This window comes from Mytilus californianus, unplaced genomic scaffold, assembly GCF_021869535.1.
Source record: "Mytilus californianus isolate M0D057914Y unplaced genomic scaffold, xbMytCali1.0.p SCAF_15, whole genome shotgun sequence".
Taxonomy (NCBI): Eukaryota; Metazoa; Mollusca; class Bivalvia; order Mytilida; family Mytilidae; genus Mytilus; species Mytilus californianus.
In genome coordinates this window covers 18262725-18334813 of record NW_026262637.1, presented here as the reverse complement: position 1 = coordinate 18334813, position 72089 = coordinate 18262725, and the positions used below count along the sequence as shown (strand labels likewise).

Below are 72089 nucleotides of genomic sequence, written 5' to 3'. Positions count from 1 at the left end.
CTTCAACTTCATCAAAAACTACCTTGACCATAAACTTTAACCTGAAGCAAGACAGACGGACGAACGGACCACAGACCAAAAAACATAATGCCCCTAGGTGGGGCATAAAAACGTTACAGAAAATCAACAGTTGAATGATAAAAAGATTAACATATATATGTAAACTTATTTTTAGAATGATTTTATTTAATTTCCTAGCAAAAATGTCCATTTCGATCTCCTGCGTTGTTCAAAATACAACTGATGTGGCAATTTCAATTGTGACGTCAATCACATGCAGCCCATGTTTTATTGTAATTAGATCATTGTTTCCAAAGTGAAAGAAGAACGTCATAATAGAATAACTATTATAGTGGTTCCCCTAGATATTAGGAGGGATTATTTCACTGTAGCAGCTCCCTCTGCCCTTAATTTTCATCCAAATCTTATGTAAATCCATTGTAATTTGTCAGTTTATCTTTCTACCTTCTGCAATGTCCCAGGTACTTTCCAGAAGCCTGTGGGAATCACAAGATTAAATGATTCACTGGGGTCTGCATTAATAAGCCACCATTAGAGATAACAAAAAATATGTTAGATAACTGCTTTATACAACCTTAAAATATACACACAAAAGCATAGACAAAAATGATAAATTAACTTTAAGGAAGTAGCTGAAGTGAATTTAATCACAAAGGTATCAACAGGTTTTAAAAAATGTTTAAAAAATACTTTTATAATTGATTTGTTTATATTTCATACGTTTTGGATTTGGCTACTTGAAAAAAAAAACACCAGTATTATACTTTCGGTACCAAATCCAAGTGTATACATAAATGTATATATATGTACCGGTAAGTAATACATATCATAATAATCAACCGTAAGCATTATAAAACTCTATGGTTCGTATCTGCTCATGAAAATCAATTGTTTTAAAGTAGATAGCATATATAAATGGATTGAAGACTTAAAAGCAAGAAAGGTAAAATACAAGAAAATATAAGAAATTAGGCAAAAACTTGACTGTTACCCTTATGTTCTATTTAACACATGTATAAGTAGGTTGGCAAGGACAAACACAGAACCTTATGGTATCATTCAAGCCAAGTTTGGTTGAAATTGGTCCAGTGGTATCAATGGATGAGTGAGTTATATTTAAAAAGTTAAATGACTGTAAAGGACAATGTCAGATGACGATGATTAATGTCATGATTTTGCAGCAAAAGCTCACATGGCTCATTGAGTAAGTTGAGAAGGTAAAGAGGGACGAAAGAACCTTTTTGCAGACATCATTGATTGGGCCTTTATTTTAGCGGGAATTTGGGATTTACAATTATCAGGACTCTGGAATTAATTATCAATTTTAAGGGATCTGGTAAAGAATGCGGGATTCAGCATTTATTTTACCTGGAATTTGAGATGACGACCAAACCTACCCCCCCAGCTCTTTCATTAAAAAGATAAGATGTGTTTAACTTCATCCTGTACTACCTGTCTTGGTATATTTAATCCTTCCAGCCAGTCTTTTGGTAGTTCTTTCCATTCTCCTGAGTAACTTTTTCCTGTGAATATGGAATATAAAATGTTTAATTATATACATTCTATTTAATTTTAAAAGTAATAAATTCAAATGAAATCTACAAAGGACATCTATACAAAGGCTCTGTCTACATAGTTATTTGTTTGATTTGAACTAAGGAATGATGTAAAAAAAAAGGAAAACTAGACACCTTGGCCATTTACCATGATTACTTGTATGGAGCTTATATGAGATTTCATATACATTGTTCAAACAAATTGTTTTTTGAAGGTTTTTTGTTTTTCTTTCCTTCAAAAGTGATGCAGTTGTCTTCAGTTTTAACACATTATATGGTTGCATTTTGATGAGCAGATGAGGCCTCAAATTTCCATTTGGGTTTAATTTTCCTCCACATTTCTCATCAGAGCTTCCAAAAATTTATTAGCCTGAAAAAAGTGAGTGAGTGAGCCAGACATTTTTTTTTACGGGTAAGGAATTTGGTCCAAACACCTGGAAACAGTTAACTTACAGTGATGTCTTTGAAATGAGGATCATTGAAAGACTTAAGTGTGCTATACTATTTATTAAGTGCATTGAAATAACCTGTAACTGATGACTTTATTGGTCTGAAATATGAGCCACCAAAACTTCCAGCTTGAAGAACTTCTTTGGGAGTCATATTTGGTCGTAGTTCTGGAACATCTTCAAAAACGAGTTCCCCTTTTTTATTACGAGTTGGTAACTTTGCAGTGAATTCAATGCTCTGAAATGTATTCATTATTGGGGATTTATATATTACTCTTGATATATTTAAGACATTTAGGTGTGTGGGTGTAGACTTATCAGCAAATAAAAAAGTAATACAAACAAGCAGAAATTTCATTAAGAGACAATATCCTTTTCATTTTTGTTGCTTATATATCTGTTCACCGTGTTGACATATTCAGTACAAAAGATACACATAAAGTAATAGAATGAAGTCACATAAAAAAATAATATTTCTCTAATTCTTAACCAATTTATCCTTTTCCTGACTTGCTGATTATTTTTATTTAATCAACATGTGGTTTGTTTGATCTTAGTTCTTCATTAGTCAATTACATGTATGATGTCAAATTTTCTTGCTTTCCTCTTAATTTCCTATCTGACGCCACGAAAAAAGGGGACCATGCCTGATGATGTTACACATCTATTTGCAGATCATTGGAAAAGAAGGATTAAGTTTGTCTGCATATTGTCTAAAATTCATTAGAGAAAAAGATTTTACCACCAAATCTCATGCAATACGATATTTCTCCCCTAGACAGTAAAAAAACCTTGCATTTTAAATTTGAAAAATTTGATTGGAAAATATTGTATCACACATGATGCAATTGTAGAATCTCTATATCAGTATATATATAACCTATAAATTAATTCTGTAGTGTGTGCTGCGAATTTAAACTTATGTCAATAGTAAAGGCTGAGATAGTTGATGCAAGGGGCATTTTAATTTTACTGTAAGGTATAAGCACTTTAGCTCGTTCCTTAGGACCTTCAAATAAAATAAATAATAATTCCCAATTCACCTTAATTTTCTAGTCAAGTATTCCTGAACACAACTTGGATATATTGAGCAATGTGTTTCTTCTTCCAAATACAGCCCACATTCAACATGATAAATATTCTGATGTTTATCACTATGTTTGCAATTATTGTGTAAAAATATTAGTTATTGCTGTTGTTCTTTTGTTGGAAAACTAATGAAATTGTGGCAAACCAGAAAATATGTTTGAGGCACATCTTGGCTTCCGAAAACTTTAAATTTTTAATAAAAAAAAAAATATTTGTATAAGTAAATTTTTATTGAAGTGTAAGGGGAGATTATTCAAACTTAAAAAAGAATTTAAAACTGACACAAGTATTACTTACATCTTCAAGTAAATAAAAGAAAAGCGTTAACCCTGACTGAATTATCTATGCTTCTGAAAAAACAGTGGGAGTTTCTCAGCCACAAAAAATATTACAGTGAGTCTCTCCCTTAAAACACTTTTGGTACGAAATGTATGTGTATATGGTAGTATTATTAGTATACAATGTATATACATGTAGATAGTCATGTACATGTATGTTATAGAGTAATCTTAACACAGTTTGCCAGATGTTTGCCAAAGGTCCATGGTTTACCTCAATTATTTTAGTTTCCTCTAACTGTTAATTTTAAGCATATTTTTTGGTTTCAGTGTAAAACTATGAATTCTAAGGGACCTTCATTTTATAAAAATTGATAGCCCTGAGCATGATGAGATGACAAACATATATATAGACTTTCTGTACATTTGTAGAAACTTCATCAACGTAAAAAGACTATAAATCATATTAGTTTTTCACTATTTACTTGAGAAACTTCAATGATTTTTGGCCTATGATGTCATCGCATTCTCACTCTACTTAAATGAGAGAATAAATCTCAAAATAGTTTTAGATGGAATAAAATGCTTCGCTGGGGCGCAGCTTGATACGACCGCAGAGGTCGAACCCTGAACAGTTGGGGCAAGTATGGACACAACATTCAAGCTTGATACAGCTCTGAATTTGGATTGTTATTAAATATTTGACACAGCATAGGTTTCTGACACAGAAAGAATGTGGTCTAAGAACTTGAATTTTTTTAATTTACCTATTATGGTCCAATGTCCAAAATCAAAATACATGGTTAGATTCAGCATATCAAAGAACCCCATATATTCAATTTTTGTTAAAATCAAACAAAGTTTAATTTTGGACCCCAACTTGGACAAACTTGAAAACTGGGCCCATAATCAAAAATCTAAACACATGTTTAGATTCAGCATATCAAAGAACCCCAAGAATTCAATTTTTGCTAAAATCAAACTAAGTTTAATTTTGGACCCTTTGGACCTTAATGTAGACCAATTTAAAAAACGGGACTTAAAATTAAAAATCTAAATACACGGTTAGATTGGGAATATCAAAGAACCCCAATAATTCAATTTTAGATGAAATCAAACAAAGTTTAATTTTGGACCCTTTTGACCTCAATATGAACCAATTAGATAACGGGGTCCACAAATAAAAAATCTAAATACATGGTTAGATTCAGCATATCAAAGAACCCCATATATTCAAGTTTTGTTGAAATCAAACAAAGTTTAATTTTGGACCCCAATTTGGACCAACTTGAAAACTGGGCCAAAAATCAAAAATCTAAATACATGTTTAGATTCAGCATATCAAAGAACCTCATATATTCAATTTTTGCTAAAATCAAACAAAGTTTAATTTTGGACCCTTTGGACATTAATGTAGACCAATTTGAAAACTGGACCCAAAATTAAAAATCTAAATACACTGTTAGATTGGGCATAACAAATAAATAAATGTGATCAAAGATTTTACAAATCTAATGCGTCATACTGTGCATTTAAAGATTACTTCTTGAAATTTTTCAATATTTGAAATTTGAAAAAAAATAATATTTGAAGAATAATTCTTTTTAATTTCTGAAATCTGAAATGAGAAAAAATTGGCCCCCCACAATTTCTTTTTATCCCCCCCCCCCCCTTTTTCCCCCAAAAAAATTCTTTCCCTCAAGATATGGTCATAATCTCAATTCAAATTTACAATGGAGTTGGCAACCATAATTACCCATTTAAATTTACCATAGTGCTAACTTAATCTATTTTATAATAGAATTAATAAAAATATAGTGTCAAATCTTTCATATGGATTTTTTTGTAAAAAAAAAAGATGAAAACATTTGCAGATATTTTTACTGGTCTTCCTTTATAAATATGCATTTCTTTAAACATAATTTAAAAGCAGTGTAAGGGAAGTAACCAAAACGTTGTATTTGGATTACCTCCCTTACACTGTTTTAGATTATCTTTATTGTTCATTAACCATTACTTTATACATAATTTAAAAGCAGTATAAGGGAGATAATTTCAATGATGTATATGATTTATCTCCCTTACACTGCTTTGAATTATGTTTTGTACTAAAGTATTTGTCCATTAACCAGGACAACCTTGTTTTTCCCCCTTTTTTGCCCCTAATTCCTAAACGATTTGAGCCATAACCCCCCAAAGCAAATCCTAACCATCCCTTTGTGGTATGGAAACTTGTAGTATAATTTCAGAGAGATCCATACACCGTTCCACAGTTATTGTCTGGAAACTAGAAAATGCTCATTTTTGGCCCCTTTTTGGCCCCTAATTCCTTAACTGTTGGTACCATAAACCCCAAAATCAATCCCAACCTTCCTTTTGTGGTATTTAACCTTATGGTCAAATTTCAAAAAGATCCATTCACTTAAACTAAAGTTAGAGTGCGAAAACCAATATGTATTCGGACGACGACGCCGGACGACGCCGACGACGCCGGACGACGACGACGACGACGACGCCAACGTCATACCAATATACGACCACAAAATTTTTTTGCGGTCGTATAAAAATATCACACAGAAAAATCGAAAAAAAATACATATAGTGATAATAACCTTTTCTACATTTGTAGCTTCATCAATATGTTTGGGATAGTTTTTCTTTTTAGATGAAGATTCCGTTTTGTTTAAAGGTACTTTTTCTTTACTGTTTTTCTTAGTTGTTTTCTTCAATTTACTCTTTGTAACTGATTCAGGTTCTTCTCCGTGTTTCCTTTTTGGCATCTTTGTTATGCAGTTTATAAACTAAAATGGATAAAGGAAATAAATAATAAAATGCTTCGCTGAGCGCAGCCTGATACGACCGCAGAGGTCGAACCCTGAACAGTGGGGGCAAATTTGGACACAATATTCAAGCTTGATACTGTCTGAATTTGGTTTGTAATCAAATTTTTGACATAATATAGGTTTCTGACACAAATTAATGTGGTCAAAGATCTTATTAATCCACTGCGCAATACTGTGCAATTGAAGATTTCTTCTTGAAACTTTTCAAAAATTCGAAATTTTAAAAATTTTGAAAAAAAAATATGAATCCCTTAAAAAAAATTGGGAAAAAATCCCCCCCCCCCCCAACTTTTTGAACCCCCCTTGGAGCAATAACCCCAAAACTCAATCCCAGCCTTTCCTTTGTAGCATGGAACCTTGTAGTACAATTTCAGAGAGATCCATACACTTACACACAAGTTATTGTCTGGAAACTAGAAAAATGCTTGTTTTTGGCCCTTAATTCCTACATGTTTGGGGCAATTAACCCCAAACTCAATCCCAGCCTTCCCTTTGTTATATGGAACCTTGTAGTACAATGTCAGAGAGATCCATACACTTACACATAAGTTATTGTCTGGAAACTAGAAAAATGCTTGTTTTGGCCCCTTTTTGGCCCTTAATTTCTAAACTGTTGGCCCCATAACCCCTAAAGTGAATCCCAGCCTTCTACTTGTGGTATTAAACATTGTGGTACAATTTCAGAGCAATCGAAATACTTATACACAAGTTATTATCCTGAAACTAGAAAAATGCTTGTTTTGGGCCCCTCTTTGGGCCCCTAATTCCTAAACGGTTGGGACCATCATCCCCAAAATCAATCCCAACCTTCCTTTTGTGGTATTGAACCTTCTTAAAAAATTTCATAAAGATCCATTCACTTAAACTAAAGTTATTGTCCGGAAACCAATGTGTCTTCGGACGACGACGCAGACGACGACGACATCATACTATTATACGATCCCAAAAAAATTTTTGCGGTCGTATAAAAATTACACAAGCATTCTTCTCCATGCTTGAGGTGAACTTGTACTATGCTTGTGTCTTTTTACAGTTATGGAATATATATATTTATTCCTGAAATAACTTCTCCTTTTAGTGCTTCTCCATTTTCCCACTATCATCCAGTTTGATTGTTGAAATATAAATGCAGTCAACCTGAAATAACTGCTTTGTTTTGTCAATTATTTAATTTTTTTCAATTACTGGAACCAAGGATTTGTATAGTAACTATACAAATCCTTGCTGGAACAAATTTTATTCCAGTATTGTAAACAAGAATTGTAGACAATCCTGGTATTCCAGTATTGTACTGTATACAAGAATTGTAGAAAAGTATTGTAGACAATCCTGGTATTCCAGTATTGTAAACAAGAATTGTAGAAAAGTATTGTAGACAACCCTGGTAATTTCCAGTATTCCTATTGCAAAGTACAGGGGACAATTGTCTTCTGGTCGCTAATATCATGAATAAGCCAGGCCTAAAAAAAATGTTTGTTTAGGGTAATCTGACCATACCTAGTAGTGCCTATTCTAGCTAGTTAATTGGCTTTCATTCTTAACAAGCACTGTTTAAGTCAGGACCTTTCTCAGGTATATATCTTAATGCGGGGGGGGGGGGGGGGGGGGGGGGGGGGTAGGATGGGTCCTGATCCCGAAATCCCGGGTTTAAAAACCTGGAATCCTGAGGTCCCGAACTTAAAAAAACTTTAATCCCGACATCCCGAAATTCGAAAAAAGAATTCCTGGATCCCATGTTAACTTAACCCTTCCTATCTTTTTTCAGTTAATTGCACTACATGTTATAAGTCGTTGAAAGAGTCCAGATTGCCTAAACTGATTTTAACGCACAGTATTAACACCTGTGAAACCAAGGTCTCTTTCACTTTTCAGTATTAACACCTGTGAAACCAAGGTCTCTTTCATTTTCTGTGAAATTAAAAAAAAATGTGGTAAAAAGACTAAGATTTTGTTCAAAAACCACAAATATAATTTGAGAAACATTTTAATGCAAAAATTTCGAATTTCAACCTGTCAAGGGTCTAACTTAAATAAGTTATTAGAGAAAAATAACATACATTTGATATTGAGGGCTAAAAAATTAAATATCTGTGATAACATATGTATGCTACATGTTTCAAAGGGACATTATACATCCTTTATTTTGTTAAATTGTGTACTAGTTCTATTGATATTATAATTGTCTTTATGTATGTTAAACTTTAGAAAGATATAACAGCCCATAGCTTGCCAATCATGCATAACACACCCATGTTATTACAGAAAAAATATGCCTGTAATAACTAAAGGGTGTTATTACAGCTTCTCTACATCTCTTCAAAGCCTTTTCTCCTACATATACAATGTATCACAATGTATTTTAATTTATTGTATTAAATAATGATAATAGCATGTAATGAGGTTCTGCGCAAGCTTCCTAGTCATTCCCAAGTGTCTCATGTAATAAGTTAAATGCCTGTAATAACTAAGCCTGGTTATTACAGCTAAGTTTATAATATCTCTTAAAAGCCTTGTCTCATTGATTTACCATGGTTGATCAAAAATGTATTAATTGAATTGGAAAATTAGTTTTCAAGGTTATGTATTAAGTTACTGCGCAAGTTTCAAGAATTCCCAAGTGCCCACTGAAAATAAAAAAATTTATGGTACATTTAACTGATAACAAACATATGTTACTACAGATTAAGAGAAAGTATCTGTAATAACACATGTATGTTATTTTTTTCTAATAACTTATTCAAGTTACACCCTTGACTGCATATATGTCTAGAAATGTGTCCTAAAATCAACATATCAGAATTTGTAACTGCTACAGGAGAATGGTTACACTGGTGACAACAGTAGCATTCACCATTTTAAGTTTTTTATATATGTAAGGTACAGAGTTTGGTTACATTCTCTTTTTACAGGCGTTTTTTTTTTCTCACTTTGAATTAAAATCTAGAAATTTCTGAGTTACATTGGTTACATACACTTTCAATATTTTTTTGAAGTATTATTAAAATAGATTCCCAATGACAAAAAAATGTTTTTTGACAATTAACCGTAAAAAAATTGTACTAATAAAAAATTTACAAATTTCTGATCTAGGTTTTCATTAGTCCAAATAATTATGACGTCTTGCAAGGCTATTTAATTTTTTTCTGTGACTAGAAATTGAAATGTATTTTACCAAATTTCTGCAGACAACAATACATGAACCATAAAGCATGCATGTATCTGAAATAAATTGAAAAATGTTCAGTTTCAATTAATATATAAATTTATGTTTACCCTGGATAAATTCTTTTTAAAATAAGGTAAGCTTCGGTAAGCGGGAGAGGTTGCGTAACCAAACATGTGCCGGATGTAAACATCACCACATACATCATTGAAAATAGTAAAGTAAACAAATAATTTTAAAAACTTATTGAACATGTAACTTGAAATATTAGTATAATGATAATGAGAGCATTTAGTTTACCAGGTGTGTTTTATAAAGTATTTTATTTTTTTACGAGAATAATAGGATCCTCTGTCATATCCAAAATGGTAATTTCGTCCCAAAAATCAGTTTGGACCCGGAAGCAGTAAACTCGTCCCCATAAACTCGCCAACCAACCCGCCCCAACTTTGAAAATAACTCCCAATAACTTATCCCACTGAAACAAAACATACAAACTCATCCACCTATATTATAGACAAAAGACTATATTTATTTGCACAAACACAAACACATTTTATATTATGTACATTAAATTGTTATGGCATACAGTATAGAACAATTGAAACAATAAACTGACAATAATTAAATTAGAGTGACAGCTAGTGGTATTCATACGAAAAGAAGACTACAAATATGTTTGTATTGACAGTTAAACAATTATTAATGTCCATGAACAAAAAAGGATACATATAAAAAAATGAAAATTATACAGATGTTCTCAATAAAAGACAATCATTAATATATTTTGTGGTGATTTTTATAATGACTGGCAAACTGCTATTCAAAAGTGTGGTCATATGCCGGCCTCAGTGTTATAGCTGATTGCAGTTAAATAAAATTGAAATTAAGATTAGTATTAATTTTTTGTATATAGGTATCACTCAATGACATATGGTATGGACAATCTGAGAAGAAATGGTATTAATCCTCAATTTCTTGCCTTTTACAGGATAGGCAAATGCGTTGTTTTCTTTCAATATTGGTATAACGCCCCCTTTCAATTGCTAGAGAATGGGCACTGAGTTTAAATTTACTGAAAACTGATCTGTCATTTTTAATTTACATATATCGATATACGGGGGCCTTTTTCCAATTTTTTTTAGTCTTAAAAAGAAATTTAGTTTTTCACATTTAAGAATAGAACAGTTCATATCTGATAAGCCTGGTCAACGATTCTTTGTTGGATAGTATTTATATAATATTCTATATTAATGGAGTCAAAAGTAAGATGGCCAAATCCTAATTTATTTAACCAGTCTTTTACAATGTTAACCCATTTACTTGTTTTCTCAGCATTGTTATATATTTTATAGACTATAATGCATTAGGTGAGTTTACAATGTGGTTTAGAAATTTTATAGCTGAAAGCGGAATTTTTAAGTGCAAAGGAGTTCTGTTTGCCTCAGCTAGACAAGCTACATTTGTTGTTTTGCACTATACCCCTAAAATTTCCTTAATAAGTTTTATATGTAAATGTTCAAATGGATCTGAATCTTTGAATGAGAAATACATATAATAGTTTACGTTGAACAGACTTTTTGGACAGTGGCACTCGCTTCACTTGAAAAATCACGGTCACAAGTTATGCCCACTAAAAGAAATTGCAAGCTCGCCCCACTGTAATTTGAAATATTTAATAATTTTTGCATACTTCCTTATTTCAAATTAACGCGCTCCAATGAAGAAAACACTGAAAAACTGCTTGGAAATTTCTGAACGGAATAAACATATATATTGTGATGGAATCGGCGCTAGCTTCTTCAATCTAGTAAATAAAAAATTGTTTTTCGAAGAAGACTTGGCTTATATCTAATAACTATTAGTAAATAGTTGTAAATAACCGACGATAATGTGACATAGTTTAAAATAACTTTGGTAGCAACTTTGAACCCAAATGATCGGTAAAGATTTTTAATGAAGTAAAATGGAATCCTATATAATCCTTCCCGCTATTATTTAGATTCAGTTTTCACCTAATAATTTACTTTATGTGTAAAAGAGGGACGAAAGATACCAGAGGGACAGTCAAACTCATAGATCGAAAACAAACTGACAACGCCATGGCCAAAAATAAAAAGACAAACAGACAAATAATAGTATTGATGACACAACATAGAAAACTAAAGACTAAGCAACACGAACCCCACCAAAAACTGGAGGTGATCTCAGGTGCTCCGGAAGGGTAAGCAGATCCTGCTCCACATGTGGCACCCGTCGTGTTGCTTATGTTATTACAAATCCGGTAAATAGTCTAATTAGGTAGGTCACATTCGTGAAAAGGGAAGGGTATTGTAGTTACGACATAAGGAACATATCCGATATCATCTGTGAAACGGTTATTCCATAACGGTCAACCAACTCGTGATGGCGTCCGTAAAATTTACGAAGGGATGATTTCAACTTCACCATTTGGAACTCTTGGTTTAATAGCTTCCTTGTGATCAGCAATCCTCTATCAAGGAAATCATGATAGGAAATACAAGCCCGGGAATATCGTTTCAATTGGGAGATATATACTCCGTATGCAGGCGCTGCTGGAATGTTGCTACATAGAAATGGAAAGTTCACAATTGGGTAGCTGAAATCATCTCTTTTGTCGTAAAGTTTTGTTTTCAACCGACCCTCATTGTCAATTTCTAGATGTAAGTCAAGATATGAGGCAGACTTAACTGTATCTGTAGTATCCTTTATCTCTAGTTCGATGGGATTGATTCGTTCAACATAGTCACCAAATTTTGTATTATTTAGTGAGTGTAACTTTTCATGGTATTTTTGTTGATGTTTAAATTTGTGTTTTCCCTCATCATAACAGTCCCTTTTACGTGACGAATAAAGGGAAATGCGGGTAATGCACAAAAGAGACGTCCTAGGTTAGGGTAGGGTTTGGCACCAGCAAAATTGTTTAAACCCGCCACATTCTTTATGTGCCTGTCACAAGTCAGGAACCTGTATTTCAGTGGTTGTCGTTTGTTTCTGTATATTATGTTTGTTTTCGTTCATTGTTTTGTACATAAATCAGGCCGTTAATTTTCTCGTTTGAATTGTTTTACATTTGTCATTTCGGGATCTTTTATATCTGACTATGCGGTATGGGTTTTACTCATTATTGAAGGCAACCTATAGTTGTAAACTTCTATGTCATTTGGTCTCTGGTGGAGAGTTGTCTCATTGGCAATCTTACCTCATCTTCTTATATGTATGTTTACAAAATAACGTAACAGATGGTTAGTTGCTTGATTCTTGTTTGATGAACTTTTAGTGGCAAATATGTCATCCAACCAAAATACATGTACTTGTCAACATCTGGAGTCTTCAACGATAAACAACAACCGCCAGAGTCTAGACAAATTGTTTATTTGACCAGAGACTCTCAAAGATCTCCATTAAACACACACAAAATTCTTAAAGGGAAGAAAAACACTAAAATATATAATCTACTAATAGTAGGGTGCCCAGTGTCCACAAATCCCTCTAGTTAACGAGTTTAAGTAAAACACACGGCTAATTTTGTGTTGCATATTATAGGAAAATCATTATATTTTACAATCATGAATGTCGTCCTAAGTTCCCGTGGTTACGATTTTCTAAATTTCGTGCCGGTTGATTTACAGGGTATCCCCAGATACCGTATTGTACGGAGAATCTTTAACATGAAAAATAAAATTATTGCGCTCTTTGTTGGTGGCTGAAATAGTACTTATGATATAGTTTATATGTTAAATATATTATATAACGAACGCGGAAAGTATTTAAGTGATTTTAGTATAATTATTTCAGCACTTTAGTAACACTAAAATTTTACCCGAAATTTACCATATTTTCATCGAAAGCAAAATTATTGCGTGTATCATCACGATTTTTTTTTTTTGCTTTGATTAAAGCAATAAGACACAGTATATGTGTGTGCTAAATTTCATGTGTAATAAAAAGCCGTTTTAAAGAAATTAGCAATTAAATACACAAATTAAAGTCAACTTTTTGGCATCGATTAAAGACGGATTATCTTGTGCCGTTATTGCATTAATCATTTTGCTGCTTACACTATTAGGTCATTAACAAGGACAGTGGTCACTCAATACATTTCTCATTTTTCTAGTTGTGTGTTTATTTATTTGTTTTGAATGTCCAGTTAACTTTGTAGATTGTTATTTTCTTCGGAGGAATACGTTTTGTACCTGTTTTTCAAAACTTTAAACTTTTTATTGAATAGATTTTTTTTGTTTTTATTGTAGTATAAAATCGGTCGGTTTTGTTTCTCACCAGGAATATATGGCGCATCAAATCTATACGTTATGGTCTTGCGTGATATTTTCGACCTAAACCACCCTCGGTGTGAACGACAACAAAAATGTACAACCGTGCTATAAATTATACACCAACAGACACAACCGTAGTAATTTCAAAGCTGAATTGGCAATAATATTGTCCGAGCAAACCACTGAAGCCAAAGAATTATATGTGCCAAGCATGCATGTTCAATCTATATACCATGTTTCGAATTGGAAGGGTTTTTTTTCTGTAAAAATAATACAATTAAGAAAAGATCGGTATTTAAAATTATATAATCAGCTATAAAAGGCCCCACAAGACAAATTGTGAAACAATCCAAACGAAAAACAAGATAACGGTCTCATTTATGTGAACAACAAAAAACAGATACAACAGACAGCGACCAACGACAATCACTGAATTGCAAGCTCCTCATTTTGGACAGACACATACATATTTTGGAGGGGGTTAAACATGTTTGTGATGCTTCGACCTTCCCCGTACCTGGACAATGGTATAACAGCACAACATAAGAACAATCTGAAAAAACCAAGCATGCAGGAAATGGCTTGACTCATCAAATTGGCATGAAGCACAAAAACAACTTACATGAAGACAAAAGACACAAGGTACCGATCTAAAAGTGCTCGCCGTTAGGGTACGACCATTTATATTCCGGGTAAAGGGGGCGGGTAGGGCCTGGCGGCAGAAGATTTTTTTCGGATTGACCTTTTTTTCACTTGTTCTTATGCATGCTTATTTTTTTCCGTGGTTTGCTGTGCGAAATTTTTTTTCTCACTTTTTTACATACTCGTATCCTCAACTATTATGCATTTCACGTTGCAGAGTATTTATTTTCATCCTGCCTTGTGCAAAGTCATTTATTTTCAGTTCATACCAGGCCAAGTTATTCATTTTCAAAATCCTCCTCCCCTTCCAACCCGCTTTTCGAAATCAAATGGTCGTCCCCTTACTGAAAGCTAATGAAAGGATGTCATCAATAGTATGAGAAAAGTATGATCATAAACATAATTACCGTAAAAACTAGGTTGTTTCTACAGGTACATTATGCTTTACTAACTGACTGAATTATGTCGAAAGTCTTAGATAAAAAGATTATACATTCTTTATATCCCTGTCCAAAGTCAGGTTCGAGCCGGTATTTGAGTGGTTGTCGTTGGTTCATGTCTGTCATGTTTGTTTTTCGTAAATTGTTTTGTTATAAATTAGGCCGTTACTTTTCTCAAATGAGTTGTTTCATATTTTTCATATCGGGGCCTTTTATAGCCGACCATACGGTATGGGTTTTCCTCATTGTTGAAGGCCGTATGGTTGCCTATAATTGCTTACTTCCACTTCATTTGAACTTTAATAGACAGTTGTCTCATTGGCAATTATACCGTATTTTCTTATTTTTATATTATACAACAAGTATTACATAAAATTAACATTATCAATGTTCCATGTAAATGAGGTAATGTCAGATGAACTCTGCCATAAAGACATGTACACCTTGCTATCATTCTATACACCAACTATATTTGACCCACTACTCATGGTACCTTATATACGGACTTGTCCACGGAATGTTAACCTCGTTCACTGATCCATGAAATGAGGTCGGGGTCAAGTGAACCATGTCTGATGGACATGTAGACTTTGCAAGGGTACCATATATTAGTAACGAAATATAGTTATCCTGTAGAACTCATGATAAGTGAGACATTTAGCTATACAGTTTTTAGCAGTCACTGAACCATGAAAATGAGGTCAAGGACAATGATTATATGACAGACAGGAACTTCGTAACATAATGGATCTATATACAAAGTATGAATCATCCAATTCCTTTTCCATTTGAAATCATGATACAGCTATACAAATAGTTTACGCCGTTGTCGCCACCAACATCAGATTGTATTCTCTATGCCTCGCATTTTGCGACTTGCGTCGAACGCGAGTTAAAAATTTAAGAACAACTGGAATTAGCTCTATAACCTAGACCTGGTAGACAACGAAACGTGATAGCTACTTCTAGCTTCGGCAATTTTTCTATATTGTTTCAATCTGATTTAAATTCTGATCTATATGAACTCGCGTGCTCGTATATATAAACTCATTGATATGAGGATAACGAAATCAGAGATCTATATTTTAATTAGATTGGTGTTGTTTACAAGTGTTTGTAAATTACATCGATGCTGTACATTACCCTCTTTTTGTCGAGCCTGCGACTTTTGTCGCAAAAGCGAGACATAGCGATCCTACATTCCGTCGGCGTCGTCGTCGTCGTCGTCTCGTCTTCGTCGGCGGCGTTCACAAATATTTACTGTGTGGTTAAAGTTTTTTTCAAATTTTAATAACTTTCTTAAACTATCCTGGATTTGTACCATACTTGGACAGAAGCTTGTTTATGATCATAAGATAGTATTCAAAAGTAAATTTTGTAAAAAAAAAAATCCTGTTTATCCGTATATTACTTATAAATGGACTTAGTTTATCTGCCAGGTAACATTACATTCACTCTGTGGTTAAAGTTTTCAAAATTTTAATATCTTTCTTAAACTATCCTGGATTTGTACCATACTTGGACAGAAGCTTGTTTATGATCATAGGATAGTATTCAAAAGTAAATTTTGTAAAAAACAATTTCCTGTTTTTCCGTATATTACTTATAAATGGACTTAGTTTTTCTTCCAGTTAACATTACATACAGTCTGCAGTTAAAGTTTTTAAAACATTTATTAGATTCATAAACCATCCTGGATTCTTACCAAACTTAAACAGAAGCTTCTTGCATTCAAAAGATAGTATCTAGAGGAAAAAAATAATCATTATTTCCCCATTTTTGTTGAGCCTGCGACTAACAGCAAAAGAAGGCGAGACACTGGGTTCCGCGAAACCCTTACGAATTTTTGTCGATAATCTTTAACTTCATGTCGATTGTAGGCCAATATATGCTCAATAAGTCATATTTATATATATAAGTGTGTAAGATGGAGTGATTAACCTGTTTCTAATTGTCATTTTGTTCAGTTTCATAACGTTGACAGACAACCCTCCCCCTTTTCACCGTTTGCAGTATTTCTTATTTCTATAAAGCAAAGATACACCCAGACCTGCATATTCAATAAATTCTACGTTAATATTACACCAGTTTTGGAACTAAATACAATTTGATGTTCTTCCGCACTCACCAAATGAAAATTGGATATTTACCCACAAAATCATTTATAGTACGAATACCTTCTATCAAAAGACGAAAACAAATAATATTTTGGTAGGGCAACTTATAAATGTTAATATCCAAAAAATATCTCTAGAGATCACTTGTATCGAATCCTATGTAAAAATTCCGAATTTGGAAATTTTAATAGGTCAAGGTCACTGTTATTTATATAACATCTGAATGAAAATTGTAAATGTGCACCCTATAAGGGACTTATCATTTTTTACCTGGGAGGGGGGCTGGTCATTTTGAAATCATACATACAAAATTTCTTGAGCCCCCCCCCCCCCCCCCCCCCATAATATTTCACTATTTTTATTTGATCCCCCCTGTAAAAACATTTTAAAAATGTGACCCCCCTCTATTAAACATGCAAAAATTTTAACATGCAAATCACTTATCATGTTATTTCAAGGAAATATTGAAAATGAAGTATTCTCAGTGGATTGAGTCCCAAATCATATTTGAGGGAAAATTGCCTTGAAATAGGGCTCTTCCATGAATATTTAGTAGGTAGAGCAAGCCAGTGCTTTGAGTAGCTTTTTCTGACTTTTTTTTCTAATTTCCTATATTGGGCTATTAAAGAAAACTTGATTCTGAGTAACTCTGTAAAAAATATACATTAAAAAGTAAACTTTTTTGAAACAGTAACAACACATTATTTATATGTCCCTCTCTTGAAAGCTGCCGAAACTTAAGTTTTACGTATGGCCTTATTGAAACCTCCATTGAGTCGCTAAACTTTTATATGGATAGTTCATGCTTTCAGCTTGAACAATTCTATTACTCATTTATTTTCACATTTCATTCATAAATGTGTGATAGTAACCTCAAATTTTTGATTTATTAGCCTAAAAAGTACAAATTTTGAGGGAGTGAGAGGTATAAATGGACCCAAAGGGTTCTTGTAATCAGAGACATATAATATAATATGTATTATATGTCTCTGTTGTAATGAAAACAAAAAGATACATTGGCAATAATGCTTGTTAATTTAGTGATCGACGTGAGTGAAATATAACAACTGAATTATTCGGATTATGAAGCACCTATGCATTTTATATAGGTCAAAAAGACACAAAATGGCAGCTTCCTACATCACCAAAGTCTTGTGATGTCTTACTTAATTGTACATGAATGGTGTTAAAAATATATTTCGATTTGACTGTTGTAATGTTCTTCTTGACATTTTGTCTCTTGAAGTATGTGAACTACTTATTTCCAAGTGCAAAAAATATTGATCCCCCCCACTGAATTTATAAAAAAAATTGAACCCCCCTTGTCCACATACAGAAAAAAGCTTGATCCCCCCTGCATTTTGACCAGCCCCCCCCCCCCCCCCTCCCCCTCCCAGATAAAAAATGATAAGTCCCTAAGTACAAATGTCAATCTAAAATCATATTTGGCAGCAGAAATATCAAATTAGTCCTAAATACAGATACTATATTCATAATCCTTTGAATTATTCGAATTTATTTTTGCTATAAACGCGTATATGCAGTGGCGGCCAGCTGTTTAAACATGACGCGTTTTCATTGAAATTTTAGCTTTGAACTTTGACCCAAATTTAAGAAAATCGTGACCACTGTAGACAAATACGACATCAATATTTCGATGAAGCTCGTTCTCCTCTTTCAAATGATATAAAATACAGCCGTGTGTTATTCCGTTAACCCAAATCAATCATATTCGTTGACTGGGCACCCTACTATAATGGAAGTGGTTCCTGACATGAAAGAAGTACGTTAACTTATATTCTGTTGTGTCCCACAACAAACTGTGGGTTATCTAAGGCGCTGTTGAAGGGTATTTGTTATTGCTGAAGACTTCATATCTTGTTCCAAACACTACATTGAAAGACTGAGTAACACGAACCCCACTAAAAACTGAGGGTCAGGAGGCCCTGGAAGGGTAAACAGTTCCGGCTCCACTGGTGTCATCTGTCTTAACACAATATGCAGTCTTCGAAAATAAACAACTATCTATTGCACATGTAAAGCTGTTAATCGCCACAATCTTCCAAATTGTAAATTGAAACAGTGACCAACTTTAAAGATGTCCAATGAGCGCGAAACTATTTTCAAAAAATGAAATCACATAGATACAAACCGTAGAAGGACGAGGCCGCTGACTTCAGACAAGCACATTATTATGTAAGAGGTTAATTTGAGTACAGTCACCATGATATCAGTATGTGTAAATGGACATTGAACCCCGGACTATATTCTGCATGTGCCTGTCCCATATCAGGAGTCTGCAATACAGTCGTTGCCGTTTGTTGCTGATTATCAAATTTGTTTTTCGTTTGTTGATTTGTATACAGGGCATTGTTTCTTTTTCGTTTGAATTGCTCTACATTTCTGATGTCGGAAATATAGTACAGCCTATCCAGATCCCCCTAAGTTCAAATCTGAATGTCTCCATTTTTAAATTAGTAGACTATTGAATTCTATTGTGAACCAGGGACAGTCTATACTAACAGTATAGTATAGAAAGTCCCTGAGTGAACTATAGATTTTTTAAATAAGTGTAATTCAGAATTCGAATTTCTACTAGTAGATAATGACAATACATTAGTCCTATGTTTAATATATGAATTATATGATGATATAAAAAGAATTCAGTATCCCTTTTTATCAAATTCCTGCAAGATGCCAATTAGTGATCAACAGGTATATTTTGCAAACATTTTCCCACCTATTATCTGGAAATTGACAAACTGCATGATTTTTTTTTAGTTGCGCACTAATTAGCAGAAAATTTCCATGGGATACATGTAAAAAGAAACAGTTCAGGAGAAGTGAAAATATTTCATTACAGCGAGGCTGCATGCGACCTTGGTACGAAATGAATAAAGTACGAAACCACCACATACCCGGAAGCTTTGTATTCTGGTTCCGTGTTTTATTCTTAGGTACCAGGTGTTCTCTATTGCAATTGGTGACGTGTGTTTTGTATCTGCATTTATTGCATTTTAATTTACTGTTAACCATGGCTATGGAATTTGAGTATGACGAGGAAGGAGGGACGTTCTTTTACTTTCTATTGTCATTCTGGGGCCTTGTCATCATTCCAGCAACATACTATTTTTGGCCAAGAACTAAAACAGATGGTAAGTTGTTGACATTGTGTACATGGTTGTATATGTACCTAATTCACCACACACGTCTTATTTAAAGATAACCATTATTAGTGTATGATAAATTGCTTTTTACAATCATATGTTATAATATCATACAAATTGATGAAAAATACTGTGATTAGGGACTTTCCGATTGAATTTTCCTCGGAGTTCAGTATTTTTGTGATTTTACTTTATACTACTATCAACTTTCGGTTAACCACCTCAGTGGTACTGGTAACATGCTTCTATGGAATGCAGAATGTCTTTGGGTCAACCGCCGAACAGGTCAAAACGAAGACTTGTTCATTGGTATTTGCTGATTCTTTATCACATCACATCATTTAGAAATCAGATATTTGTCAGCTGGAAATCAGAATTATGTGTCTGGGTAGAGCGACATGTCTTCTTGCAGAATGTTACAGTGTGAACAAGCTTAATCATGATAATAAAAATCTAACTCAGGGTGTCTATCTAGTACATAGCAGAGTTTATATTCAAAATATGTTTCCTGCGCCTATACTTGAGTCATTTTTTTTAACCCTTATGAAAGAGAAGTTCATGAAGGTGTTGCAAATCTGTGTATAACAGAAAAAATGTTGGTGTTCCCAACATTGGCTCATCAATCTTCTGATAGTCTTTGTTTTGTGCTTTAAATCTTCAATATGTTCAATTAAAATTCTCTCAATCTTCAAAGTGTCCTAGTCCCATCTCCATTATCTTGGCACTACAATTCAAACTTTCAATCCTTTATTTTATAAATAGCAACATGCAGTAATAGATGACAGAAGATTATAAAACACATTAATATATAAACATATTGGTTATGTTGGTGGCCTTGGGCTGTTTTCTGCTCTTTGGTCGGTTTGATGTCTCTTTGACACATTCCCTGTTTCCTTTCTCAATTTTATATGCAATATCATTTGGACTTACAAAATTTAATAGATATTTTTTTTCTCTAAAAATAGACAGACTAAGGGAAAATCCTTAGACGTGTTGGTTCTGCCCATCAAAATTAATCAGTTCCGTCTCTTAAATTTCACCCCTCTGGCCAGTATGATTATTTTGTACTGAAAGAGAGGGTCATTGTGATACACTGCTGTGGCATAGGTGGTTGGTCAAATCATAGGAAGCTAGTTTCCCATTTGACTTGGTACATTGTATTTTTTTATAAAATTCCTAAAATTGCTAAGAGTCTTTGGATAGACCATAATTTGAGCTTTGAATAAACCTTATTATGGCAATTTCTTAAAGATAAATTTCACCAACACATCAGCTGCTGTAACCACTAACTTGTATTTAACATAAGCAAAGTTCTATCTTAACAGAATAATTCAAAAATTCATTTTTGTCATTGAAAATTGCAAATGGTAAACAGCGATGTATATTTACAGAACCAGACTCGGTAAAACCAAGATGTTTTTCATATGGTCTACTCATTGCTGAGAATCAGACCATCTTTTAATTTTCATATGGTCTACTCATTGCTGAGAATCGGACCATCTTTTAATTTTCATATGGTTTACTCATTGCTGAGAATCGGTTCATCTCTTAATTTTTTTTCTAAAAAAAAGTTTGGATAAAATAAACAAAACACATCTCATTTCAATAAATATTTCTAATTATGCTTTTCATATTTTTTTTTACATTATTAACTTTCACATGTTAGTTTTTGGACCTTATCCTTGAAATATGTCATCGAAAGTGCAATATTTTGGTTAAAGAATGTTATTTTGTTAATGTTGTCCTTTTGTTGAAAAAGGTTGAATTTTAGAATTGAGAATTGTTTGACTGGACTGCAATTTTCGTTGTATCAATAAAGGCTTTAACTATAACTTACTTGAATGGCAGAGATTTTAAACAGGTTAAATTTTGTTGATGGAGATTTGACAGATTTCTTTGGAATACATTGTACATATGGTATTTGGTGGAATAAAGATGAGTTTTTTTTTAGAACTGAGTCTTTTATATTGTGTAATTGAAATAAAACAACAGTAAAATGACTGGATGTTTGTAATTGGTTTATTTGAAAGCTGCAGATGTGCTTATATGTTCTGCTTATACATGTATTCTTTGATTGTGTTGCATGTATATCATATTCATTCTATGTCTGTATGTGTATGTATATCTGTTTTATGTTATGTGTCTTGTTTTATATATTCGGTGGAAAGCTCTCAAGACCTTATGTTTGTATGTTTTAAACCATGGATGATGCCGAATTAAAATAAAGTTTTCTTATCTTATCTTCTTATGAATACTTTGAATGAGTCTTTAGATAGAAGTGACTCTTCAATGATATTTCAACTGATTGGTTGATTGTTTGTGTTTAACGCCACTTTCAAGATACAAATATGAATACCTTAAAATTGATACCTGACCATTCACCACTTTTCCTGGGGAAAACTTAGCTTTTTATTGTTGTTTTTGAGGAGGATTTTGAAAATTTTGTGCCTTACAAGTTTGAAATATAATTTGGATTTGACATTGACCCATTGTTTAAATGCAGATTGATTTGATGTGTATTTATGCTTTAAAAGGGCTTTTATTATACATGTTATAAGCTTATCATAAGAAAATAGATTTTTTTCTTTTTCAAGATTTAAATTCTTTAAATTTTTAAATAACAGATCTTTCTAGTTCATTTTGAAGTAAAATTTGGAATTATATATGATTTATACACCAGAAAATAAATAAAAATATTTAAAATTCATAGACATGATAGAATAAATTGATTTTTGGGGGTATTTTGAAACTATTGCATTATAAATTAGAATGTATGAATCATGTACATGTACTACTAATGAATTATATATTTGTATATTACAGAAGATTTAAAGATGCATATCAAATAAAATTCACAATTAATTTCACTTTTAATTTGGTAACAAACAATGTTGATCATTGTTTAAAAATAATTGGATTAAGAAAATAATAAAAAAAGAAGTTAAACTTATTATAATAAACAATATGAAAATATATATATTAAAAGTATGACAACATCCCGTTTTCAAAATTAAAGCAGTGTAAATTAAACACAAAATAACAAGGAAATGTAAATACATGTACAAAGATTGTCATATTAGGTGATAGTGATAAAGATTGTTACTAAAAATAGTGTATGTCAACAGGTAATGCCTAGAGGTCACACTTACAAAAATGTAGATAATATCTATTCCAGGAAGTAAAGTTAGAATTCTGGTGAATTGATTAAAATGTCCTGTATATCATGTTCATCATATACTTCATGATATACTTTTGTACTATGCACCTGCTATCAGATATTGATCAATATATAATTAAATGTGTATTACAATTACATATATCATCGTATATTTTATAATTTCCATATGGCATTTTTAGAATTATTTTTCATGATTTTTCATAACATTTCTACATTAAAATTCTATTTTTTTACCGGTATGTATTTGATCCTGTTTTTCATTTGTCTCAATGATATTAACCATGTTCATGCAGCTATATCATGTCACTTTTTTTCTTCTTTTATTTTTAAGTGAAAGTTCATGTACATGTGTCATGTTTTATACACGCACATCTTTAATTTATGATCACCACAATGATTTAATTAGCCTTTGAATTGGATCTGTTTCTATTTCATGGATATTCCAGGAGACTCTTTAATAAAAAATTATTTGCTTGCATCTAGTGAAAAATTGCAGATACCAGCATAATAATTTTTTCTTTAAATATTCATGATATTGAAACGTTAAAATTCAACCGTGCTCCTGTGATCTATAGACTTAAAGCAGAGGAATTTTCTTTTAAATAAATTTATCACTCCTGATATTTTGCCTGTGGCAACCATTTGAAATGGTATTTTGAGCCAATACAGCTTTATGGATGTCCAGATGCTGAATTTCAAAGTAATAATGTTGGTTTAATTGATTTATAAAGAAATGAAGAAAACCAGAGAGTTGTGGAAATATAATATTGATGTCCTTACTTTTTGAAAAATCTTATGAAATATATGTGTGGAGAAATAAATGTTAAATTGAATGAAAAATGTGGTAAACGGTTATTTGAGATGTATTGTTTTGTAAAAAAATTAAATCAAATTTTGAGGATGTATGACTTTATACATGTAATAGTAAGCTTTGGGATATAAACATGATAAATCTATCACTTTAAACATCAAACCACTTGGATAGCTTACACCATGATTGTAACGTAACTAACAGAACCACAAATACTGTGTATCTCGTAACGTGTATGTTTGTGAATCAGAACAGCCATTTCATAAACATTTGAATGGGGGCCATCTTATTAATTATGACTTCAAACCAGTGTGCCTGTCCTGAGACCTCAATTGATATCTCCTAATCACATTCAGACAAGTTTCAACCAGCTGACCATAACATGTTTGAAAGAATCAGGGGAAAGATTTGTTATCAGGAAAATAAAACGATAGGCTTGATTTGAATGGGGATAGTTTGAAAAGGTAATTCAAAGCAAAAAACTTAGTACAGGTCTTGCAAGCTACAATGGCTGTTAATAATTACTTGTTTCTATGTTCCACTGATTGTGTAAAATGATTGTTCCTTTAGGCAATGCAGTTAAGACTTCACCCAAGCATTTTATTGGTTGTGATACTATTAAATTCGAGTTTTAAGATTTTAAAGACTCCAACTTGAAATCCTTCTTGTTTATATTCTATATATGTTATGACATTGATGATTATTGACGTTTGCTTTGATCACATTGATTTGTGTCACACAATTGATACTGAAGAAGGATGTATGTTATCCAAAATATTTATTGATCATTTTATTTCATATACTTTAGTGTTGTAGTACAACTTTAAGACTAAAAGTATATTGATTTAGTTTAACTTTTAATTTAAAAAAAAATGTTTTATTGATTTTGAAGCTTATCTTGATAATGTAAGGTATTACATGTATTATGACAAATGATAAATAAAAGTAAAAATTTATATGGTCTGATCATTTCATATTAATGTCACAAAACTGTCATACAGGATTTTTTAAGAGAAGAATAGAAGTCCACAAATGTCTTTTATCCATGTATATTCCCAGTATCATCAATGGTTCATGTATGATTTCCTTTGCACAGGATGCATTCCAGAACAATGTACAAACCACAATATAGAATGAATAATTGAGAGGACTCATAATAATTTTTTTTTCTTTCAGTTTATTTTTGCTCCAGAAAATGTTTTCTGCTCTTTGGTCGAGTTGTTGTATCTTTGAGACATTCCCCGTTTCCATTCTCAATTTTACAAGATATAATTCTTCAAATAGGCCTTTTGATATGATATATTGATACATGTATATTATTTTTTTCTGTTTTTTTTTTTTAAGCTGGTCCAGACTTAAAAAAGAGAGAATGTAACTGTGAACCTTGTCAATTAAAGAGACAAAGATTAAATGTACAAGGAAAATGGAAACATACTACAGAAAAAGGAGTGTAAGTTTTATATTCAAAACAAAAAGTTTGTCAGAATTTTTTTTGTCAATACAAGGAAAAAAAACATTTTACATTAAAATAATTTTGTGACCAAAAGTTTTCTAAATGTTTATTGTTATCATCGGCACTTTTTTTGTTGACATTAAATTCCCAGTTCCTCAGCGGCTAAATGATCACTATCCTGTCAACATTGGAGTTTTCCAACCAAGATCGTGGCAAGGTGCTGTTGACTCCAATCTTAATTGATTTGGATTGCCTTGTTTCCCTGACATAAGTCTTGTTTCTCGTTCCTCCACCAATAAAACTGACCGTCATGATATAGCCAAGTGTGCTGAAAATGGCATTAAAAACCAATCAATCAATCTATTTAACTTCACCTGGAATGATGTCACATATCATGTATACTATTAATATTAATATAAGAAAGCTTTGATAGTTTATCATATTCGTGGAAATCATCAATTTAAATTGTCAATTTTGCAGAGAAGTTGTTTTTCATTTACAGGAAAATTGCCTTGGTGATAGGATGGATAATATTTCTGTTATTGGCATACAAAGTATCAAAGATACAGATGGAATATGTAGAATATGATCCTTATATGGAACTAGATGTAGATAGGGTAAGTTTTATTGTCATACTAACAGTAAATTCTGATCTTTTCCTTATATATATTTTCTAGAGTTTTATATTGTAGTATTTAAGGAATTAATGTACATTTTCAATAAAAAAGACGAAGATTACTGAGGAGAAAATTGAAAATTACAACAAAAAAGGAGAAAAATATAACTAATTGTTCTACATTGTAACTGAAAATATGACTGAGTTTAGATTTTGAAAGAAGTTAAAAGATGTGATCTCAAATTTAGAATCACTGGAAAAATGCATTTGTTAAGAAATGAACAGTATACAAAACTTGTTATGTCATTAAAGAGACAATTAGGGAAATTGTATCAGTCCATTACAAGAACACTTAAATGAAAGGTTTCAAACAGGAATGTGACAAGATACTGCCCTAACTTTGCAAAGTTTGCAAAGTTTGAAGCATTTATAAAAATAAAAATCAATAAATAGCAGCTTTTCTTATTTCTTATTGACTCGCATAGATTTTCTGAATATTGAAGAAAACCCTGAATTTCTCCCAAATGGTTTCCCAAGTAAATTATGGAGTACCACAAATACATGAAAGAAGATTAGAATTGTTTGATGTTACAAATAAAATACATATATATGTTTTTTTCTTATTCACACATGTCATAGAACTTAAAAAATAAATTGGTATAAAGATCGCCACACAAATTTACATGTTACATATTTTTTTCCATTGTAGGGTGCAAGTCAGAAAGAAATAAAGAAAGCCTACAGAAAGCTGAGTTTAATTTTCCATCCAGATAAAGAAACAGGAGACCATAAGAAGTTTATGAGAATAGCCAAAGCCTATGCTGCGTAGGTTCATTGTGTATTATTAAAAACTCAAAATATTGAAAAAAAATGATAGTTTAAGATAATCCAATTGTATGTGTACTTTGTATTTAGTGTCAAGCCTAACCATTTTCGTTTAAACCTAAACTACCAGAAAAGATATGCAGGTATTCAGAATCATAAAAGAGAAAAGGTACACAAATTGCGAGCTCCAAATTACTGAGATTATTGCTTGGTAATTATCTCCCTTTAAATCAAGTTATAAGAACAGACATGTTAAGTGTAATAAAAATGTACTAGTATTAATTTCCTAGTCACTGATTTTAGAGTTTTCCAGTAAAAAAGGTAGACAACTCTTAACTTACAAAATGACAAATTTTCCATTTCCAATGTAATTAGTGTTTGTTAAAATGAAAATAAATTCCAATCACTTTGGAATTCTTTGTTAGTCTCTACACGAATAGTGTTTTACTTTTTCCTGTTTTTTTACAGACTGACAGATGAGGAAACAATGAAGAATTGGGAAGAATATGGAAACCCTGATGGACCAGGGGGTTAGTATATACATATAAGTACTAATAAATCAATGTTAAGTCCTATTATGTTGTAATATAGGAAATCAAGAACTTTATTACATATGAATTGCTAAGTGAAACTTGTCATAGATATTAAAATATATACAGCAACGAGACATGTTTAAAAAAATATAAGGTTTTAGATAACATATGTTGAAGAAAATGTGACTTAAGCAAGAGTGATACAGATATCTAAAAATAGAACATATAAAACATCTACAGGTTAACATATAACCTTCAATAAGGAGAAGGCATTTACATTGTAATGTTTTTTGAAAAGAAACAATATATAACACGCGTCTCATAAATAAATTTATATAACTAATGCGTTATTAGTGATGAATTTTTTTGAAGGTCATTCACATGATTAGATTTGATAGATTTCCTTTAAGAATTAAAAAGATTTATTTGAGGGTTGACCTTCATAACTATAGCTAATGATTATAATTTTCTCTCACTATTATAGTTACTAAGTTTGGTATTGCTTTACCCAAATGGATTATAGAAAAGGAGAATTCAATATGGGTAAGTTAGATGACCAAATCTGTATCAGAGTTCTTGAAGGTACTGTAAATTCAGAAATTATTGTGAGGTTTTTGCAAATAATGCGACTGGGTGACTATCGTAATAATAAGAACGCACATTCTGATATCTGATAAAAATAACTTGATGCAGATTTTCATGATATCGCAATAAGTAATCTAACATTTTTTTCCATTCTTGAAAAATCGCAATAATAAATGCAAGCAATAATTTCTGAATTTACAGTATCTTGATTTAAGAGTAGTTCTTAATATAAATATGTAAAATTTGCAGATCCAAAGGAAACAATGATACATTTACTAAAGAGAACAAAGAAATCTTTAGAAACTTAATATTCCTAATTTTTTTTGCAGTGACATATTTCATTCTGATTCAACAATTTGGATTAGTTAAGGAAGTTTCGAAATTTAATTCTTTAAACACACTTTTACCAAGATATTCAGTAAAACTAGTTATGTCACTTGTCAGCCAATAATTTTCTTTTTGAAATTCCAAAGTTCAATAGTTTAAGATATTTATAACCCCGCTTTTAAAAAGGGGGGTATACTGTTTTTTATACCCCTGCTTTAAAAAAGGGGGGTATACTGTTTTACCTCTGTCTGTCCTTCCGTCAGTCCATCCGTCAGTCAGTCCGTCCGTCCCATGAATATTTTCGTCGCATTTTTCTCAGGAACTACTTGACAAGGATTTCTGAAATTTGGTTTCAGGGTTTATATAAGTAAGTTACACCGTGTGATGCGTTTTCAGTTTCATCACTCAACAACTTCCTGTTTACCGAACACTTGTATTATTTTACACATTATAGCCAAGTTGAAAATTTTCGTCACATTTTTCTCAGGAACTATTTGACAAGGATTTCTGAAAATTGGTTTCAGGGTTTATATAAGTAAGTTACACCGTGTGATGCGTTTTCAGTTTCATCACTCAACAACTTCCTGTTTACGGAACACTCGTATTATTTTACACATGATAGCCAAGTTGAAAATTTTTGTCACATTTTTCTCAGGAACTACCTGACAAGGATTTCTGAAATTTGGTTTCAGGGTTTATATAAGTAAGTTACACCGTGTGATGCGTTTTCAGTTTCATCACTCAACAACTTCCTGTTTACCGAACACTTGTATTATTTTACATATGATATCCAAGTTGAAAATTTTCGTCACATTTTTCTCAGGAACTACTTGACAAGGATTTCTGAAAATTGGTTTCAGGGTTTATATAAGTAAGTTACACCGTGTGATGTGTTTTCAGTTTCATCAATCAACAACTTCCTGTTTACCGAACACTTGTATTATTTTACACATGATAGCCAAGTTGAAAAGTTTTGTCACATTTTTCTCAGGAACTACTTGACAAGGATTTCTGAAATTTGGTTTCAGGGTTTATATAAGTAAGTTACACAGTTTGATGCGTTTTCAGATTCATCACTCAACAACTTCCTGTTTACTGAAATATTACGGCGGGGGTATCATTAGTGAGCAGTAGCTCACAGTTTTTTACTTGTTTCTTAATGCAGGTTATTGTTTGCTATTTATATCTTTTGACAATAATATATTTTCCAGGTGCTGGCAGTGTATGGATTACTGTTTATGGTTCTTTTGCCAGTTGTTGTGGTAAGATTACTAAACATTCAATTTCATTTATTTTTCTTGTTATTTTCTATGTAAACTACTAAAAATGTCTGTTCCTTCATTACACTTTTCTTGAAAATAAAAAAAAAAAACAATAATATAAAGAAACCAAAGATTATTTTTACAATATTTCCAGGCTTTATTAGCATTTCAACAATACAGGAATGTTATGAATAATTAAACCTTTTTAATTCAACTTCCTTTTGAGGAAAGTTTAAATGGCTTAACAGCTGTTTCTACAATGAATTTTAAGGGAGATCAGTAATGCATTTAACTGTGTAAATACTGATATACTGTAAATTTATATAATCTATCTTTTCCAGCTTTTCATAGCTTAAGAAGAAGTGTTTTATGTGTAAAATTAAAATTGTGGCTTTGTTAGTTGCTCATATTATATGAAAAATGAAGAAATATTGTGTTTGATTGATTCTTTTAATAGGTTTATCAGTACCCCAAAACTCTAAATTAGAATGGCATTCTTGACATTAAGATAACTCTATTTACAGGGAGCTTGGTGGTACAGATCTATAAAGTTTAGTAAAGATCAGGTTCTGCTCGACACAACACGATTATATTACTATTTCTTCCAGAAAATTCCTAACATGATGTTAAAAAGTAAGTATCAGTTAATACTACAGGTTTAAGCTTCATACAATGGGATTTAAACATGAAGATTCCAAACTTTTTTGAGTTATTGCCCTTTGACCAGTTTAACAGCATAATAAATCAAACTTTTGCTTTAAAAATGTGGTATTTTGTGAATCAGAAGGTTTATCTTTTGCATTGTATTACACATTTATACTACTATAACCTAATGTGGTGTTCTTAAGTAATTTACTAAGGAGTTGGGAATTATGGATTTATATGTTACAGCTTAATCATGAAGTCAATGTAATAAAATAAAATGAAATACAGAGAATTATAGCCTAATTTTGACAGAAAAGCTAATGAAAATATTATTGGATGGAAACAGCAAAGTTTCTTCTATTATTTACATGTTATACATGACATATCATTGAAAAATTTAAAAAAAAATGTTTTATTTATAGAATTCATATATTTCATTAAATGTTTTGCAGAAGTTGTAATGGTTTTAGCAGGATCATTTGAGTTTGACAAATTTCACAACCAAGAGATAGTTGAGAGGCCTAGTGACAATGAAGAAGTTCCACAGGTGAGATATACAAATAATAATCATATTCTTTAGTGTACTGTAATTTCAGAATTTTTTTTTTCTCAATGCAAAAGAATCATCACAACAAATAAAACTCGAAATTAAATTTGTTAAAATAAGTTTTTAATATAAAATGTTTAGGAATTTCAATTACTAGGGTATTTAGTTCCAAATAATAAACGTGATAAACAAATTCTGAATGTACAGAATATGATAAGTTCAGCTCTTCAGATTATCATGGTTATGATATTATTATACCCCTATTCAACGACTGGGCTAGAATGGGTCTATATTGCATCCACCTTGTCCATATATCTGTTGTATAGAAAATATTTCCATCACACTTTTCTCAGAAACTAATGAACAGAATGACTTCATATTTGGGCAGAAGCTCATCAGTCATGAGTTGTAATGTGGGAGGACCTTTTGGATCTGTCAAACAACTACTACCTGTATGACGATACTTTATATTTTTATATATGTTGAATGATAAGCAGCTGGACAGCCATGATTTGGTAATACCTGTGCTTTTAGGATCTGTCGGACACCTACTTCCTGTTTTAAAATTACTTTGAATTATGAGTTGGCAACACACACATGCAACCTCTTATCACTTTTCTCTAATGGTTTTCAATTCTTGTGGGTTTCATGGTTTTTGATACCCAACAAAACACATATTTCTATGGATTTTTTAAATGGAACATTATAAGTCATACATTTGGAAGATAATTCACACTTGATAAATCTATGATGTATACAATATTTTTACAGCTGATAAAAATGTTACCAAATTTGGAAGAGAAACACAAAGAGAAGCCCTTATGTTACCCATACAGTGTAAAGGCCAGAGCTTTACTTCATGCACACTTTAACAGATTAGAGTTATCACAGAATACACTAGAAATAGGTATGTTTCTTGTATGTTTGTGTTGATTGATTGCTGTTTGACTGTAGTCTGGTGTTCAAAATGTCATGCATATTCAGAATGAGAACAAATAAACAGTATATATTAACATAAACGGTACCAATTTTACTACACCAGATGCACATTTCAACAATAAATGTCTTCAGTGATGCTCGAGGCCAAAATATTAGAAAATTGAAAACTTATTTAAATTAGTTTCTATAATGTGGGTCAAACAAGATGAAGGGCAGGAAATTTTTACTGTCTTCTGGAAAATGATTGATATGTTGGATAGTTTCAGAAAGTATACATTGCAACAGCTGTTTAACAGATCAATCATTGTGTTGTTCTAAGGATTCTTTACATGCAGAGACTTTGATGTTCTCTCATACCAAGGTATCAGACCAATTGATTGTAGCCCTCTATTTACACTTCCTGAGCAGTTAAATAGCTTTATCGCTAATATATGAAATTTTCCTTTGATCTTGCTGACTGATAATTTCCTTTCTCAGCGGAGTTGAGTAATATGAAAAATTATCGCTAGAAACTAAAGGGCACGTGGCGTTGCTAATGAAATTGACATGAAATTGACAACGTCGTCATAGGTAAAATAGCGATAAACAGATTATCATTGGTCATCTCAACTCGATTGCTTTTCTCACTTTCGGCGTACCGGCTCAAGCGAGAAAATCAATCTCGTTGAGATGACCAACGATAATCTATAAATATCATCTAATTAGAATGCTCTCATACAAATCAACATTTATATTTAGATAAACAGTATGTAGAATACTGGTATATAAATCAACATTTATATTTAGATAAGATGTACGTCCTGAAGAAGACTCCATACTTGGTCAATGAGATGGTGACTATTGTAGCACAGTTAGTATCAGGAGCTGCTAGAAATGGTATGTAATTAGGAGAAACATGCTTAAAACAATACAATATGAAACATTCAGTGACCTTTGTGTTCACATATCTGCAGTCTTAGTCTTAAACATTATAGAAGTTTTATATTGGTTAAAAAACTGTTTAAGCATTGAATACAAGGATTTTTTTTTACTGATGTCTAAAATCATTTTACAATTTCTTTTTAGTAAATGTGGATATTTTTTTTAAAAAGGGAAATAAAGAAAAAAACTTTTGTATTACACAACTGTATTGTATTGCATTTGAATAAGATAAAAATGAAATTTACAACATTATGTTTGATTTGTATATTCATTGTGATTGTTAACATTTGAGCAAAATGCTATAAAATGCAATGAATTTCAAAATGTCTTTGATGTTGCTCAAACTGCTTACTTCAACGATGAACTGTTGATAAACCCTACTTGAATTTAATTATCGATAAAATTAGATTTAGTTTATCTTTCTCAAAATTATCTATAAGTCAGTATTTGTTTCATTTGTATTTAACAAAATATATTTGTTACACTGTAGCACTCTCAAAAGAAAAAGTATTTCGTAAGAATGTATACCGATTCTAACATTTGATTCTGGCTTGATCATATCATATATATATAGCAATAGATTTGCAGGTGTCATAGCGTGTGAAGCTTACTATTGTGTTTTAAATTGAATTTCATCATGTTATTATCTCATAGATTTTGAGGTTAACATTGTACACTGTAGCATTAATTAATATAGGACTCTGGGTAAATTAGTTTTTTTATCTAGGTTATAGCACAGTTTCATTTTACATCTTTGAATAACCATCATAAATTCACATATGTTATACATATTCCTAATAAATTCATTGTTTGCAGTGTACTAAAACAATTTCATTGTATAGACACAAAATTTTAGAAAATTTGGTATTATTTATTCTTGTCTTGGTGATATTTGGATTAAACTAAACCACAAATCTGAAGAACAGAACCATTAGATGGAAATTTGATTCAATTTTGAAATAATGATTGAATGTAGCTATCCTAAAAGTTAACAACACTAGGGTAACAAAAATAAACTAGAAGTTCCTTTAGATGTTTTTGAGAGACACAGTAATTGAGGGGTAATCAGTTCACATGTAGCAATACTAACAATGGAACTTAAACATACATGTTGACATGAAATGAAACATTGTTCTGACAAATGAAATTGTCAACAACAAAAAAAAAGATGCTTAAATTTGTTTTTGCTGTATACTTTTCCCTTCAAGCTTATATACAAGAAATGTTTCATTAAAACTCTAGTTGTTACATTCTGACCTATCATATCTATATATTTATGTAAATAGAACTTGACATAAAACAGTTGATTTAATCTTATTGTTGCTGAAATTTTTTTTAACGATACAAAATATTTCAAATATCCATGAAAATCAATATCTTCCTTAAAAAAGGAACTTAGGACTTATATTTGGTGGAAATATAAATAAACTCTGTCTTTGAATTAAGGTATTGGAAAAATTACCAATGTATGATAAATACCTTCAAGTTCATTTGACTGTTTGAAGGTAACACATCAAAATTTATTTATCTGTTACATACTCTACAGCAGAAAGGATAGAAACAACAGGCAATAAATAACATCATTGAATATATTAGACAATGTTAAAAAAAAATAAAAAATAGATTTTTTATTGATTATTGTTTTGAAAGTCACTAATTCATACTTAGATATTTTATCCTAGACACCAGAAAAACATAATGATCTGTTGTTTTGGAAGTAAAAGTATTTGTGGGGTATACATCAATAAGACAGCAACCCAAAAACACAAAATTTAAAAGTGCTCTGTTTTATTTAAATTTTTAATATATGACTATATTTAACCCTGTTTGACATTACTGTTCAGATGTTATTGGGAGGCTGAGTAAAATATAAATATATATCTGTAGATCTCTATCACAAAAAATCTCAATAGTAAGTTTTAATTTAATTATTTTCTACTTTTAGCTGTACAATATATGCCCCGACTGGAGACTGTTGAGAATTGTATGAAAGTATCACAGATGATTATACAGGGTCTAGACCAGAAATCTAGTCCACTGTTACAGCTACCCCACATTAAACCAGAAATGTTAAAACATTTCAGTACCAAAAAGGTAAATAGTCCAGGTTTATAAAGGAGATGTGGTATGATTGCAAATGAGATAGCTATCCACCAGATTTAAAATGACTTGAATGAAAGCAACTGTAGGAGACCTTATGTCCTTCAACAATGAGCAAAATCTATACCTTATAGTCATAGTTCTAATTCATGATTGTATACTCAATAGTATTAAGATAGAAATGTAAAAATATAGAAACAAATAGGTAACTTGTAACAATAACTACAGCAACTGTGCTAATTTTGTCATGCTAGAAAAAAAAAACAGGTGCTGTAACTTTTGTTTGACTGCATTTTATTGTATAGAAATAGTAAAGAGTTTACAAGTTTAGAAAAACAAAATTGAAAATAAAAACAATGCTATAATAGTTATATTTGAAATTTTCACCAAATGAGTAACACACAGGTTTTGGTATAAATATACTTTTATTTTTTAATTTGTATGTGTTCAATTTATGATTACTTTTTATCTAATATTGAGACAAGAGCTCAGCTGTTATAAAGTAACAAAGGAATGTCTTAGTCACCCAACGGACCATTGACAACTTTTCTATATATAGGGCTGTCTATATATTGGTGGTCCTCAGTATATAATGTGCCCTACAGAAGTAAAATCAATTGTATTTTAGTTATTGGTGTTGCATTATCCTGGCTAGCCCAAAATAGAAGGGTCCAGCTCCCATCTGCCCTTTCTGTACACTCAAATGCCTTTTAAGTCGTGCCAGATGTATTTTTGATTTTGAGAAGAAAAATAAATACTTTTTAATGCAAAATTATCATTTTAACTACATGTACTGTGAAAAGCTTTTTGCAACCCCCAAATATCGTACATCTAGCAAAATTAAACATTAATACACTGTACAAGATATAAAAATCCATATTCCAGAAGGTTTAAGATATATTATTTTTGTGTACAATTTACATAAAAGGTTAAAACATATGTTTTTTTTTTTACAGAGGCACATTCAGAGAATTAAAGATTTTATAGGAATGAAGGACAGTGAAAGGAAATCTTTGTGTAGACAGTTGTCACCTGATGAATATCGTGATGTGATGAGTGTCTGTGCTACAATGCCCTATGTCATCATGACAATAAGGTCTGAAGGTACGTTTAGGGCTTATGTACATTGGTATTTTAATTGAAGTAAAATGTGGAATGTTAAGTTTTATGCTATTATAGCAGATTATAATTATGTGCAACTAAGTGTCGGATAAATCTTCTGTACTTTCCTCATAGACATATGATTTTGAAAAGGGATCTTTGTTTAAAGTATTCTGTTGATTTGTTTACTCTGGTAGATACCAATTTTCATGAAATCTGCATACAAACCTATAGAAAATTTGTACTTAACTGAAAACTAAATCTGTAGTTATATACACCTACAAAATTCATGAGAAGTAGGTTTCCCATATTCATATCTAACTGTATTACCTTACTATAATACTAAATTTCTACAACAATAAAATCCTGTCAATCTTTACTCAATTACGAAATTTTTTCCCAAGCATTTGCTGTAACAAAATTGGAAAAGGGATGAAGGTACAGGGCATGCACGCACAGTATACGGTTGGGGTTGTCTATGGGGAGGTTTTTTCTTTGTATGTTGTCTCTTTCCCGTTCTTGTGAGTTGTGGGTTACTGTTATCTAATTTTATGATGGTGAGTATTTATTTTTCAAATCCAAATTTTAATACTAAAAATAAGTATCCATAGTCCAACAATTGAATCTGCCTTTTTGAAATTTATCACATATCTAATTAGGGCTTTATCCAGTTCCTGCTTAGTACACTTTGTCTGTCATATAAGAAGAGAGAGCCATCACTGGAAACATACTTGTCTTCAGATAACATTCAACTTAGTTGCTAATACTTTCAAGCTTCTCATTACATATTAAAATCTATAGACAAATATCCTAATAAAAAATTATAAAGTATTGCCAGAAAATAAAAAGATAAATTATTGTCAACATTTTTGCCATATGTTTGAATGACTCCTTAGTGCCAAGATTTTCTTTTTCCAGGTATTATATTTTTATTCTTACATCAGATTTGTTCAGTTTTCTCCCCATTTTTTAGCTCACCTGGCCCAAAGGGCCAAGTGAGCTTTTCTCATCACTTGGCGTCCGTCGTCCGTCGTCCGTCGTCCGTAAACTTTTACAAAAATCTTCTCCTCTGAAACTACTTGGCCAAATTTAACCAAACTTGGCCACAATCATCATTAGGGTATCTAGTTTAAAAAATGTGTCCGGTGACCCTGCCAACCAACCAAGATGGCCGCCATTGCTAAAAATAGAACATAGGGGTAAAATGTAGATTTTGGCTTATATCTCTGAAACCAAAGCATTGAGAGCAAATCTGACAGGGGTAAAAATGTTTATCAGGTCAAGATCTATCTGCCCTGAAATTTTCAGATGAATCGGACAACCCGTTGTTAGGTTGCTGCCCCTGAATTAGTAATTTTAAGGAAATTTTGCCGTATTTGGTTATTATCTTGAATATTATTATAGATAGAGATAAACTGTAAACAGCAATAATGTTCAGCAAAGTAAGTTCTACAAATAAGTCAACATGACCAAAATGGTCAGTTGACCCCTTAAGGAGTTATTGCCCTTTTATAGTCAATTTTTAACAATTTTTCGTAAATTTTTGTTATCTTTTACAAAAATCTTCTCTGAAACTACTAAGATGAATTTAACCAAAGTTGTAAACAATAATCATTAGGGTATGTAGTTTTAAAATTGTGTCTGATGACCCTGCCCGCGAACCAAGATGGCCGACATGGCTAATAATAGTACATAGGGTAAAATGCTGTTTTTGGCTCATATATCTAAACCCAAAGCATTTCGAGCAAATCTTTCAAAACAAAATTGTTCATTAGGTCAAGATCTATTTGCCCTTAAATTTTCAGACCATTCAGGCAACCCGTTGTTGGGTTGCTGCCCCTGAATTGGTAATTTTCAGAAATTTTTTCAGCTTTTGGTTATTATCTTGAACATTATTATAGATAGAGATAAACTGTAAACAGCAATAATGTACAGCAAAGTAAGACCTACAAATAAGTCAACATGACCAAAATGGTCAATTGACCCCTTAAGGAGTTATTGCCCTTTATAATCAATTTTTAACAATTTTCATAAATTTTGTAAATTTTTACAAAATAATTTTCACTGAAACTACTGGGCCAAGTTCATTATAGATAGAGATAATTATAAGCATCAAGAATGTTAAGTAAAGTAAGATCTACAAACACATCTCCATCACCAAAACACAATTTTGTCATGAATCCATCTGTGTCCTTTGTTTAATATGCACATAGACCAAGGTGAGCGACACAGGCTCTTTAGAGCCTCTAGTTTTCAAATAGCACCATGGGATTTATAATATTACTGCTTTCCTTAAATTATAGCACCACATTTATAACTCATCCTATAATAAAATATATTCAGATTGTGATTTTGATTTTTTTTTTTTCGTTCGTTGGGATCAAGATTGCATCAAGTGCAACCAAAACCCTATTGTCACTGCAATATTTAACTATATAACAGGACTCCTCTTTACATTACTCATCACAGTGCAGTGGTGTGGACATTCTTTAGATTCTATCCATACCCATGTTATTGACAATACTTGCTCAGATATTCAATTTACTAAATGATGTGTATGTGTATATCTATACTTAACAAAGAAAACTATTTTATTAAAAAAAAATTACTTAAAAATCTATCTGTCCTATCTTAAAAATTGTGTACAAAGGAAGGTAACTCCAATTCAATATATTGCCTTAATTTGTACCATTGCTTAATAGAATGCAGTTGACAGTGCAAAATAAAGCAATGTTTACTTTTTAGTGCTCACAAGCGCTTTGATTTTTTTAAAGTGTGATTTGAGTAACCATTTTTTTTTCAGTTTTGGATGATGAAGATTCCACGATTACAGCTGGTTCCATAGTAACAGTCACTGTCACACTTACTAGACAAGACTTAGAGGTTCTCTTTGAACAAGAACAAGAAGACAATGTTCAGGAAATTGAAAATGTAGAAGAAACAGAAGAAACTGAAGCTCATGTATGTGTAATTTTCAGAATTTATAGAGACTGGTTTTGTTCTTTTTAATCATACCACTGTTTTCAGGACAATTTCTTAGTTTAATTTTCTAAATCTTAAATCTTGCTTGGTGGTACCTCTTTTTCTGAATTCTTCACAAACACTGTCATGACTGTTATTATTATCAATAATGAAAGATAAAAGTATTTTAAAAACAAATATTGCCTGAAAGATAAATATTTTTATGCCCCCGCCATAGCAGAGGGGGCATTAGGTTTTACCCTTGACCGTCTGTACGTACGTCCGTCCATACGTCCCAAAGTTGGTTTCCGTTCTCTAACTTTAGTTCGCCTCAACCAAATGTTATGAAACTTATACACAATGCTTATTACTATAAAATACAGACCATGTTTGAAATTGGGTGGTGTCACTTTTACCTTTCTTGAGTTATGCTCCTTTCTAAACATAAAAATTGCTGAATTTTTCGTTTCTGTTCTCTAACTTAAGTTAGCCACAACCAAATGTTATGAGACTTATACACAATACTTATTACCACACAACTCAGATCAAGTACAAATTTGGGTAGCATCACTTTTACTTTTCTTCAGTTATGCAAGAGGGGGCATCATCTGTGTCCCATGGACACATTCCCCATTTATTTTATTTATTTATTGTTTATTGATTTAAAAAGTAAACAGTGGAAGTTCAGAATAGATTTTCTGTAATGTTTGTAATTTTCATCTTTGCACACTCAGAACGATGACAATACTCAAAAGAAAGTAGCACCTAAAGCTTGGGAAAAGCCAAAGAAAGGAAAGAAAAAGCCAGCCAAACCAAAAAAGAAAGCAAAACAAGCATTTAATTGGAAAGCAGCAGCATCTTCATCAGCTGCAGGAGCTACAAGTGACAAAACTGAAGAAAAATCAGAGGAAAAGGAAGGAAAAGGGGATACAGACGATGAGGGCAAGGTAAGAAATCATTTTATAAAACCCATAACAAAATATGATACAAGAAAATACATATTTGACAAGTTATTGAATTATAAGGAATTATATGATTGAATAATTGTGCCCTTTATGTTCTTTTTGCATGACAAAAAACAACTATTAGATGTAAAAAAAAATATGAAATTATAGAAAAGCCTAGGTTCCTTCACTTTGTAACATTCTGATAAACTTAAAACTGATCACTGAACATTTAAATGATATTTGTGTCTATTAACAGTTTTTTTGTATCTAACAATAAGTCTACATTTAAATCAACATAAAAAAATAACTTATCCTTACACTTTACAGGCAGTTGTAGCCACAAATCCTGATAATGATGAATCTGAAGTAGAATCTGAACACGAGGAACATGATTCTGAGGCAGAGAACTCTGCTAGTAGCTCAGCGCTGTCAAAAAGACGGTCGTCAGGGTCAGGATTTGATACGAAGAAAAACAAAGATAAAGATGATGAACATGCCTTAGACGATGAAGAACAATGGAAGATCTATCAGGAAGAAGCGAAAAAAGAATTCTCAATAGAAACTAAAGCAAAAGAAAGTCCATTTGTACATTGTCCATATTTCCCAGAGGTAAGGACACAAATTAAGGTGTAGGCAACATATATATGATAATAGTTAGTTCTTTAAGAATATAAAATCTTTCTTCAAGGAATTTTTCATTTCTTGAAGATTTTTTAATGGATATGATGCTTAACTTCCAGTAGAAGAAATAACCTGCTATGTACTTTACAGATGCATTGAGCCAGAATTTTAGTTTGCTAGCTCATAAGGTACAGTTACATGTACTGTCCAGAGGAAGAAATGTTATCATACTGGCACACATTATTCCCCAAAAAATTATCCCAATCATTTTTAAATTTCACAAAAACGGTTTAGATCCTCACCCCTTAATCATAAATACTGTAAATTCAGAAATTATTGCGTGCATTTAATATTGCAATATTTGAACAATGAACATAAGTTCTAGATCAATTATTGTAATTTCAGGAAAAGCTGCATACAGATATACGTATGAGATATCAGAATGCGAGTTCTTACTTTGTGAAACTCCCCCATTCACATTTTTCGCATTAATTAAAACCTCGCAATAATTTCTGAATTTACATTATTAGTATTCCTCTTGTCAAGGTTCTTTGACTGCAACATACTTTTGTTTTTGTTAGTTGGATTTATTCCAGATCCTTTCTTTAGAAAAACTGCAAATCTTTTTTACAAACTGCAGATCTTTGTCTACAAACTGCAGATCTTTGTCTACAAACTGCAGATCTTTGTCCACAAACTGAAGTCTTTGTCAGATTATAATCAGATATTTCTGTGTTTTTTCATGAAATTTAAGACTTTTTTAAATGTGAATATAGAAATATGTATACATTTATATCTTTGAATATATAATTTATAATATATGTTTTTTTATAGGCCAAACAAGAAGGATGGTGGTTATATGTTTCGGATAAGAAACAACATATGTTAATAACAGCTCCTGTACAGATATTAACACTGAAAGAAAAAGAAGAGGTGATTAGTCTTATTCAAAGAGTTAAAGATTACTTTCTATCCCATAATTCAATATCTCATTGATAAAAAAATTCACACATGAGATAGTAATAATAACAGGACTGGGATGCACAAACGTTCTTAGCATTTAATGATGTTCGAATATTTATTGGTGTATTTGCAAGTACATGTAATATAATTAACACTTAAAATTTAAACAACATTTTCACATTAATTGTCGTTTGTTTTACCTAGTCGAGTACTTCAACATTTATGAGAAAGTATTTTTTTATCAAAGTATGAATATATAAAGAAGATGTATAGTTTATTGCTCTGTTGATACAGGTAGTACAGAGTAGAGGGGTTTCCTGTCTTGTACTACTTTTTAACAACCTACATAACCCTTATTCCCAAAAGAAATTGCTTTGTGGTAAATTAGTTGAATATAGTCTGTTCAAAATATATAATACAGATCAAGCTTGAGTATTACATTTATAAAAAAAGTATGACCTTCAATCTATATCAGAAAATTTTAATTTGAAACTAGTTTAGAAAAGTCTACAGATATACATTCCTTTCTTAATAATGCCTCAACAACAGCTAACACATTTTGTTTGTGTTAATTTTCTTGATTTTTAAGAGAGAACAAAGCAAATTACATCATTTGGTCTCTGTTGGAGAGTTGTCTCATTGGCAATCATACCACATCTACTTATTCAAAAAAAAAACAAACATTTGAAATTGGAAGATATATCAACCAATGCATAAATCTTTCCCCTTGAGTGTCTCAAGATATGTTTTCTTGCCTTGTTTTAACTGTGATATGGCTTAGATTTCTATCCCACCCAAATTTTTGTCTGAGACAGCATACAGACACCTTTTTATACGACCGCAAAAATTGAAAATTTTTTGGTCGTATATTGGTATGATGTTGGCGTCGTCGTCGTCCGAAGACACATTGGTTTTCGCACTCTAACTTAGTTTAAGTGAATGGATCTCCATGAAATTTTACCATAAGGTTTAATACCACGAAAGGAAGGTTGGGATTGATTTTGGGGGTTATAGTACCAACAGTTAAGGAATTAGGGGCCAAAAAGGGGCCAAAAATAAGCATTTTTGTAACTTCCAGACAATAACTTGTGTGTAAGTGTATGGATCTCTCTGACATTGTACCACAAGGTTCCATATCACAAAGGGAAGGCTGTAATTGTTTTGGGGGTAATTGCCTCAAAATTTTAGGAATTAGGGGCCAAAAAAAGGGGCAAAAAACAAGCATTTTTCTAGTTTCATGACAATAACTTGTGTGTAAGTGTTTGGATATTTTCTGAAATTGTACTACAAGGTTCCATATTACAAAGGGAAAGCTGGAATTGAGTTTGGGGGTAATTGCCCGAAACGTTTAGGAATTGGGGGCCAAAAAGGGGCCAAAAATAAGCATTTTTCTAGTTTCCAGACAATAACTTGTGTTCAAGTGTATGGATCTCTCTGAAATTGTACTGCAAGGTACCATACCACAAAGGAAAGGCTGGGATTGAGTTCGGGGGTGATGAATCATAAGGGGGTTCAAAAAATTTGGGGGGGGGGGGGATTTTTTTTTTTTCTTTTTTTTTCTTTTTTTCCTTTTTTTTTCTTTTTTTTTCTTTTTTTCCTTTTTTTTTCTTTTAAAATTTTCCATTTTAAGTTGGTTATTTCTGATTATTTATATTTAAAAGCAAATAATAATGATATGGTAGGAGATACACACCAAACAGGATGTGTAAATTATTATATAATAAGTATTGTACAATAGCAAGAAATTTTCAATTGTACAGTATTGCACAATAGCAAGAAATCTTCAATTGCACAGTATTGTGCAATAGCAAGAAATCTTCAATTGCACAGTATTGTGCAATAGCAAGAAATATCCAATAGCACAATATTGCGCAATAGCAAGAAATTGTCAATTGTACAGTATTGCGCAATAGCAAGAAATATTCAATTAGACAGTATTGTGCAAAAGAAGATACTTCCTATAAATTGCTTATTTCTTGATCAATTTCAATGGGGTTTTATTCTTGAATTCTTGGGGTTCTTTAATATGCTGAATCTAACCGTGTATTAAGTTTTTGGATTTTGGGCCCCATTTTTAAATTGGTCCACATTGAGGTCCAAAGGACCAAAATTTAACTTTGTTTGATTTCATCAAAAATTGAATTATTGGGGTTCTTTGATATGCCGAATCTAACCGTGTATTTAGATTCTTAATTTTTGTTTCCGTTTTCAAATTGGTCTACATAAACGTCCAAAGGGTCCAAAATTAAACTTAGTTTGATTTTAACAAAAATTGAATTTTTAGGGTTCTTTGATATGCTGAATCTAAACATGTATTTAGATTTTTGATTATGGGCCCAGTTTTCAAGTTGGTCCAAGTCGGGGTCCAAAATTAAACTTTGTTTGATTTCAACAAAAATTGAATATATGGGGTTCTTTGATATGCTGAATCTAACCATGTATTTAGATTTTGGATATTGGACCATAATAGGTGAATGTCCAATTTAAAATTTTTAAGTTCTTAGACCACATTCATTCTGTGTCAGAAACCTATGCTGTGTCAAATATTTAATCACAATCCAAATTCAGAGCTGTATCAAGCTTGAATGTTGTGTCCATACTTGCCCCAACTGTACAGGGTTCGACCTCTGCGGTCGTATCAAGCTGCGCCCTGCGGAGCATTTTATTATGTAATATTTTGTTATTTTATTAAATTGAATACTTAGATAAAACCTAGTTAGAGTTTAAAAATGTTATTCATTGGTGTCCGACATTTCGATGTCTCACACTCTCGTAGATGCTTATTTTAATCTTCTTTCACCGTCACCTATTCATATAATTTCAATTTGTTGACCATGACTATTTCCTGCAATTTAAGCTTGATTTCTTGTGATTTAACTTATTCATTTAGACATTAGGCACTTCATTGATGTTTTCTATATTATTTAACATTTTCAGATTACACTGAAATTTTTAGCCCCCATGAAACCAGGTGCTTATACATATACAGTCAATCTGAAATCAGATTCCTTCTTTGACTTTGACCAGTCACAAAATATTAAGGTAAGTTTGATGTTTTTAATTAAAGTAGAATAGGTGCAAAAGCCAACATTATTCACATCAGTAAACAATAAACTCATCATATACAGTGTTCACAGATTGATATAATATATTTGCTTAAAATGATTACCACATTATTTTTACATCAGATTAACACCATATCATGTTCACACCAGCACACCATGCTACATTCACACCAGATTAACACCATACACAGATTGACAACATTCAGTGTATACAAATAGTGTTTAAACCCGATAACACTATACAGGGTTTACACTACATTAACTTAATGTAGGATTTAAACAAGATAACAGTTCACACTGATAATTTTCACACTGGATAAATATTTATAGTGTTTACACCAGAAAGACATCGTATAGGACTCAAACCAGATAAACACCATTCAGTGTTGAAACCAGTTTTACACCATACTTGGTTTACATTATGTTAATATTGTGCAGGGATTAGCTACAAGCGAGCTGCCACACATTATTTATACACCATTTATATCTCTAGACTGACTTACACAAGATAAATATTATACAATGTTTGCATCCGATTAACATCATATGCCATTTACACTGATAACCATATACTATAAATTCAGAAATAATTGCATGCATTTATCATTGCAATTTCTATATGACAGACCAAAATGTGAGGATAATTATTGTGATTACATACAAATAAATTTGTCAAATGTGAGAAAGCACTTTTTAGCTCACCTGGCCCACAGGGCCAAGTGAGCTTTTCTCATCACTTGGCGTCCGTCGTCCGTTAACTTTTACAAAAATCTTATCCTCTGAAACTACCGGGCCAAATTTGACCAAACTTGGCCACAATCATCATTGGGGTATCTAGTTTAAAAAATATGTCTGGTGACCCAGCCAACCAACCAAGATGGCCTCCATGGCTAAAAATAGAACATAGGGGTAAAATTTAGATTTTGGCTTATATCTCTGAAACCAAAGCATTTAGAGCAAATCTGACTGGGTAAAATTGTTCATTAGGTCAAGATCTATCTGCCCTGAAATTTTCAGATGAATCGGACAACCCGTTGTTGGTTTGCTGCCCCTGAATTGGTAATTTTAAGGAAATTTTGCCTTTTTGGTTATTATCTTGAATATTATTATAGATAGAGATAAACTGTAAACAGCAATAATGTTCAGCAAAGAAAGATCTACAAATAAGTCAACTTGACCAAAATGGTCAGTTGACCCCTTAAGGAGTTATTGCCCTTTATAGTCAATTTTTAACCATTTTTCGTAAATGTTTGTAATTTTTTACAAAAATCTTCTCCTCTAAAACTACTAAGACAAATTTTACCAAACTTGTCCACAATCATCATTAGGGTATTTAGTTTAAAAAATGTGTCCATTGACCCCGCCCGCGAACCAAGATGGCCGACATGGCTAAAAAATAGTACATAGGGTAAAATGCAGTTTTTGGCTTATATCTCTGAAACCAAAGCATTTAGAGCAAATCTGATGAGGATTAAATTGTTCATTAGGTCAAGATCTATCTGCCCATAAATTTTCAGACCAATCAGGCAACACGTTGTTGGGTTGCTGCCCCATGAATTGGTAATTTTAAGAAAATTTTGCCGTTTTAGGTCACCTGGCCCAAAGGGCCAAGTGAGCTTTTCTCATCACTTGGCGTCCGTCGCGTCTGTCGTCGTTAACTTTTACAAAAATCTTCTCCTCTGAAACTACTTGGCCAAATTAAACCAAACTTGGCCACAATCATCATTGGGGTATCTAGTTTAAAAAAAGTGTCCGGTGACCCGGCCAACCAACCAAGATGGCCGCCATGGTTAAAAATAGAACATAGGGGTAAAATGTAGATTTTGGCTTATATCTCTGAAACCAAAGCATTTAGAGCATATCTGACAGGGAGTAAAATTGTTTATCAGGTCAAGATCTATCTGCCCTGTAATTTTCAGATGAATCTGACAACCCGTTGTTGGGTTGCTGCCCCTGAATTGGTAATTTTAAGGAAATTTTGCCGTTTTTGGTTATTATCTTGAATATTATTATAGATAGAGATAAACTGTAAACAGCAATAATGTTCAGCAAAGTAAGATCTACAAATAAGTCAACTTGACCAAAATGGTCAGTTGACCCCTTAATGAGTTATTGCCCTTTATAGTCAATTTTAACCATTTTTCGTAAATTTTTGTAATCTTTTACAAAAATCTTCTCCTCTGAAACTACTAAGACAAATTTAACCAAACTTGTCCACAATCATCACTGGGGTATCTAGTTTAAAAAATGTGTCCGATGACCCTGCCCGCAAACCAAGATGGCCGACATGGCTAAAAAATAATACATAGGGTAAAATGCAGTTTTTGGCTCATATCTCTGAAACCAAAGCATTTAGAGAAAATCTGACACGATAAAATTGTTCATTAGGTCAAGATCTATCTGCCATGAAATTTTCAGACCAATCAGGCAACACCTTGTTGGGTTGCTGCCCCTGAATTGGTAATTTTAAGAAAATTTTGCAGCTTTTGGTTATTATCTTGAATGTTATTATAGATAGAGAAAAACTGTAACAGCAATAATGTACAGCAAAGTAAGATCTACAAATAAGTCAACATGACTTGACCCTTTAAGGAGTTATTGCCCTTTATAGTCAATTTTTTACAATTTTCATAAATTTTTAAAATTTTTGTAAATTTTTAAAAAATATTTTCCCCTGTAACTACTGGGCCAAGTTCATTATAGATAGAGATAATTGTAAGCAGCAAGAATGTTCAGTAAAGTAAGATCTACAAACACATCACCATCACCAAAACACAATTTTGTCATGAATCCATCTGTGTCCTTTGTTTAATATGCACATAGACCAAGGTGAGCGACACAGGCTCTTTAGAGCCTCTAGTTTATTATTGCAAGACTATTGCTGTACTTCCATAAAAACCTTGCAATAGTTTCTGAGTTTACAGTACAGGATTAACTGAAGATTAAACAATGTGTACGCTACCAGTAGCAAACAAAGGTTCTAGTGGAATAATTTCCTTTGGTAATTATATTTTCCTGTCATATATGGTACAAGTATTAAATTTTTCCATTTTAGCTTGATGTGAAGGATGCTAAGATTATTGAAGATCATCCACAATGGGACATTTCTGAAGATGAAGATGCAGAAAAAGATGATGATAGTGATTCTGACTACTCAACAGAAGAGTATGACTCTGATTGATTCCAATAACTACACTGGACAGGAACTTATCACAATGAAGTATTGTCCAAGTGGCTAAAGTCAGTTATGATGCTGCTTGCTTTATGGACATTGTCTTTCTAAATCATCATAAACCAACTTGTACATTGTGTCAATAAAATGTTACCATAGAGCATTATGATGTAAGGGCATTTAAAAAATGTATAAACCATTCGAAGTTTTAAATTACAATAACACTTAGTATTCGCAGATGGAAAATACAGAAATTGAAAAGTTTGTGCTTATATAATTTTATAAGTGACCTTTTAGTTTGTATATGATTAAATGCCATTTAATGAGACTATTTCAGAGGTACAATAAATGAATGATAATATCTATGTTATTTATAATCGTGTTTAGATACTGACAATAAGGGGATGGAAGTTATTTCATAGTATGCTGTTATTGATAAATGAACTCTTCTTCGTCTCTAGTAAAAAAAAAAATGGGTATTATTATTAGATGGCTGCCATTTTATTATCAAAATTGACTTTACACCATTCCATCGTCATGGAGAAAGTTCTTCAAAATTACATAAAACTGCAACCATTTTTGGTAAAAAAAAAATTCAAATGGCATATGTATTTTGAATTTAAAAGCCAAGTTGAAGAAATTTTGGTTCCCAATAAAGAAATTGATTAGGTATTCAGAAAGGATTTAAAACTACACAAGTTAGAATACTAACTGGCAAACCATTTAGACAGATGATCACCTTGACCCTTTTAATTTTGGTTTACAAAAGTGAAGTAGTTTTGAGTCTCATATGGGCAGGTTAAAAAAAAATTCAGTGATGTTCAAGCAAAAGAAATATTTATTGTGGAATCTTATCATTTATAGAATTTAGATAGAATAATGACAAAGCATTCATTTACTTTTCAAATTGCTGCAAAGTAAAAAGTTTTGTTGTATATTGGTCATTGTGTCTGTTCATTTATCTTTATTTTATATCGGCAACTCTTCCTACATGTCCTAAACCAGTGACTAGAAAATCTCCAGTATCTTAAGTCATTGTATACCTCCTGTCTCATCTTTTAGTCCATGTGATCTTTGGAGTTTACAATAACAAACCATGATTTTGTTATATCTATAACAATGGGGAAGGGAATAAATTTGTGAGCTCTGCTCGTATTTTGGTAGTAAAGGGAAACATTGAAATCATAGATTCATTAACGTAAATTTCATTCATATCAGTGTGTTACACCATAATCATATTTTGAATATGTATTACATGTTCTCTAAATTGTATATAAATATTGGTGCTTTGTTGTATAAATATAGAGTATAATATTGCAGTTTATATGTGTGTTAAATATAAATGTGTCTAAATTGACATACATTTGTATAGAATACAGATGAATTGTTAAGAATAATGGTGTACAGGTTATTTATCAAAAGTTTACTTCATTTTGGCTATATTCCACAAACCTTCATTTGCTTACTTTTTATCTAAGTAGAAATTTATCATTTGTTAGATTTTTTAAGCAAACATTCACTACCAGCAATATACATATGTACATTATGAGATTGTCCTTGTAGAAAAAAGATCCTTTGTTTAAATGATCTTAGTGAATTGTATTAAGATTGTCATATACTAAATGTATTGAACATCAAATTTTTTTTATAATGATCTGTAATTTTATATTGAAAGGAGTTAGACCAGGTATGCCTGTATTTAGTTCTAAGATTTGAATGATGTCCTTTCACCTTTAACAGGCAATAATTACTTTCCAATATATAACAATGTATATGACTTGATGAAGCTATTTAAAATAGAATTAAGTGTCAGTTATGGATAAATATAATTATGAAAGTTATGACACAACATGCCAAGGAATATTATAAGAAAGCATTTTTGTAAGACAGCATATCAAATGACATTAAGGGCATTAGATCTTAAAGATGCATAAGAATGTGCATCGTTTGTCCTAACACTAGCCGTTGGTATTCTCATTCAAATCGTTTCACATTTTGTCATGTCATTGAAGGCTGTACAATGACCTATAGTTGCTTACATCCACATTATTTAGACTCTGTTGGATAGTTGTCTCCATGGCAATAATACCATATCTCCCAATTTTATGTATTTTTTTTCCATCAGTTTTATCAATGAGTTCTTATTGTCATTGATATTAAAGATAACTACTCATTGATAGTTTGTATTCCAAACTTAGACAGTGATTAGCATGAATATCATGAAGTCAAAATATTTTTCATAGTTTGCATCATTTGAAAATTGTCAGTCTCATTTAATGTTAAATTCTTAACATGTATTACTGTACAATTCGACACGCAGAATATAAGGGGCCAATTCTACACATGTTTATAAAATATTAGAATCAGTATTTTCAATAAAGATTCATAACATCTCAATTACATCAATCTTCTTGACTTAAACCACATAAAAAGGTTCAGTTATTTTTTTCTCTGGTAAAAAAAGGATTTTGTAGTGTCCATCACTTAAATTACTTTTTATTTATGGTATTAAAATTTTAAATTTTCTGTAAATTCAGAGATCAACAAGACATTATTAATGAAAAAAAAAGACAAAGAAGACAGGATTAATATCGCATTAATTAAAACTTCAATTTTAAATTTTGTTATTTATATTCTATATACTGCAGCAAACGTATTGATAAATCTGGCATTATATTCAGCTAGCAAAAAATATTAATAATATTGAAACTCAAAATAAACAATAATTTTTTTTAATAATTTCTATGCGCTTGTATAAAACTTTATAATCAGATATTTTAGTTATGTTTATGTTAAATATTTTCATAGATGACGGTGGTATTGTCATTGTTCATTCCCTCGCCCCACCATGATGTTCATTTTAATTGCAATACTGTTTTTGTTTTGTCATATTTGTATATAATAGTTATATGGTATCATATTGATTGTATAATTTAATTCCTAGTAATTTATTGGTCACCATTGACAATAAATTATTTATTGGTTTAGTACTATGAACATTATTTATTTTTTTAAATGGAGTGATGAAAAAATGTTGAGAATGATAAGTTATGATAGTGAAGGAAAGATTGGATGTTGATAAATTTGTTTTCTATTAAATATGCAATAACAAAATTTTCTTGTTTTCAAATTTGAAAATATACATTGATATGCAACAAGTATTTATTCATGGTAACTTTTGGTAAACATTTATTAAAAGCCATAATTTTCTAAATACTTTTTCCATAAAATCAAGACCAAAAAATATAAAAAAAAACCAGGAACTTTACAAAAAAGTTGAACTGTAAGAATTGAAATTATACAAATAAATGTTAGTTTAAACATCAGAACATGTACTACATTATAATAATGCTACAACAAAGATGGTATAAACAGCTTCAGACAATTAATATATCAATCAAAGAATTATTTTTTCAGTGAAAATTATGCTGAATGAATACTTTCTGCTTATCATGATTATGTGGAATACTACCATTCACAGAATTCAGACAATTCTCAAGTCTGCTAGTTATTGGAAAAATAGTTAATAAAGATTTTGGTATAAAATTTTTGAAGTATTAAAAATCAATGTAAACATGTTGTTTTTTGTTTTCAGTCAAATGTTCCTTCAGTCAAATGTAAGGAACATTTGATCAGCCTTATCAAACATAATATACATATTGGTTGAGTTTTCAATCATATTTACCTTACAAACTTCTTTACTTCTAAAGTGTTTAGATTTCCACATAATCTTAAATCAATGATTCTTGTCTCCCCTGTCATGACACTAAACTAATCCCTTTTTTAGGGGTGGTGTTGTTGGCGTCATCCTTTATTTGAAAAAAGTTGAGACTACCGGTAGATCCGTTTATGGAGTCAATGATATTTGTATGTAGGTGCTTTTGCACTGGCACATCTCATTTCCATGGACATTTTCTAGGACCTGCCCCCTCAGTAATAGTCCATTCACTTTGAAACCTTTGCATGGTTTACTTGTCATTAGGTCATTTTAAAGGAAACAACTTTTGGTAAGGCAATGGTATTTGGTATGCAGCTTATAAGTTAGCACATCTCATTTCTATGGAAATTATTTGACCCAGTCTCTGCAAACCTGGTCCATTTTTGCATAGTTTATCAGTTATTTGTTTAGAAGAATATCACTGTCACACATGAAAGCACATAAAAAAATATTGAGGAAGATTCCATGTTTTCACATAAATTTCCCTGAATGTTTAAGCAAGTTACTGTGTAAGAAAAATGCAAATTGCTTTTTAATGTCCAGTAATTTCATGCCCACAAGATGAATATTAATAATACATTTTCAATGACTTTAAACTTTACAATTTCCATTTTATTATAGTCCTTATCACAATTTATTTTCCAAACTCAAAGACCATCTTTAACCAACTTGTGCTGAACCTAGGAAAGCTTGACACTCATGAAGTTTCCTGTCAATGGTAAAAAAAAAGTATAAAATATAATTATTCCCCTTTTGCCATCAATCAATATCAAAATTACATACAAACATTTCTCTGTGTCAGCAGTTATTAAGCATATTTAATTAAAGTCATATACATTTGTTATTGACTTCATTACATCAGGAATATTGACCTCTTAAATCTATGCAACAGCAGTTTAACGGTGTTCAAATTCCAAGACTTGATTATAAGAAGATACAAAACAAGGGAATAATCTAGAAACTGAGGGAATCACACCAGATCGTATTAACAGGGTAAGGGTTTCCAGCTATGCATTTATCACCTACCATGCAAATCCACACTTATATAAGAAATATTACAATCAAGAATAAGACACAATCTATGTCCCCTTAACACATGGAATAGCAAATGTACTGAACTTTTACCTGCAAATTTAAAAACACTGCACATGATTGGTGATATTTGTGGTAAATGGTATATATTACTGTTTTAAAATGTGTTCACCATGTGTGTTGGAGGCAACTGTTTCCTTAATCGTGGATTTGAAAAGATAGTATTTTGAAATTCTGATTTGATTATAGGCTAGGCCATTTTTACTATTTTTTTGTAGGTTGCTTCATAGGTTGTTTTGAATGTAAAATTGTGATTACTCGTGAAAATATAAGATATGGTGTAATTTCTGTCATTTGTTTACAAATGTTAAGCTGATCTGTTGTTTGTTTTGTCTGATTGGTAGTTTGTGTTAGTTTTACTCAATAGTAAGAAATCTTTCTAGGGAATACACCGTTTCTATGTAAGACATTTTTGAAAAAGAAAATTTAATCAGAAGACTTTCTAGACGTATATCAAGGCGCGAGTAGTTTACCAATGTTCAGATCTCGAAAATCGATTAGGAAGAGACAATCCAGGTAACAAGCTAAAAACTGAGAAAATCTATATAAATATATTTTTCTTTCGATCCAGTTGGATGGAAAAACATAGCCATCAGAAGTTATTCTTGAAATGACTGATCAGTTTCTTTTTTCACATATTGTACCATAACTTTAATTTGCTTGGATTGATTTACTGGAAACTTGACATAATTTTTGGAATTGGTAAACATATTTAATAAAATAAGTTCTTATCTGTCATTATAAAGTTCTGGGACTTTGACCGTCAGATAAGTGAAAGGCCTTTTTAAATATCATGCACTAGCTATACCGGTAGTATGTTTGAATTACATTACTACAAACTTAACACTGTTGAAAGTAGATTCTCTTGATTTTGAAAATTTTCTGGTTTGCCATTTAAGAATTAAGGGACTCTTAACTGTCATATTTGATGCAATATTTATATGCCTAAGGATATACTCAGTCACGTTTTTAAAGGCAGTGCTTAAATGCCTTTCTGGTTGCCGTGTTAATCTTTCTTTCCGCGATATCCAACTTATCTACGTGGGGGGTCATTTGGCTCCAAGTAGATCCGGAAAATGTTGATTCTCTCCTCTTCTTATTGTGATATAAAATGTTTTTTGTTTCATTTCATTTACATTGGGAAATAGAGAAACGATCATTGTGTTTTGTTAGTTTTAAAAACTTTTGATATATTTGTATTTTGCATTATAAGCAGTCAACCGATTGACAAACTAGAATTATTTGAATTCCGTGTGGAAAGAGGTCGGGTTAATTTCGAGTCTTATCTGCAATCTAGATGTTTATAAATCATTTCATTCGTTGATATAATAATTAAAGGTCGACTGAACATGAATTATATTATACAATTTAAAGCGCATTTCTGTTTATGCACGTGAACCCGTCTAGCGTTATTGTTATTTCGCAGTTTATAAAGTAGCAAATTATCGTTCCTGAATAGGTAGTGGTAGCCGATCCTGTTCTTAAACTTCCGGTTTCTGCACTGTTCAACTATACAGTTGCATTTTTAATTAACGATGCCAATTTCTTGTTGTTGTGTACCTGGATGTCATTTAAGAGGAGGACATGCATTTCCAAATGACTTAAAAAGAAGGAAAAGTTGGATCAACGCCATGGCCCATACGCAGATTGGACGAGAATACGATGAAATCGTGGAGTCCATCTCAATCAGCTGTTGTTTGCACATGTTGCAAGGCACATTTTACTTAAAAAGACTACGTGCAGGAAACTATTCATGGTAAAACTCTACTTTCTTTTTAAAATATATAGTTATATATGTAATCGCCATGCGAATAAACCAAAGTCTGTTTACAACCGCAATTATCGTTTTAGAATAAAAGGGGGTGGTTAATTCAAGACGTCATAATTTTTTGGATTACGATTCAATGTGATCTGTTTGAGATTTTTTGGTGCTTGCTACAATTATAATGATTTCTTACAAGAGGTATATCATACTGAGAATTATTTTAGCAGTAATTATGCTAATGTATTAATGACAGGAATGCATAAGCTATGCCTCATAGACTTTCTTGAAAAATATCAATGACAATGTTAACAGGAACAAAACAATGACATGCTCTCATCTATATTATAGTTATTTAGGTACAAACAATGTACGTTTGTTGCATAAGTCTCTCATTGTTTGTCCTTTGGATTTACATAACATACATTTTGATGTACATTGAATCAGGCTAACATAGATTTATCCAGATTGTAATGAATAAATCTAGTTAATATTTTGCCAGGTAGTACAAAGTATGCATTGCTAATGGAAGTTCATTTAATTATAAAAAAACTAATGTTTTATAACCTTTTTCAGGGCGCAAACCCACCATACAGAGACTTAATTCTACTGCCATTCCCAGCCTATTGTCCTGGACCAAGCAAGAGACTGAATCGTCCGCAAAAAGAAAAATCAGGGCAGTTTCCTGTGAAAACAAAAGAACTAAACTTGATGAATAATGTAGTAGAAATCTAGAGGAAAGTTTTGATTGTAAAGTTGGTTTTCCTGAAGAAGTCATTCATACTGCAGACAGGATTTATGACTGTCCACCACCAACTGCCGAGCTAATGTTGAGCTTCACAGATGGAATTAGGCAAACACCATCAATGCCTATATTTTCAGCAGAGAATTTTGAAATGAAGACACGTGACACAGCCATGCATTTTTATACCGGTTTAGAGTTGTATACTAAATTTTTATTTGTTTTGACCACACTTGGTCCAGCAGCACATTGTTTGAGATACATATATTTTCAAATTGATAGGGTGTCATTTGAAAATCAGTTTTTTTTATGACTTTGATGAAATTGAGCCATTATACAACCAACTTTGAACTGTCTAGATTCTAGATTGAAACTAGTGTTAAGAATGTTGTGTAAACATGGATTGTTTTTATGTCTAAACAGTGGCGTGAGGCTAACACTTGGCCATTTAGTGGTTTAGTCAGGTATTTTTCGCCATCCAACTTCAAATTAAAGTTTCCTACAACTTGGATTATTATTGACAGCACATAATATCCGGTGATAAAACCTAAAGCTCCTAGAGCTCAGGCAACCTTTTCATCATATAAAAACAGAAACACTGAAAATACTTGTATGTTCGACACCTGGTGGTTTAGTCAACTATGTCTCTAATGCATATGTTGGTTGTACCAGTGACTGTGAAATAGTTGAAAGATGTAGAATAGTTCAATTATGTGATCCAGGTGACAGTGTGATGGCAGACAAAGGTTTCAATGTGCAAGATTTGTTTGCTCAATTTTTTCAAAAAAAGAAACAGAATACATTGTAAGTTCCAAAACTCTTATACGGGATAGAAAAGTCTCCAATTAACACGTGCACATAGAGCTAATTATTGGACTTGGTAAAACATACAAAATTCTAATAAATCCTATGAATGGAACTGAAATAAAACTTTCATCTGAAATAACATTTAGTTGTTTTATGTTGTGTAATTTTAGAACTTGTATTGTGCCAACATGGCCAAAGGATGCATAAATAAAAGTGACGCAATGAAGTTTGTTCTGATATATATATATATATATATATTTACAATTACATGCACATGTAAATTGTAATGCATATAAAAATAAGGAGATGTGGTATGATATTCAGTGAGTTTATCGAACCAAAGTGCATAAGAAATGGGTTAAGCAGTTACAGGTGTTACTGTCACCGTACAATCTCCAACAATGAGAAAAACTTGTACCTTGTAAAAAATTTCAGAGATCTTACAACTAAGTTTTGTTGTCTCACCTTGACTTTGGTGAATTGTTTATATCTGTTGATGTAAATATAAAAAAGAAGATGTGGTATGATTGCCAATGAGACAACTCTCCACAAGAGACCAAATGACACAGAAATTAACAGCTATAGGTCACAGTACGGCCTTCAACAATGAGCAAAGCACATACTGCACAGTGAGCTATAAAAGGCCCCGAAATGACAATGTAAAACAATTCAAACAAGAAAACTAACGGCCTAAGTTATGTACAAAAAATGAACGAATAACAAATATGCAACACATAAACAAACGACAACCACTGAATTATAGACTCCTGACTTGGGACAGGCACATATATATACATACAGAATGTGGCGGGGTTAAACATGTTAGCGGAATCCCAACCCACCCCCTAACCTGGGACAGTGGTGTAACAGTACAATATAAGAACGAACTATAAAAATCAGTTGAAAGAGGCTTAACTCATCAGATGGATAAATACAAATACAAGTGGACGTTGTCTGGTAGTTGTACATCCAAACAACAAAAAGACACTAAGTACAGATCTGAGAGTACTTCCATTTACTGACAGCTAGTTAAAAGCCACTAACAACTGATAAAAAAATCTTGCATCTAAGACTAAATTATCAATCCGTAAGCTCCCTTTAGAATTTTATAAATTTTAGATTTTACATTTCTGAGTTATGGGGTTTTATTCATTAAAAAAGGGGGGATTTTCCAGTTTTTGGACAACTCAAAAATGCTTTAAGCAGTTCGCATGAAACTTTGGTGAATTATTTATAGCTATTGATGTAATCTCCCTATTGATTTTCATAAATTTCAAATATGACATTGAGAAGAAATTGAACTTTATTTGTTTATAGTCTGGCAACAGATTTATTAAGTATTGCGCAACAGCACAGTGTATTGCACAACAGCAAGAAATCTTTAATTGAATATAAATTCAATTCATATAACCGATTTCAAGTTCTTTGACTACATTTATTCAGAAACTATAATATGTCAAATATTTAATTACAATCCAAATTCAGACCTGTATCAAGCTTGAATATTGTGTCCATTTTTGCCCCCAACTGTTCAGGGTTGGACCTCTGCGGGTGTATCCAGCTGCGCTCAGCGAATCAGTTTATTTCTTAATTAAGAACTCCTTTTTGTCGAGCCTGCGACTTTTGTCGCAGAAAGCTCAACATAGGGATGGTGATCCGGCGGCGGCGTTAGCTAACTTCTTAAAAGCTTTATATTTTAGAAGGTGGAAGGTCTGGATGCTTCATACTTTGTATATGGATGCCTCATGTTACGAAGTTTCCGTCAGTCACATGTCCAATGTCCTTGACCTCATTTTCATGGTTCAGTGACTACTTGAAAAAAAGTTAAGATTTTTTGTAATGTTAAATTCTCTCTTATTATAAGTAATAGGATAACTATATTTTGTATGTGCGTACCTTGCAAGGTCCTCATGACCGTCAGACAGTTTTCACTTGACCTCGACCTCATTTCATGGATCAGTGAACAAGGTTAAGTATTGGTGGTCAAGTCCATATCTCAGATACTATAAGCAGTAGGTCTAGTATATTCTGTGTATGGAAGGACTGTAAGGTGTACATGTCCAACTGGCAGGTGTCATCTGACCTTGACCTCATTTTCATGGTTCAGTGGTTATAGTTAAGTTTTTGTGTTTTGGTCTGTTTTTCTTATACTGTATGCAATAGGTCTACTATATTTGGTGTATGGAAATATTTTATGATCTATTTGTCAGTCACACAGGTTTTTTTTTACCTTGACCTCATTTTCAAGGTTCATTGCTCAGTTTTAAGTTTTTGTGTTTTGGTCTGTTTTTCTTAAACTATAAGCAATAGGTCAACTATACTTGTTGTATGGAAGAATTGTTAGCTGTACATGCCTGCCTAGCATGGTTCATCTGACCTTGACCTCATTTTCTTGGTTCATTAGTCAATGTTTAGTTTACTTGGTTAATGTTAAGTTCATGTGACAGTTGTGATAAAGCTTTATATTTAGGACTATCAACATAATATCAATGATTAGTAAAGAAGGCGAGACATTTCAGCGTGTGCACTCTTGTTTCATTCATAAATTACTTTATACTTGGAAATACAATTTTGCTTGGAGTTATAGTTTCTAAAAAAAATATTGTCATTGAAAGAGTTGACATGTTGCAATGTACATTTATTCTACATAGTTCTATGGTACCAAATCAAAAGTTTATATAAAAGAAAGAAGTCAAAGGTTTCCCATCATAGTTTAGTTACATACATTTTTTTTGTACCTGAGGTCGTTGAATATAGATCATTATATAAATAAGGAGATGTGTTATGATTGCCAATGAAACAACTATCATCCATACATTGTACTTACCAGTAACAAACCACATTTGCAAAGTTGAATAAAATACAGTTGATAACATTTACTTATTACTAAAAAGAAAATGCCAAACTATTTTAAACAGTATTTGACTATAAACATAGATTAAAAAAAGGTACAAACTGGACATAATGCACTAGTTCATAAACAAGTGAGAACAATCGCCTTCATATAGTGCTCAGAATATGACATTCATAAAACTTGTTCAATATCATTAGAGGACTCTAAATCTTAAATACTGAAAGCCACCTCTGATAAGTACAATGTACTATGCAAGATAATGATATAACTGGACTAAAAATACCTAAACCTGTAATTAACTGCCTTTACAGCGCTTTCGCGCTTTGATTCTACAGATTCTTTTCATTTGCTTATGATTAAATGTCTTCTCAATATTCGATTTTATTCTTGCAACAATTTCAACATACACAACAAAAGCGTATCATGCTTATGATATATAGCAACAATTGACAACCAATGAATAACAGGCCCCTGACTTGGGACAGACACTTACAAAATGTGGCATGGTTTAACATGTTTGCTGGCGCCAAATCCTCCTCTAATTAAGGACAGTGGTGTAAGTGTCAGTTCAATATAAAAACTATCAAATCAGTTGAAAAGGGCTTTTTTTCTGCTCTTGGGCCAGGTTATTTTGATACATTCCCATTTTCATTCTCAATTTTATTAACTCATTAGAATGCAACAAAGCAGAAAAACAGCTACCAAAAAACACAGACCGGATGTGGCTGGAAATTTATTCTTTCCCTTTAATAAAAAAGACTCAACATACAGATCTATAAGTACTCACAGTTACTGACAGCTAATTCATAGCAAATATCAACTAATAAAATAAACATTTTGTGAGCACCCAACCCACCCCTAACCTGGGACAGTGGTTTTAATAACAACAGAACCTTTGAACAAACTGTAAACATTTGTTGCAATTGGCTTAACTCAAAACACTGCAACAAGGCACAAAAAACAACTATGAAAACCATAGACACAAAGCACTGAAATAAGAGTTCTTACAATTTTAAATATTCAAATGAAAGTTTTATCAAAATGTACATAAACATGATAAAATAGCCATTTTATTGCTGTATTTCTCTTCATTTATAATTTTTGAGTTTTGTGTATTTGTAGGTCAGACATCTTGGTTTTCATGATCATCATTCAACAGGTCAATACTGAACAGAAAACTTAAAGTTGATATTTTTCTACATAGTGTGACTTTTTTATTAATTTGAAATGGAATGTGTTTTTTCCTACATAAGAAAGACGAAATTTCAACATAATGACTATAAACAAAAAGGAGTCATATTATCATGATCATAGATGAACAAGAGCTAAATCATGGAAATGCAACAACGTAATTATTAATTGAAAGAAGGGAGGAATGAAAAAATATATCAGTATTTTGTTGTCCAAATGAACTTGCTTTGTCCACTCATTTAAATCGCTCCATCCAATAAAGATGTACGGAGGAAGATTTTTGAAAAACAGATTTCAAAAATGTTTTGTCTAAGAATTGTAGGAATATTCTAGCGGATGAAATAATTTATTTACTTGACTCTTATATAGTGGACTGAATATTGTACATAGCAAGCTGAAACAAGAAAACTAAAACTTAACAGGAAAAGTGTTTATTTTATAAATTTGCAAATATAAACGTAATATTATGAATACCACAAAGGTATAAGATTCAAATCGTTTGCATATTCATGTATTGCAATGGAACTATAACAAAGAAAACTTTACCTCATTAAAAGAGTAAACTATTAACTGTGCTTTGTCAATTTATTCAGTCAGAATATGAAATATTTTTTTCCGTTCTATTTTTCATAATAAAACAAACAAGACAAAGATTTCAAATCAATATTTTTTTCTTTTATTAAGACATGTCATCATTTTATTTCAGTTAAAGGATTCTATTTTTTTACTTTAAATATTATTATACTTTCCAAAATAATAATAATCTTTATTGTCATATAAACAAATTAAAAACATGCTTGTGACAAAATGAAAAAAACCAAAATACACTCATATATATATTATAAACTTTTTACTACCAAACATAATTCATTGTAACATACACATTACTGTATATTTATAATTTGAATTCCATAGGATTTTATTTTGTCCCATGGGATATTGAAAATCCCATGGGATTTTTTTTGTCCCATGGAACACCAAATATCCCATGGAACTACAATTATCCCATGGGCCCCAAAAAATTCTATGGGATTTAACCAAAATCCCATTGGATAATGGTCAATCCCATGGGATTTGCCGTATCCCATGGGATATTGAAAATCCCATGTTTTTCTAAATCAAATTACAAAATATATATTATAATAACAGCAGAAAAGCAATGAAATTATTGAATCCCATGTAATTCCGCACATTTTGGTTATATACACGACACTGTAGGTCTAAGCAGAGGCGGCGGCGGATTTGCAAATGAGTGTTTTGCAAATTAAAAGTGTCCAGTGTTACTTACTAGCCTGTCAACACCGAGGTTGTGAGTTCGAACCCAGCGAGAGTCGACTCAACTAGGAGTGTTAGTTTTCCAGTCAAGGGTCGTTGGTTGTCTCCTTGTACTCCGGCTTTCTCCACCAATACCAAAATCGACGCGATGATATAGCCAAAGTGCTTAAAGTGGCGTTAAACACAAAAATCGATCACTCAATCTTTAACTTACAGAGTGCGCGACACTCTCCTTTAGAAAGAAATCGAATTTAACGTCTAAATTCCGACGGAATGTGACCGCGTATTTATCATACATCCCGCACAGCAATATATCCGCCCATATTTAGAACAGGTTTCACACCTAGAGGGGAAAGTCTAGTTGATGTATTTATATTCCCTAGTAAACCCTTAGGTTCCCTGTGGTATAGATTTTTTGTTCATCATTGGAGACCAAGTGTTCTAGATATGTAACTAATTCTATATATTAAAGTATACTGTTTCATGCATGTACATCAATCCATATTTTTAATTTTATTCGAACATTTGAATGTCAAGGCTCTATAGTAATAGTAGTGTCTATCTGTCAGCACTCCTATGTCTTTCAGTAGGTCAAGTTTGCGTCAACCGATTTCCAGGCATTATATAAAAAGACTTAAAATACCTGATCCTTTTAATTTGTAAAATGACTGAAATTTTGAAACAAAATTCCACAAATTGACTGTTAAGTTTTAGGAAATTTGTTAAAAAAAGGATATCAGTGAGATACATTCAACCAAAACAGAATATCTTGCTACGACAATAACTAATGGTTCTTACAATAGAATAAAATTTACAAACCAATTAAATAAAATCTAGATTCAGAATAGAAGCGTGTAACATGAAGCAGAAATAAAGAAGGACGTTTTTATGTTTGACTGATTGTTGTTGTTTGCGCTCAATATCAAATATTTCATACATTTAAGACAAATCGATAATAAATCAAAAAGGTAAACTCTGCAATAGATTGAGGTGGATAAAGGACAATAATTTCGTCCGTCGATAAAAATGAAGGTATGTTGGATAGGGAAAGAAAAGTTTCCTTTCAACAGGCCACCCTCGGAACGGGCAACGAGTTCTTAGCGTGCAAATAGAGATAGTGGCACTCTCCTTACATCAAAGGCATCAGCTTTACCACGACAGTATGGTTTTTACCATACAAGACCGTTTTTGGTTGTGATGCAAATATATGAGTGTCTTAATCTTCACTGTCTTAAGTTGACAGTAGGTTACAGATTTTGAAATCTGGAAAATCGATCAAGAAGAGACAAACAAAGGCAACACACTTAACATGAGGGAATCGCGTGAAGTCCATAAAAAGGAAAGCCTGATGTGTCGACAGAGTAAACGTCGTCTGCTTTGCACACATCACCCGCCATGCATGCATAGATCTGCTTCAGCCTGTTGAATGCTCTGATAAGTCAACAGCTGTAAGTCTACCTAACCATGCTTATGTTACTTTGAATCTTTTGGGAACTCATCGAAAAGAAGATATGCGTGTGTATGATGTTTGCGAAACCTATTTTTTTCGAACGTTATGTATTTTAATCAGGAACAGTATTGTGAGAGCTGAATGTGTTGAATAAGACAAAATTTAACTCCAACTGATGTATTTGCATTAAATCAGGACAGTCTAACAGATCTTGCCATCCAAATAACTTCTGAAATAAAAAAAAATTGTCGAGTTCTTTGCTTTGGGGAATTTAAAATAATTAAGTAGAATTATTTTTGCATGTCTTAAACTTTTAAAATAAAATTCAGTTATTACCACAGATAAAACGTCTCTGTTGTTCAATACTTACGATGGCTCAATTGTTGTGAACATTTCATTCTATAGAATAATTTCAGGCATTTTGTAAAATGCTTTTCAATTTTTCAAAGAAGGCATTAGTCAATTTACGAAAAGCTTGAAAATGCCTTAAGTACAATTAGTTGATTAACATCTGTTTGTGCTTGGATTTCTATAAAAACTGATATATAAGTAAAATATGTTTTTCAAATTGTTTCTCGTTGTAAAGAAATAATAATTTTTTTTATCAAACTGTGGAAAAGATTGGCGAAATAACATAGTTTAAAAAAAAAATTACTAGTGTCCTATTTCTTGTTAAAATTTGTGACTAAAAAATCAATTTGTTAAAAAATCACAAATTTTGAGAAATGTCTCCTTATGCTAGAATTTCACCAAAAGGGCATATACGTGTTATAAGTTATTTCAAGGTGATTAAGGTTCCACAAATTAAAAGACGGACTGAACTTGCTTTTTGTTAGAACAAAAAAAAACACAAATTTTGAGAAACATCTTTTTATGCAAGGATTTCAACAAACTTTGATATAAAAGTATAAAAAGCCATTCCAAATTGATTCCCGGTGTCAAAATGGGGTAAAAATCATAAAAGATAACGGGCTGATCATTACATGTGCTTCGTTCGCGTATCGTCTTAAGAATACTCATCAGTGGTGCTCGAATCAAAACTGTTGGAAGCCAAATCGTTTAGATTGTTGAACGGCATTGAAAACTAAAAATTCAAAAAAGGTGTGCCAAATCTGTCTAAGGCCATCTATGTCTTAGAGTAAAAATATTTAAAAAAATGTTATGTCTGACGTCAAATCAATACAAAAACCCATATTTATTGTAATATTTTGAAAAACAATAAAATGATCTGTTGGCACAGTATATAATATTAGTTCGTTTATTATGTAAGAAAATACGTGCATCTATCAAATCGTGTTTAAAACATTGTAAAATGTTTCACGGATTTAGAAGCATTATCTACATAGGTCATTGTTTTAATGTTAATGAACCTTTCAATACTCTGATATAGTGATTTAATGTACTCGGTTAATTAATACAACTGCATAGATACGGAACCTCGCAAGTAAATTATGTCATTGCATTCAGTTGTTAATAATGTCAACTAACTGATAAACATAGTAAAACAAGATAGTTTTTCACAAAAATTTTAATATATTATTGTTTATACTCGGTTTGCACATTTTGTCACGAAATCCTATACAGTTATAACACAGAGAACACCATTTATTGAGTCATACTTTGTTCGTGAAGTAATAAAAAGGTGACAAGTCAATATTTTTATTGTAAGCAATTTTGTCTTATGTCATTTCGTTGAATGAAATAACCTATTTATATTGCAAGCTTTATTTGTTAAGATATACAAGACAAAAAATTCAACTTTTAATTTTGTACGACAAAATAGCATTTTCATACTGGCATTTTCGTGCAGACAACTTAGATACTTCATGTTGAAGTCATGTTTTAACTATAAACATGAAAAGAATATTATTACATTTTGTACGCTTTATTTTGCATTTTTCCAAATATGCTCTTTCATTTTAGCTAATGAACTTTCATCTCATTGTCAATTGTATAATTTTTTACCAGGAACCTGAGCTTAATTTCAAAGATTCATTCCGATTGTAAATTTTCATTCAGTCGTTCTATGATTCACGCAATTTTACATTTTTTAAAACATTAGTTTAGGTTGGTCTTATACCGCTAAATTCGCTGAAAAGCATGTAAAATAAATCAGGATTGTATGTACTTAGAGGTCTAGTTCAAAGAGGAGAAGCATGACTGTAATTTATTTACAGACATGTTTTGTTTTAAACCAATTTGATTAATGAATTAAGTCATTAACACAAAACATATTTTGTCTACCAACTTCTGATTATCATTTTGGAAATTTTCAAATCTTTAATTGGTCTCTAGAGTTTGCAGTTTTTATTCCGTTGTTTGTCTACCTATACGTTATGAATTGCGGTTGGTACTTTCATATCATGTGAACCTACCTGAGATTTGATTTTTTATAAGACCGATGTTATTGAAATAACAATGACATATAATCATTAATCAAAATTTTGTATCCGAATTTTCGAACAGCGCAATTTAAAATTAAACAATACATAAGTTTGGCCGCTTTTTAATACATTCCATATATGTATTGTCCTATTTCACAAATTTCAAATGACTGTATCTCAGATATCGCAGTATAAATGCTACATGTATATTTTGTTCGATATTGAGATGCATTTTAACGGGTTCTAAATGCATACAAAATTTCATAGAATATATTGCCCAATTACGTATTATACTTTGCCTTAGGGGTTTCTGTCTGTCTGGTATATATGTCAAGTCTGAGGTCTTTTCGTTGTATATATATATACATCTTGTCAAGCAGTATGACAATAAACGGTTAGTTATAAGGTCTTGGCAATTTTTGAAAATCCCATTTCCCACAGATTTGGGTGTGATTAAAATATTTATGGGTGATATACGCATAACTTGCCATGCTTACCCTGTCGACTAGTCTGGTCTCGATCCCTTGATAGTTCATTCGATTCAGTCAATATTGTTCTCTTGCTATATTTTATTTGATTTACGAGTTTATAACATCGGTAACCTATTGCACTTAATTAATTATTAAATTTTAGATATTGTTTGAAGAAGCAACCCAACATTACTTCACATACGTGTATCATACGTACATGTATATAGTAACATGCAATACATTTGTTATGGAAGACCGGACTTTTAATCCGCTATGAGTTTTTTTTCATTGACCACAAAAAGATCAATAGTCACATAATGTTTGCTAAGTAGCTAGTTCAAAATTGATTATTTCCCATTCAGCTGCCTGGACTGGCCCACTCTGTTTTTGAACGCTGGTTTCAATTGATTCACTGCATAATGGGACTTGTGTCACAAAGGAATGATTTTTGTTTTTATTTACATTTGACATTTTCAAAACGACATCTTGCTGTGTCATTAACATTTGGTCGTCATATTACCTTTATACTCAGATAACCAGAACTAGAAGTCGTTTATAAGTGTTACTGTTTCTACAAATAACTAAACCAGGGGTATGGGTTGCACTAAAGAGCGGGAAATCGCGTGGTGTGATGTTTGCTAGATGAGATAAATCAACCAATTTCTATCTGTATGGTGTTATGTCATATCTTTTGTCTTTTTGTTGTATTAATTTACATATTGTTATTGCTTTGTTCAAATTTTTTTCAAACTTTCATAATTCTTACTGACACCATACTACATTCCCATGTAGCCAAAAGGACACCATGTGCGTTGTATGAGTTATTTTCCTTTAAGCATAATTTTTCAACTTTTGCAGAGAGTTTTGTAAAATAAATGTGTAATTACGTTTGCGCGAATAAATGGCCTTTATGAAAATCTGTACGCATTACATTCAGTAGGCCAGATCTCAGCATTTGCACTTTTACAAATTATTCATTCATATATGACACGACTGGCTACGTTTCACAGTATATCTGCTTATAATGAAGTTGGCAATAACCATTTGCTAACAATTTTGGGTTAAAAGTTCTCATGGATTCTGCGGGAAATTATGCCAATTATTTTTTCTGTGCCTGTGGTTAAGGGCCCTATCAATATAACCTTTCTATGCAAATCACATTACATATACAGCTTGATTATAAATGAAAACTCATTTGTAAAATGTATACACTAACCAAAAATAAAATAATAAAAATTAAAATAAATCTTTTAGGAATTTCGGCTCATGAAAGAGAACCTAATCTTCCTTACCTCACAAATGATAAATCAGAATTATTTCAGTTACATTGTACCATTGAAACAATATTATATTTTTTAGTTTGCTTATTGCTAAAAAAAACTCAACAATTCTGTGACCAAATTTAAGCTCTTGTGCAATTGTGAAACTATCCTAGTTTAAAGATGGTGTAAATTTGATTTGATTTTTACAAAATTCTATTTGATTTCAAGGTCCTTCCCCCATACAATAGCTATGGTATTAACACTTTTGACGTCTCTACCCTTTACACAAGAATACCTCAATCTGAGGAATATCACAACAATAGTATTGTCTAATCTTGTAATTTGCAATTAATGCAATTACTCTGTTTCGTTAAAAAATTTATCTGTAACTCTCATACTACAAATGCTTGAGTTCAAAAACGACACCATTTTTGTTATGTTTAGTGGACGTTTTTTCAACAGACAGTCAGTCGGTATTCAAATGATTGGTGTTTGTCTATTGTCGCTTCTTAACTTATTGATTTAGGATGCCTTTCTACATTTCTGTTATTTTTTTAACTGATTTTTGTTAAACGAATGAAAAATTCTATCCTAAGACCTATAACATTTTACTGTCGTGTCTTAAACATAACTATGATAATGACAAATTATAACTGCAAAATACGCTACTTTCTGTAATAAATATTAAACACAAAACATAATTATCAAATACGCAATACAAAAAAAGTGAACTCTTTAACTTATTCAAACGTAATTGAAAAGAAAAAAAGTACTGTTTTATTACTTCCTGTTTAATTCATTAAAGTGACACATGACCCAGGGCTCGACCACTTTAAACGTATAGGTGATTCCCTGACATATTTAAAATAAATGAAAATTTTCACTATTAAAGGTATGTCATTGATAAAAATAGCTAGTATTTACGTTTTCATAAAACTCAATTCATTCAAAAAATTCATATAGTTTATGTTATTTTTTTATAAAATGCGAACTTTAAAAAAATCCACATCTAAACTTTACAAAGCCCCTAACCAAGAGAGTTGAACATATCATTCATATATCACAGTCTCTTTAGCCTTCTTTACACACGGATACATCGCTTCAAGATCACATCAATATGCACTGACAATGGCTGCATATAAAAAAAATGACAAGTGAAAACATCAAATGCATTGTTTAAATCATTTGTGTACTGTTTTTTTTTTTTTATAATTCAGATTCAAAGAATGAATATACTATAGAGACAAAATTTTACAAATGCAGTACAATCATTTGAAGTCATCATGGAGAACGTTGTTTGACGAAATCGATTTCAACAGTGCATTCAAATTGGTACCTTGTATGTTATAAATGCAAAGGACAACATCGGAAATATTGACAAATACCATATCAAAGTTATTTGTTGTTGTCGAACATATGCTATACAATATCTCACACAAACCGAAATCATATTGGTTAAAAAGTCGCTAATATCATATTTGCCACATTCCAGTGAGAAGGAAATGATAAATAACTTGGTTAGAAAAACAGGTTTGGTTCATTTGAAATAGTTTCATATGTATATTGACATATATAAAAATAAGGAGATGTGGTATGATTGCCAATGAGATAACTATCCACCAAAGTTCAAATGAAGTGGATGTCAGCAATTTACTAGTTTATTGATAACTTCACATTCAGGTGTCCACACGGTTGAACCATATTTTTGCCTGTGGTCATATTTTTGTCTTTTTTTTGCTTTGTGGTTTCGCGATATTTTCTTCCTTAAACAATGAAAGCCTGAAAGATAAAACAAATAACTTTTGTTAAATGGGCATATTTAAGATGTCCGTCAACAGAATGAATATAATTATGTATAAGAGGTTAGCTGACAACTGAAATAAAACATGATTCTGGTTTAGTGTAGTGTAATGTTGCAACATGAATGAAAAAGAATATCACAGGTCCGAACACAAAATTTGATTCGATCCATGCCGATGAGATGCAGAACAGTCTTAGGCGCACATGGTGGTCACAATAGATATTGACTTTAACGTCACCAATTATTGACCCAATATATCTAATATGACGTTTTTGCTATTCTTATTTTGGTATCTTGTATAACATTCGTGTACGTAATTCTTTTTTGGCAAAATATATCTTTTTATTTGTTCTATGGTTGGTTCCGGTCATTACATCTTATATATGCATATTGCTGATGAAGTAATTCAGTGTCAGATTTAAATAGTTTAACTAAACTCATTCTTTTTGTGAAGAAAAAAAAAGCTTATTACATCATAAAGATGAAAGATGAAAGCATTCTACATAAACTGAATTTAAATATGGACAATGCGACCGTCGGAGTCTATCAAAAAGTTTATTTATACGATTCGTCTTCTAATTTGAATTCTTTCTAATGTAGATAATGAATAATACCACAAGAAAAACATGGAGTAATTTAACAAATGTTTATAATAAGAAAACTTTTTAATGTCAATACAAAAATTTTAAAATACATAACAATTGTTTACAAGCTTAAAGTACGCCATGTGGTATTCTTATACAATTTTTATTATCTATTTAGGATTTCAAGTTATGGAAATACAGGAATTCGAACATTATCAATGCATACAATTTTTACATTTAAAGACGTAAAGTACAAATTCATTTACATAATGAACTTTAAAAAAACCAGTTTGTTAGCAGATGTCGACTTCATTGAGTTAATATATTATATCTAATAAAGAATTAAATGCAAACGCATAATATTGGTTGTCGGGGCCGATGTTAAGATGGTTGTCTTTGGTTGCTGTTTGTCGTGTTTGTATTTCGTTTGTTTTTCATAAACTATTGCTTATTGTTGAAGGCTTATGTGACCTTTAAGTGCTTTAATCAGCTTCATTTCATATATGTTGGATAGTTGTCTCATTGGCATCATATCACATCTCATTTTTTTATACTGAAACGTGAGGAGATGTTAGGGGGTCATCGTTTTTATTCAATATGTAGCTTTAAAAGGGATGAACACGACAGACGTCACAGTGTCTTGCTGCAAAATATATAAACACGAATTCGGTTGTATTTCCATATTGTTAAATACAAACATTTCTTAAATTGTCCGTGAATATAATTAGAAATTATTAAAAAACTAAGGTTTCAACCTTAGATAGATTTAGCTATAACTTTCATGTCTTTTAGGGTTATATAGCTCTTCAACTGTTTCGGTATTATACATCCTTGGCTTTCAAGTATTCGGCTTTTAGCGTTCCTGATGAAGTTTAATCCAGAAAAGCGCTTCGGACGCATGGACTTTTTAAAGTTTTGTTTTTATTTTATACATCACTTGGTCAATACCGCTGCTGGTGGACTATCAGTCCCTAATGATATCATCAACTCAGTAGACAATACCTCGGTACTGACATAATTTATAACAAATCTTCCTAAAATTGTCCGTTTATAGATTTATAAATTATCAAAAATGTATAGTTTCAACTCTCTCCGGCAAAGTTGACTTTGGATGGATTTGACTATTATTTTCATGTCCTTTTTTGGTCATATAGCTCTTCAACTGTATCGATTCTTATACATCCTTGGCTTTCAAATATTCATTTTGGGGCATTCCTGATGAAGGTATCTCCAGAAAAGCGCTTCGGACGCATGATTTTTTTTTTAATATGTTGTATTCAATTTGTAAAGTAAAATAATATATTATTCGCCGGGTTTCAATTTCATACTATAAGATAATATACCTATTTCATATATATTCTATTGATTGTATATTTGGAAGTATAAAAGCTACATAAACAATTTTTCCTCGATATCCTGGAACATTTTAACGATGCATACAACAATTTCAACAAAATCCGTAACATTTGCCAATTGAGCATTCTTTGTGTTAAATATAATAATGCCTTATTAATTACCCTATATTAATTTCGTTTGACATGGCTATTTGTTGATAAGATTGAACAATCTATATTTGTTTCATATGGCATGATGGATGTCATATATCTTGCTGTGTAAAGAAACCGAGCTGTCATCGTTCATAAACCAGTTAAATTCTTTTTGAAGACTTTACAATTGGTGGATTATAAGCATGTCTCGTCAAACTTATTATTCTTCTCAACTTTTGCATAGTTATATGGTAATTAAATGTGACCTCATTTCTACAAAGTAAAATTCTGAAAATTTCTAGCCTGACCTTCATTTTGATATGTGTGTTCTTTGTAAGCTTTTGGTAAACTTGATAATTTCCTTTAAAGTAATTGCTCTATGTTAGAATAAGTTATATCATTAGACTTGTTGAATTAAATAATACATTTTGATTGATTTTAAAATAAGTCAACAAATGTTAAGCCTAAAATGCGGTATTTCGGCCAATCCAAAGAGAATTATTATGCAATACTGTCCTTGGCAAAAATCCTCTGCTGGGTCTTTCTCCTTCCTCCTCATATTGATCCGGGTTATACTTAGATGTTATATTTAGTTTGTTTGTTTTCTTTTATGTTTTGGTTTCGATCCGGGGATCCAGTGCCATTTAAACATAATTAATTCGACTTCAATTATTTCAATGTAAACATGTTTATGGCCATTTAAAAACTATTTTCTTTACGTATTTTTAAATTCAAATTACAAGGTTATTTTCATAAAAAAATATGTTAATCATAATCAAAAATTTTCACATTTCATACAATATGGTTAAAAATCATTCAAAACGAAACAAATAAATCATAAAAAGAAACCAATCAACGCTTTTAGTTTGGTCTCGGGGGGTATCAACAGCTAAGTAATAATCGCTTTTGTATTGATATGCATTATCATTGATCGTTAATAAGTACAGGTATAGATAAAAACAGATATATATATATAAAGGAACTTACTTGATATAAATCTAATATCAATAGCATTAACTGTCATTTGCTAGATTTAAATATTCCTGTTTCACTCGGGATACTCTATGCAAAAACTAACGACAAAGGAGTCGACTTTTGTTCATTAAACTCGTATTAGATATAGCTTTTCAACTGGTAAATCTGATGTAGACGAAACGCGCATCAGGCGTACCAAATTATAAAATTGGTATCGTTGATGAGTTTTCGTTTCCTAATGTCACTTTTCTAATTATCAAGTCAGATATTTCATTTTCCCAAATTACTTAAAACCTTTATCGAATTCTTTTATAGATAGAAATATTTGGTTAGGAATTTTGAACTAGGTCTAACAACCTCATTTTTACAATGATGGTGTTTATAGAGCACGTACAATTAGAAACGATACTGATTGACAATTAAGTCTGGGCAACATCTTTTATTCATTTGTTATCATTGGTTTCAAAATTAATGCGACAGTAGTATACCGATTTTCAAATCACGTTAATCGATTAGGATAAGACAAATCAAGATAACAAATAAAAACTGAGAAAATCGCATTCAATAGAAATTTATTTATCGATCTATTTAGTAATCTTA

At 31.6% G+C, this 72089-nt stretch overlaps 2 protein-coding genes and 1 long non-coding RNA gene across 5 annotated transcripts in view; 2 read left to right on the top strand and 1 right to left on the bottom strand.

Annotated features, from left to right (window-relative positions):
* The window catches only part of LOC127725577 (uncharacterized), a 13100-nt gene extending 3347 nt beyond the window's left edge, over window positions 1-9753 (bottom strand). The window contains exons 1-4 of one of the 2 annotated variants that reach the window (XM_052232642.1): window positions 9700-9753; window positions 6006-6194; window positions 2105-2264; window positions 1474-1544 (exon numbers count right to left, since the gene is read on the bottom strand). In XM_052232642.1, coding sequence (XP_052088602.1) covers window positions 1474-1544; window positions 2105-2264; window positions 6006-6173 — 399 coding nt within the window. In that variant the 5' untranslated portion in view covers window positions 6174-6194; window positions 9700-9753. Of the gene's footprint in view, window positions 1-1473; window positions 1545-2104; window positions 2265-6005; window positions 6195-9509; window positions 9585-9699 lie in introns of those variants that run through there. The other variant, XM_052232641.1, reaches the window with a different exon arrangement.
* Window positions 9754-19846: 10093 nt separating this feature from the next.
* On the top strand, window positions 19847-51209 carry LOC127725576 (translocation protein SEC63 homolog). 2 transcript variants are annotated; one of them, XM_052232638.1, is made up of 20 exons: window positions 19847-20051; window positions 25397-25502; window positions 26008-26122; window positions 26831-26946; window positions 27415-27476; window positions 27964-28022; window positions 29603-29653; window positions 30178-30286; window positions 30751-30845; window positions 31617-31752; window positions 32571-32660; window positions 33196-33219; window positions 34651-34799; window positions 35762-35909; window positions 38710-38867; window positions 39602-39814; window positions 40142-40423; window positions 41270-41368; window positions 44336-44440; window positions 47519-51209. In XM_052232638.1, exons 1-20 carry the CDS (start codon window positions 19931-19933, stop codon window positions 47642-47644), a joined length of 2364 nt encoding a protein of 787 aa, XP_052088598.1. In that variant the 5' UTR covers window positions 19847-19930; the 3' UTR covers window positions 47645-51209. The 2 variants fall into 2 exon arrangements, with proteins under 2 accessions (XP_052088598.1, XP_052088600.1); XM_052232640.1 differs by lacking the exon at window positions 33196-33219.
* Window positions 51210-53937: 2728 nt separating this feature from the next.
* Window positions 53938-55982, top strand: LOC127725575 (uncharacterized). Its single transcript, XR_007993041.1, has 2 exons — window positions 53938-54201; window positions 54784-55982. It is a non-coding gene; the product is annotated as an uncharacterized LOC127725575 (long non-coding RNA).
* Window positions 55983-72089: the final 16107 nt, after the last annotated feature.

Bases quoted from the DNA above. Each gene is read 5' to 3' on its own strand.
- LOC127725576 (XM_052232638.1), top strand. From the start codon at position 19,931: ATGGCTATGGAATTTGAGTATGACGAGGAAGGAGGGACGTTCTTTTAC. The intron at 26,123-26,830 runs GTAAGTTTTATT...TTTCCATTGTAG, and splicing joins TGGAACTAGATGTAGATAGG to GGTGCAAGTCAGAAAGAAAT. The intron at 32,661-33,195 runs GTATGTAATTAG...GTTACACTGTAG, and splicing joins ATCAGGAGCTGCTAGAAATG to CACTCTCAAAAGAAAAAGTA.